The following is a 72,089-nucleotide window of genomic DNA, read 5'->3' as shown; positions in this document are numbered from 1 at the left end:
TCTGGTGACCAGGAGGGGAATTGGGAGCATATCCTGAAAAGGACCCCCGCACTATTTTTTATAAGGCCTCGTTTGAAGTTTCTGTATAGTCTTCAAGCAAAGAGGAGGTAGAAAGCTCAGTCTTCGATAATGAGAAATAGGCTGTCTCTCCAAAAATCAGAGGGTTTAAGGGAATCAAAGTTCAAAATGTAACTATGCAGAAATATCTCTCCCAAGTCTCAGGGTCATACTCTTTCCCCATTAAGGCCCCAACTTTGGCTTAAAAGACTTGCCTTAGGTGAACACTCAGCCTCCTGAGAGCTTTGCACTACTGCAGTTAGGTCCCATGGCTGATCTACAGCTGTTTTTGCTCCAACCCCATCCCAGCTGCAGGAGTTAAGGCCTCCTGGCTCTCATGTTTTACTTTAAATTTTTGACCAATAAATCCAAATCTGTGATTTTCTCTCTTCAGCTACCCATCCAGTTCCAAGGACTTTATAATTATTTTTTACACCTCTCAAAGACTGAGACATTGCCTCAATTAGCACATCTCCTTTCACCTGAATCCAATCCCAGCTTATTACAGATGAAAATAATAACAATGCACTGTGTAGTACAGCAGGAAGGATCAATTCTTCTCCTACCTTCAGCTGTGGGATCCTCATTGCCATTCAGCCAGCAAGTGAGCCAACTCCAGAATTCTATTCCCAGGATTAGCTTTCTAAGACCATTTTTTAAAAAAATTTTTAAATTTTTTTTATTTATTTATGATAGTCACAGAGAGAGGGAGAGAGAGAGGCAGAGACACAGGCAGGCTCCATGCACCGGGAGCCCGACGTGGGACTCAATCTCGGGTCTCCAGGATTGCGCCCTGGGCCAAAGGCAGGAGCTAAACCACTGCCCCACCCAGGGATCCCCTCTAAGACCATTTTTTATGCTAGTTGTCTTCAGTTGGGTTCCTGAGTAGCCAGAACAGAAATGAAGTTTCTTATAAGTGACTGGAAAAGTGCTCCCAGGATGAGAGGAGTGAAAGCAGAGTAGGACAGTAGTAGAAAGCTCAAACAAAAGAATAGTACGTGCTGAAGACTAGTTTCAGTTTTTTCCACAAAGTAATCCCACTTTAAGGAAAAGGGGCCAGCCTTTATGCCACTAAATCTGTTGCCTTGGCTCAAATCTGCCCTGGGCAGTAGGGGGCATTGCCTCCTGGGCAAGAAAACTCCTATATAGCTGATGAGGACTATTTTCAGGAGTAGGGGCATCTGTGAATTGTTATAGGCCAACACAAATGACAACCAGGGGATGGGAGCACTGCCTGTAAAGAGGATCCAGGTGGGGCACTAAGAGAATACATTATACTGACATTTAATGAGTGTACACTCTATGCTAAGTTCTTTTTCATTTACTGTCTCATTTAAACTTCAAAATAACTCCAGAAAGAAGGTATTAAGATTGTCTCCATTTTACAGTTAAGGAAAATTAACCTTGGAAGTTTAAATGACTTTCTCATGGTTACATAATGAGTGTCTGTGTTTTTAGGTATAATAAATTTGTAGATACAAAGGAATGCCTCCGCTTATGTATTTCTAAAATGAGTACACAGAGAACTCATTTATGTTCATATCTTTGGAAGCTTAAAGTAGAGTCTCTGGAGTTAGCCGATTAGATTCAAATTCTACATTCTAAGTGCTTTTACAATAATATTGCCTTTTGCATACAATTGTTAATCTTATTCCCTAAATATTCTTGGTCTCATATGTTGATTGTGTGTGTGTGTGTGTGTGTGTGTCTCAACTCAGTTATTCATAATATTTAATTACTTGAAATACCATATTTTCCAACTCCTTTGAATAATAGGTATTAAAAATTACTAAGAAATTCTGTTAAGGCCGGGACACCTGCACCCTGATGTTTATAGCAGCAATGTCCACAATAGCCAAACTGTGGAAGGAGCCTTGGTGTCCATCTAAAGATGAATGGATAAAGAAGATGTGGTCTATGTATACAATGGAATATTACTCAACCATCAGAAACGACAAATACCCACCATTTGCTTCGACGTGGATGGAACTGGAGGGTATTATGCTGAGTGAAGTAAGTCAATCGGAGAAGGACAAATATTATATGGTCTCATTCATTTGGGGAATTTAAATAATAGTGAAAGGGAATAGAAGGGAAGGAAGAAGAAATGGGTAGGAAATATCAGGGAGGGAGACAGAACATGAAGACTCCTAACTCTGGGAAACGAACTAGGGGCGGTGAAAGGGGAGGTGGGTGGGGGGTGGGGGTGACTGGGTGACGGGCACTGAGGGGGGCACTTGATGGGATAAGCACTGGGTATTATGCTATGTGTTGGCAAATTGAACACCAATAAAAAAATTAAAAAAAGAAAGAAATTCTGTTAAATAATGGAAAAGCCAGAAAACTAGATATGTGATTTATGATAATTTATTTAGCTTTTGTCTGTTTGTTAAGTACTTTATATCCAATTTCTCATTATGAAGCAAGTACTAGCATCATATCCCATAATATAGATAAGAAAATTGAGGCTCTCGGAGATTTATTAACTTGCTTCAAATTATAGAAATAGGAAAAGATGTGTCTGGAACTGAACCAAAACCACCCTCTGACTTTGAAACTGCTATTGGACATTAATGAGAAAATGGCACATCATAGATTCACATATAGAGAGACAATCAATGATACAGATTTCAGTATGAGTAAAGGGAATTTTCCAGCTTCTCAACTCTTTTTTACATGAGCCAAATCTGAAAGCTATGAAGGAGACGGAAAATTTCAAAAAGCACTCACTCACCCAGCATATTACCGAACAGAACATTTCTGAGACAAGAAAGAATAATCATTAATAATGACCTGCTAAAATAAAAAGTATTTTTCTAGAGGCAGTGCCCTGAGCTGACACAGGATTGAGTGGCTGACTCCACAGCTTGAGTGAAATCATCAAATCAGGTTTTCTGGCCAAGGAGGGTGAGGTTTTGTGGCAGGGTGGGTATCTGTCACCATGGAAACCATGCCAGCCTCTTGCCCTGGATGATGGCGTTTGTAGAATGCTGCTGTAGCTTTCTTTGCTTCCTCTCCATACTCACACCTCCCACCTCCAATGAATAAATCACTTGCTGAATCCCTCTCTGCTCTGTACCCTGGGGTCACCCTGAAAAAGAAGTAAAATTGTCCTACTGTCGGCAGAAGGCCATTTCTATTTTCCTTCTACAACTTACTCAGCCTTTGTAAGCATCAATTTCCTCATTTGTGAAATAAGAATGACCCACTTCCTTGGATTGTGGTGGGGGCTATATTCATTTTATACATAAGCACATTACACATAAATGAGTGTGTGTGTATACCCATCAGACTAGGACAAAAACATTTCTGAGTAAATGCAGGTACCTTCTCCACAATTCACCCTATTAAAATTAGAAAAAAACTGGAGGAAAGGAATATTACTTTTCTGTTCAAAACTCTCATTGGCTTTCTAGGGCCTCTGAGATGAAGAACAAAGCCTGTATTCAAAACCTTCCACAGTATGGCCCCAAAGTCCCTCCTAAGCCACCTTTCCCATGATACTCCACCTGCCACTCATCACTGAACATGATCTGCATTTGCTCCCCTTTATGCTTTTCTCATGCATCTCTCTCTACTCCTGCTGGTCTGTCTTGATTTTGCCAAAATCTCATCCATTGCTTTAGTCTCAGAGACTGTGGAAATTCTATGCAAAACAAATTTCAGGAAGTTACAGAAATTGCGAGTATTCTATTCCTTCAACATATCTTATCATTTGTTGTGGGTGAAACTCCCATTTAAAATAGTTCCTTAATGTTATCAGACTATTTTAAGTACACAACTTGATGAATTTCCATGAAGTGCACACATCCATGTAACTACTTTCCAGATAAAGAAATAGAGTATTATAAATACTCAAGTAGCCTCTCTCTCACTCCCTTCCTAATAACTACTCTCTTCTCCAAAAGCAACTACTATCCTAATATCTAATATCATAAATTAACATTTTCCTTTTTTAAAACTTTGAGCAGAATCATACAGCATGTATCCTTCTGTGTGTAGCTTCTTCTGACTAAAATCATGTTTGTAATATTTTTCCTTATTGTCACATGTGCCATGTGACATTCATTGTGTTCATTCATTGTCATTAATAGAATTCTAACATGAAAATTCCACTATTGGTTTATCCATTCTATTCTTGATAGGCATTTGGGTAGTTTCTAGTGGGAAAACAGGATATGTGCTGGGAAGGTCTTCATCTGAGTCAGGTACATCTCATCAATCTCTGGCCCAGACATAGTACAATGTGACTGCAGAGTCTGGTACAGTGTACTGAGATGTGGACATATACTCATTTTTCTCCCTCAGCCACCTCCTCTCTTCAATGCCAACACAGTGTGGTCTGAGAACTTTTTTGAGCTTGGAGCTGCAGAATTACAAGAGTCAGTTTCAAAATGTCTCATGAAGTTATGTTAATGGGCCCTTAAAATAGCCAGATGGGTCTTTTAGGTTTCTTTGCCCTCTAGTCTTTAATAGGGAGTTCAGAAATTATGAGTGTGGCCCCACATGGAGACAAGACCTATTTCCTTATGTTTTTGTCTACACCGTTGTGATTCACAGCTTACGTAATTCTAAAATGTTAGACCTGAAAGAGATTTTGAAGCTTACCTATTTTAATGCCCAATTTTCAAATGATTAAAAAAGAAGAGGCATAGAGACATCAGTGAGTTTTCTAAAGTAAAGTATTTTAGGGGCAGAATTAGGTCTCAAACCTGCCTAGAAGTGTCCTTTTCTCCACAAGATACCATCCATGTGAAGCCACTCAAAAGATTTTATAACAGTAATATGTCAACCTTACCTCCCTAGAAACATGCAAGTTTCCCACTGATAAGTGAATGAATACTTTCCTTTCAGGGTCAGGTAGGGAGTTCCACTTAGGGTTCACTTCATAAATCACTTTACCAAACACCAATGTCTCTTTATAGAAGGCCACCAACAGAAAATCTTGAACGCACTATGCTCCAGAATCTCATTAGAGGATATTACATGGGATGCAGGAGCAGAAACTGTCAACCATCATTTGCTTGAGAAGTGTTAACAGGAGAAGGGTCTTTATAGTTTACCCCTGAAGGAGCAGGGCAACAACAGCTAACCTAGACTGAGTGCTTATTATGTGTCAGCTACACTCTAAGCTCTTCACGTGCATTAGCTCATGTAATTATCACAATTCTCAAGTAGGTACTATTATCCCAATTTTACTAATGAAAAATCTATGGCATAGAGAGGCTAGGTCATTTGTGTTCCCATTAACTCTTATAACAAAGATAACTTTATTCTCCTAAGGAAAAATTGAGGGCACAACAAACCTGGAAGCTCACATGGTAGAGGTGTGAAGGGCAACAGCCACAGTTTCAGAAAGTGAATGTGTCCTCAGGTAGGGACAAAGGCTTTTGACATGAAGTCTGTATGTAGCTTTGACATATGTGTGCATGTGTACACACATATATACATACATAGTAAATTTTATACATATATATGTATGTATGTATTTTCTGTATGGCAACTAGCTTTATATATATATATTTTTTTTTTGGTCTGTGTGACAAGTCTTCTATTGCCCAGATCAAAAACATCTCTTAAGAAGGGCATACTTACTGGGTACAAACAGAGAGAAAGTGGCAGGATGAGTAAAAATCCATGAAGCTTATAGGCAGTATTAACACTCCATTTCTTTTGATAACTGAGCCAACAGTGTGGGTGTTGCTTCTGGAATATTCTGTTTTCTCATAATATCTAATTTTCCATAAGATTAAAGTGGAACTTGTCAATGAGTAAGTTCATTTTGCTACAGGAACAGAGAGAGTCCCTCGTAGGTATAGACTTTAGACAAAATGTTGACCTTCTCATCCCAGCTCCTGATCCCATATAGTCAACTGAATGGCTGTGGCCAGATTAGATTCCTTGGAAATGAGCATAGGGTGGATGGATATTTCCTGTGGAAGGCAAAGTAGGAAGCTGGGAGCCAAAGGGATGACTTAGAAGTTGAAAGAGTCAAGCTAGGACCAGATTATCACGTAAGATATACACTGACAGGCCTACAGAGATAAAATAGAAGGTCAAGGTCATTAAGTTGGAGTTGGACCTGGTTGGCCAGGAAAAGCAAGGGCTGAAAATTCTCAGGCAATTCCCTTGAATTCAGACTGGAATTTGTGACTGACCCTTAAATACTGGCACTTGCATACTTAGAGTATGTGCTCATCTGACTTAAAGGTCCAGGGAAGAGTATTTAAAATCTTTTCATTATTTCAATATGCATATTTTTGATGACTAGTGAAAATGTTTTCCTATATGTTCCTGCATGAACATTTCTTATATGTCAGTCATTTGTTTTTCAATGGAGGCTCATTGACTAAATAATTTCCAAGGTGATTCTTGAGAAATGCAATGGATGGAGGCTAATTTGGAATAATCTAAAATGTCAGCTCAGGAAGGTCACCTCTCTAAATACTTTTCTTCTTAGGTCTCTCACTTACTTAAAATAGTATAGAGAATGCATCCTGGAGGAAGACACTAGGTTAGACTCCCAAGTCTTCAATTTATTAGCTGTAACTCTTGCTTTCTGAGCCTCAGCTTCACTGTAAAATGAAGATGGCAATTCCTAATGTATAGGATGTTGTTATTCAGTAAGATAACATGGGTAAGAGCCCCATTAAGTACCTGACACATGCCTGCCTCCTTGCTCTTCCTTTAACCTTCCAAAAGAAGTCTGACATCATGTTAAGACAGTGCAATGATGACTTGAAACTTGAATCAGGCAAGCTGAAATTCAGCAGGTATTCAGGAGCCTCTTTGCCTCTCTCCAATGGCATTTGACCCAGGCCCTTTCCTAGATTTCACTCTTTTGTACCAAAATTCCTCAGAGCATTAAGTAAACAAAGAATAACCTAGTATTATAAGGCTATAAACTTACTATAGTATTTTACCCAATACATAGAAGCTTTATTGTCCAAAGAAGAAAAAAGATGTATGCTTTTTTGTAAATAAGTGACTATAGTTATACATTGTGAATACATATTGTCCCAAATGTTTTTGTTTTGGGGCACCTTGGTGGCTCAGTCAGTGAAGCAGGCAATTCTAGGTTTTGGCTCCAGTCATGATTTCAGGGTCCTGAGATTGAGCCCTGTGTCACATATGGGTCTCCGTGCTCAGTGGGAAATCTACCTCTCTCCTTTCTCTCCCTCTGTCCCTCCTCAAATGTTTTCTCTCCAATCAATCAATAGATAGATAGATAGATAGATAGATAAATCTTTTTAAAAATATTTTTGTTTGACTGCTATAGCCTTCTAAGTGTTGACATGCACTGCCAGACATTGCACCTGCACAAACTTTACACATTCCTCAAACCTTGAAAGAGCCACAGAGATCCATCCTAATTCTTTACTTTCTGTCATTCAAGAAGACCTGGTTAGGAGAAGGAGCCTATTACTGGGAAGTCTTTTCTGTTCCTTGTGATTCCTTGAATAATGTGATGGGTGACCACATTAGACATGTTCTAGCTCTGGACTCTTTCCACCAAGCAGAATCAAAAAACCTTGAATAGATCACAAAAATGGTCATATGCCAGTCTCATTCAGGATGAACAAACATATTTTCCTGGAAGCATTTTGGACTCAGGTCTTCAAAAGTATATATAACTGCTGTCATTAAGCATTGACTGAACTGATCATTCTACATCTTAGCTTCTAGACCCTAACTTCTTGTTCATTGATTTCAGCAGTGACTGATCTCTGGGGCTTTGTATTTGCCTTGCTCTGTTGTGATCTCTCTCCTTATGGTATTTGATATTTATGATGACTCTTCATCCCATTTCTTGCTTCATGAAGTAGATTTTCACATATTTCTTTTTTAAGATCTCTTTTGTCTCCCCACTCTCTCTTCTCCTTTTCCTCATAATTCTTCCTGATGTTTTAGCTTTGTATTTCTATCTTGTTTCTGATGGAAGTAATCAGCCCAGAAAGAGCACAATATTCAGTACCCTTAAGTATTTGCTCTGTGGTGAACTCAGAAGCAAATAAAGATGCCTCAAAGAACTGGCACCTAAGGGAAGCCATAAAAATGTGAACTATATTATAACCCTGTGATTGAAAAAATACAATCTAAAGTTAATGATCATTGCTGGTAATATTCTAAAAACCCACAAGATGAAAGTAGCTTCTCAGAAAATAGTATCTTGTTCCAAATGAAATTAAACTTAGCAAACATTTATTGATTACTTAGTACACAAAAAGTATTCTTTTATGTAATATCTTTCATCAAAATAATGTACAGTAAGCAAATTATCAATAATCTGTGGTTTTCATCCTCAAAGAGCTGGCAATCCATGGGAGGAACAGTCATCCACACACCTTACATTCTAGACCAGTCCTGTCCAATAGAAGTTCAATACAATCCTCATATGAAACTTTAAATTTTCTAGTAGTCACGTTAAATAAGTAAAATGAGACAGGTAAAAATTAATTTTAATAATATTTTATTTATCTAATATATTTCTATTATTATCATTTCAACGTGTAATCAATGTAAAACTATTAAGATACTTTCCATTCTTTTTGTCATACTAAGTTCTGGAAATCTGATGTGTATTTTATTGTTATAGCATATCTCAATGCAGATGCTAAATTTTCATCAGACACATTTGATTTGTAGTTGGGTTTCATAAAATTTACAATTGAAAAGGCAGATTTATATACCCAAGTTGTTTTATCCAAACATATTTAAAAGTTTTCCAATAACTGAATCAAGTATCAAAACATAAAATCCCCTTTTAATATCTGCATTCACATTTATGAAATCGGTTCATCTGGGACACCTGTGGCTCAGCAGTTGAGCATCTGCCTTTGGCTCAGGGCATGATTCCAGTTCGGGGATTGAGACCTACATTGGCTCCCTGTGAGAAGCCTGCTTCTCCCTCTGCCTAGGTCTCTGCCTCTCTCTCTCTCTCTGTCTCTCATGAATAAATAAATAAAATCTTTTTTTTTTTTTAAAGAAACTGGTTCATCTTTTACAGAAGAATTGCTTTGACTTAAAATAATATATTTCAGGTTCAAAATTATGTTTGTCCAAGTTAAATAAAGGTGAGCGATAATTAGTGATAATTCTTGTATTATTAATATCAAATTCCAAAGGATTTTATATAAATTGAAAAACTCTAAATTTATAAATATTAAACTATTACTCAAAAATTTCCTGCAGTTTTGGCAGCTAATTTATACAGTGCTGCTAATCATGATTAAAATTTATACATTTTGGTTCATATTAGAGACATTGTGCAAATTGTTTTTATTGATTTATATAATAAAAAGGTTCGGTTTCAACATATATGCCTGGCTATTTAGGTCTCTTATAACCTTTCTACCCCCCTTTAGACCTTCAAATTTAGTTTTTCCTTGAGAATTATGATAGAAATCATAAATGAATAACACACAGCCATTTTCATCTTTGATCACTAAATATTTGGCAAGCATTACTTGTGTTTCCAAAAACTTTGGAGTTAATCATACAGTAAATCTGTATAAAACTCTCCTACTGTTCAACTAATATGCAAGGAACACAGTTATTAAATTTATTGTCTCCTATTTCTTTCATCCTTCTATAAACCAACAATGATTCATGCTCATTTGCATATATATACTAAAAAAATTTAACTGTATTCATGACACTTCCCAAACTCACTTCTGAAAACTAGGCACAAATATTTTCAATACACGTCATACAAAAGAACAAAGGTATTAAGTGTTTTTTCTTTAGCAATTTTCAAAATTTGAATCAGTTGATATTTGATATTGTTAGAAAGTTCTTGTAGGCTATGGAAAATTATTTAGTGGGTTAACCGAAGATATTTCATTTTTGTAAAATATATGTTTTAGTCTTTTCTTCATAATTTTCTAACAAAATTTCAAAAACAACCTTTTTTTATACCATCTCTCTATCTAAAAGTGTTCATGTGTGCAGGCACACACAATAATTCAAGTTTTTTTTATAGTTGAACAATGTTACAAACTCAGATTATGTTAAAAATCATGAAAAATGTTTAATTGGTCATTTAATTTTGATTTTAGGAAATTAACTTCATTGATTACTGATAAAATTTACCATGTATTGGCTGAACATGTCATTATTATTATCTTAGAACTTTTTATGTGAGTTTTTAAAATTTTTATCAACAAATTGCAATTCAGTGTAAAATTTGAGGCATACCTTCTTTCAGTCTGCTTTTTTTTCTTTGCATTTCTGGTCATAGTACAAGCCTGCATTTTTATTTGATTCTATATCAGTATTATGCCTTTGTTTTTTGTTTTACATTTAAAAATATATACGTTCTTCATTTTTAACCTGGAAAAATAATGTAATTGCATTATACTGAAAATAATGGGTTTCAATTTAGTTACCAGTTATAATTTACATGGATACCACTATAACTCAAACAGCCTGCATAAAATATTCAAATAAATGCATTACATTACGTTGGTGCTTAGAAAAATAAATCATTTAAATGGAATCAACAGGTTACACTAATTAGATCAGTGATATATTTGTGTAATACTAAAAATGACACATATGCCTGACACACACACTATACTACAATAATAAAATTTGAGAAACAAAATAGTTAAAGTTAAATATGATCCTACCAAGACAATAAATCTGTGTTTAACAAATACTTTATGCTACTGCAGCTTTAAAATTAATAAAAATTAAGCAGGTTTAAAAATTCAGTGCCTCAGTTGTATTAGCCACATCTCAAGTGCTTAATAACCACCAGTGGCTAGGAGGAAGGCAACTCCTATTAGTTCTCTACTTTCCTGTCCTCTCTTCTATCACTTTTTATTCTTTTTTTAAAAAGTTAAAATTCAATTTGCCAACTTATAACACCAAGTTGTCATTTCATCATGTGCCCTCCTTAATGCCCGTCATCCAGTTACCCTATTCTATTCGCCTCCCCTTCTGGAAACTTCTGTTTGTTTCCCAGAATTAGGAGTCTCTCAGGGTTTGTCTTCCTCTCTAATTTTTCAACACTCAGGTTCCCCCCCTTTCATTATGGTCCCTTTCACTATTTCTTATATTCCACATATGAGTAAAACCATATGATAATTGTCTTTCTCCAATTTGACTTATTTTGCTCAGCATCATACCCTCCAGTTCCATCCATGTTGATGTAAATGTTAGGTACTCATCTTTTCTGATGGCTAATTAATATTGCATTGTTTCTGTATACACCACATCTTCTTTATCCATTCATCTGTCAAAGGACATCATGGCTCCTGCAGTTTAGCTACTGTGGACATTGCTGCTATGAACATTGGGGTACAGGTGTCCTGTGGTTTCACTACATCTGTATCTTTGGGGTAAATACCCAATAGTGCAATTGCTGGGTCATAGGGTAGCTCTATTTTTAACTTCTTGAGGAAACTCCATACTGTTTTCCAGAGCTGTTAAACCAGTTTGCATTCCCACCAACAGAGAATTCCCCTTTCTCCACATCCTCACCAATATTTGCTGTTTCTTGTCTTGTTAATTATAGCCATTTTCACTGATGTGAGGTGGTATCTCATCACGGTTTTGATTTGTATTTCCGTGATGGCAAGTGATGTGAAGCATTTTGTCATGTGCTTGCTGGCCATGTGTAGGTCTTCTTTGGAGAAATGTTTGTTCATGTCTTCTGCCCATTTTGTGACTGAACTGTTTGTTTTTTTGGGTATTGAATTTGAGAAGTTCTTCATAGATCTTAGATACTAGCCCTTATGTGATATGTCATTTATAGATATCTTCTTCCTTTCTGTATGTTGTCTTTTAGTTTTGTTGACTGTTTCTTTTGCTGTACAGAAGCTTTTTATCTTGATGAAGCCCCAATAGTTCATTATTGCTTTTGTTTCTCTTGTCTTTATGGATTTGTCTTGCAAGAAGTTGCTGTGGCCAAGTTCAAAAATATTGCTACCTGTGTTTTAATTCCTGCCTCACATTTAGATCTTTCATACATTTTGAGTTTATTTTTGTGTATGGTGGAAGAATGGTCCAGTTTCATTCTTCTACATGTGCCTGTCCAATTTTCCCAACATCATTTATTGAAGAGAATATCTTTTTTCCATTGGATCTTCTTTCTTTCGTTGTTGAAGATTAGTTGACTATAGAGTTGAGAGCCCATTTCTGGGCTCTCTATTCTGTTCCATTGACGTATGTGTCTGTTTTTGTGCCACTATCATACTGGTCTTGATGATCACAGCTTTGTAATACAGCTTGAAGTCAGGCATTGTGATGCCCCCCCAGCTTTAGTTTTCTTTTTCAACATTCCTCTGGCTATTTGGGGTCTTTTCTGGTTCCATACAAAGCTTAGGATTATTTGTTCCAACTCTGTGAATAAAGTCCATGGTATTTTGACAGGGATTGCATTGAATGTGTAAATTGCTCTGGGTAGCATAGACATTTTCACGATATTTATTCTTCCAATCCATGAGCATGGATTTTTTTTTCCATCTCTGTGTCTTCTTTGATTTATTTCATAAGTGTTCTGTAATTTTTAGAGTACAGATCTTTTTCCTCTTCGGTTAGGTTTATTCTTAGGTATCTTATGGTTTTGGATGCAAGTATAAATAGGATTGATTCCTTAATTACTCTTTCTTTAGTATCATTGTTAGTGTATAGAAATGAAACTGATTTCTGTGCATTTATTATGTATCCTGACAAACTGCTAAATTGCTGTATGAGTTCCAGCAATTTTGGGGTCCAGTCTTTTGAGTTTTCTATATACTTTTTTTCTTTCTCCCTTTCCCAGAGGAGAAGAAATTGTTAACCAGTTAGATTCTAGGTCATTGATTTAACTGTATTTCCTACTGGTCATTTATTCCAGTTTTAATTATTCCATGTAGATGTATGGGTAAATTAAACTTGGGTCTGCCTTTTGGTAGACTCTCTCCCCCTCTCCCTTTCCCACTCCTTCTATTCAACTAAGTGAGTAAATTTACTGAAGGCTTCCCTATTGGAAGTATGCCCTGTCATGCTGCATCATATTCTGTCTTTATCATTTATACCCTGATAAGACTGAATATTCATGCTCCCTCCCCAAATATGTTTGTTAAAACATAATCCCCAGTGTATGGGTATTTGGAAGTGAGGCCATTGGAAAGTGAGTAGATCATGAAGGTAGAACCCCCATGAATGGGATTAGTGCATTAGTGCTCTTATAAAAGAGACCAAAGAGAGCTTCCTTGTGCCATGTGAGGACACAAGAAAAAAAAAAAAAAGCCCATCTATAACCCAGGAAGCAGGTCCTCACCAGACATGAAATCTGCTGGCACCTTGATATTGGAATTCCCAGCCTCCAGAGTTGTGAGAAATAAGTTTCTGTTTTTTATAAGTCACTCAGTCTCTGGTGCTCTATTATAGTAGCCCAAACACATTAAGATGCACACTTAAGTACAAATCCCTGGTTTGGCGGCTTGGTCTCCAACAGCATGCCACTAACTAGAAATTGGCAAATCCCAAGATTTGGGTTTAGCGAAAGGACAAATCTGCAGTGGCCTTTAGGCTTGACTGCAGGACCCTACCTAGGTTACTAGGGCACTGAAGATATATTTTGTCAGGACTCTCTGATGCAAATGAGCAATCCAATGGGAAGCACTTTACTTTAGTGGAAGAAAAATAATTTATTAGTTCATATAATCAAATTATGGGAAGGACAAGAATGTAGCTATTTTATACCTGGGGGTAACCAGAACTGGATAAATTTGCCTTCCGGATTTTCTTTTGCCTCCACTTCCCTCAGTAAATTGGCTGCTTTCTCTCAGACCTGCATCCTCTGTAAGGCTAGAATCTGAGCACCTGCATCTTCGGCTTCCCCTCCAGAGGAAAAAAGAATCTCTTTGTTTAATTCATATTTGAAAAAAATCCCAAAAGACCCCAATGACCTAATCTAAATAATCTGACCATCCTGGCAGAGGTGGGAAGGGAATTAGTTCCCACAAGGAAGTAGGGGATACTGTTAGTAGTAGAAGACAGGTGTGCTAGAGAGATAAAGAAAGATCCATTACTATGAATAACAAACACTAGCCCAATTTATTGTAAGTTCATCTGTATTACTTTCTTCCCTCTGTTTAAATCCTTCAATAACTTTATGAGGGCAATGTGACTGGGCAAGGTCAAGTTTTTTGGATTTTCTGGAATCTTGAAATTAATATCAATATTTCATCCATGCTTCTAGTGCAGCTCAATAAATGAATTCAAACTTTAGAATGCTTAGAAGGCTTCAGGAATGCTTATTAGTATATATGCTTTTTTAAGAAATAACATAAAAGTAATATAATTTGATTACTCAGTGAATGAGGGCTCTATCTGTTGTAAAGAGAAAAAAACAAAATCAATCTGGTTTAAGAAAAAAACGAAATTGTGGGTTCATGTAGTTGAAAAGGCCAGGAGTAGTTTACATTAGACAAGGCTATCCCCACAGGCTCAAACAATGTTCCCAGGATTCAGTTTTCTTTTCCTTTTTTTGAAAATAATAAATTTATTTTTTATTGGTGTTCAATTTGCCAACTTACAGAATAACACCCAGTGCTCATCCCGTCAAGTGCCCCCCTCAGTGCCCGTCACCCATTCACCCCCACTCCCCGCCCTCCTCCCCTTCCACCACCCCTAGTTCGTTTCCCAGAGTTAAGTTTTCTTTTCTTCATCTTGTCTCTGCTTTGCTCTCTGGCTCTTTTCACAGATGGATTCTACCCCCATGATGACAATAAGGCTGCCTGCAGCTCCAGACTTATATCCTATCCTCTTAGCAATTCACAGTGGAAAGAACCTGCATCATTTCCGAAAGTTCCCATAACAGTCCTAGACCTGGGTCTAATTGCCTTTAATGAGCTAATTGCCTCTAATGAGCCTGGCAGGGGTGGCACCAACCTCACTGAAGCCACATGAACTCTGAGAAAGAATCATCAATTCCCTAGGGAAAGTCAGGGCACTTGTATCATAAAAAGGGCCAGTAGTCTCTGGGAAAACAAATATGACCGATCTCTGATACATCAATAATTTGAAAAATAAAAATAATAACCTTTACTTTCCTCATTCTAATATAACTATTCTTGATTATTTTAACAAATTTACTCCCATTATTTTTCCTACATACATGTTTTTTACATAATTGTAATTATAATCTACTTAAAATTGTTCTGCTTTTTCTCTTACTATTTTATCATATGCATTTTCCATGTCTTTCTATTACTTTCCTAATAACACTTTTTTTTACTAATAGCACTTTTAATGAATACATATAAATGAACTTGGATGCCAAGATTGCTTCCTTTTCTTTAAAAAATACAAAGAAATTTATGATAAACTTCACCGTGCATATAGCTCTTTCCATTGCTTGGGTTATTTAGAACAGTTGAATTTTCCAAAAGTTGAATTACTGGATCAAAAGGTACACATATATTTAAGTTCTTTGTAAAATTTGTCCACTTCCCAAAAAAGAATTGTAATTATTCATAAATCTATCACTAATGAATGAGTAGTAATCAAACATAAAGTGTTGTTATAAAGTCAAAAGGCACTCCCAAAGAAGGGGAAGGTAGCACTTTCCTCTAGGATAATAAAAATACTTAAAAAGATAATTTTTTTAAACATTTAATTCTACACCAGTTTTTCAGAAACCAGCCATATACTGCTCAATTATGCAGTTTTGTGTTTGTTCTTTTTTGGAAAAATTAGGTTAATCATATAAGAACACAAATTGAAAAGATATTATTTAAGAAAGTAATATCAGCAACATGGTACTGGACTATTAGAGATTTCAACTAATTCTCATTTCACTAACATCTCCTACACAATAGAGCTAATTGAGCATCCGGGCAAAAATTTACCATCATAAATGTATGTCACAATGTTGTTAATAATAGCAACACAACGCAGACATGTCTTCTGAGTTTTAGGTGTCTGTCTCTACCAGTTTCCTAGATATCTCAAAATTGAATGTTTTAAGCCATCTCAAATTTATGTCCAAAATGGAAATCATTCAGGAAACAGTTGTTTGGTGAATGAATGAATGAACTCTGACCAATAAATCTACTTTACTTCCTATAATCCATTATGCTTAATGACTTTTCATCTACCCAGTTACCCAAACTAGAAACCCCGTCACCCTAGAATCTACCTTTTTTAATGCACCTTTTAATTTGATTAATCACCAAATTCTGTTGATTCCAATTTAGGAAGGCCCATCATCCCTACTTTCCAAAGGCTTTTCTATCATCCTAGTTTATTATCATCTGTCACCTGGATTTTGACACGACTTCATTGGTCTCCTGCCTCTAGTGTCAACCTTTTTTCACCCTCTTTACATGATGAACTTTCTAGAATTCAGAGCCACTCATAGTAGTCTGCTTAGAATTCCATAGTGGTACGCCATACCATATACAGGTTAAAATCTAATTTCGTTTGACCCCTGCCTATCTGCCTAGCTTCATCTCTCATCTCTCCTTCGACCCCTATGTCTTACCAGTTTAATTTCATACTGTAGCTCAACTGATTACACCCCTCTCAATCTATACTAATCTTTCATATCTTTTTATTTCTGCATATGATTTGCATCTGCCTGCTCAGAATACTCTCTCTCTACTTTGTGAATCTGATAGAAAATTTCTACTTTTTTTTTTTTTTCAAAACTCACCTTAAGAAAAAGTCCTTTGAAAATATTGAAGAGGATGTCAGGTGAGGACAGAATCAGCTATATAGTTCTGATGAATAGCTCTGAATAAAGGTGTTGGCTGAAGCTATCAGAGTGGAAGGATTCTCAGGACAGAAGGAAATGAGAGACAAGCAGTGGGCCATGTTAGAAGGCAGAGGAAGAAGAAAACAAAGAAACTAAGAAGAGCATAAATGGATGTAATCTTCCAGAAATCAAGAAAGGAAAGAGTTTAAGCAGAATGAGAGAGTAGGAACTTTAAATGCAGCAGAGGAGTGGAGTAGGATAATGACCCCAAAGTATGCATTGGCTTTGATATTTAAGAGGTTTTCATGTAGTCTTAGCACATTTTCAATGGAAGATGGAGGCAAAATATGATTGAAGTGGGTTATTTGATGAAGAAATGGAGTTGACCACATATTGCTTTCGAGGGCTGGGAGAAAAAGGATAGGGAGCCTTTGGTGGTGACTTGAGGGGTAGATAGAATAAAGGAAGTATTTTTTTTTAAAGAAGGACTATTAGTAAGCAGAGAGAAAGTAACAGAGGAGGAGGGAGTGATGAGAGATATAGATCTGAGACAGAGAAAAGATCCCTGAAGAGACAAAAAGGATGGGACCAATGGCCCAGATAGAGGGCTTCTCATATAGGGAGAAAGGCACCTTGGTCTCTAGTATAGGAAAAGAGAAAATGCTGGGTGTTCTTGTCAACCTCCAAGGTACTCAACAAGACCTTGCTAATGTCTGCCAAAGGATCAAAAGATGAAAGGCTTCCTGATAGGATTTCTACGTACTTTATAGTATTGCTTCTGGCCAATTTTATAAAGGAGAGACAAGGGCTTAGTGTATTATGTGAATGTGGAAAATGGCTCTTTGGGAAGAATATGGGGAAAGATAGTGTTAGTTTGGAAATAATGCCATGAAGAAAGTGAGGGACAGAGGGGAGAATAATTTATGTGACTAAGGTAAACTGAGGACAGTGTGGTCCTTAGAGCCAGACAGACCTGGGAGGAATGTTGGCTCTACCATATACTTGCTTTGATCCTTTTTTTAAAAAAAATATTTTAGTTACTCGTTTGAGAGAGAGAGAGAGAGAGAGAAGGGGAGCATGAACATGGGCAGCTGCAGAGGGAGAAGGAGAATCAGACTCCCCACTGAGCATGGAGCCTGATGTAGGGCTCCATCCCAGGACCCTGAGATCATAACCTGAGCTGAAGGCAGATGCTTAACCATCTGAGCCAACCAGACACCCCTAGCTTTGATCATAAGCAAATTTCTTAACCCTCTTTGATCTTGAGTTTCTTCTTCCAAAAATAGTTAATACTGCTTGCCTTTTGGGATTGGAATGAGAATTGGAATGGAATGAGATAACATATTTTTAAAGGTTCAAAATATTTGTTTTATCTCACCTTCCATTTCCTCATGTTCAAGAGCTTTCACCTGGAGATATTTATTGACTATATTTTTTTAAATCTTCATTAGGTGTGTGCTGATGAGCTTTTTTTAAACTTATGAATAGCTAAATTTGTAAAAAATGTATAAATAGATTAAGATGGTTTACTTAAAAACAGTAAAAAAATGAAGAGGGTGAAATTTGAAGGGAATGAAAGGTGGAACTTATAGCTTGTGGCTATAAAGAATAACATTAGATACATGATTTTTAAAGATAGTGTTGGTAGAGAAATCAGTCAGTAGATAGATAAATGAGAGACAGGTAGATAGATAATAGATATTGTCCATAGGGAATGTTGTAGAGTGAGAATGGAAGAGAGAGAACTACTTTTCTGGTGTGAGTCAATATTTGATTTTACATTATTTTATGATTGTAAAGTAGGATCAAAGATTGATTCATCTCAGGATAATCAAAAGAGCATGGATTTGGGAGCCAGACAGTCACGGGTTTGGATATTGACTCTGTCTCGGACTATCTGGGTGATCTTGGACAAATGAGAGATTTCTTAAGTCTCCGTGTATTTGTTTCCTAGACTATAACAAAGTACCAAAACCTGGGTGGGTTAACACAACAGAAAATTATCGTTTCATAATTCTGGAGTCTAGAAGTTTAAAACCAAGTTTCCAGCAGGGTCATATTCTCTTGAAGTTTCCAAGAGAGAATCTGTTCCATGCTTTCTCCTAACTTCTGGTTGCCCCAGGTGTTCCTTGGCTTGTAGAAGTATCATTGCAATCACCTGTCTTCCTGTGGCATTCTCCTGTGTCTGTGTCTTCATACAGTTGTCTTCTTATAATGACACTCATCATACTGGATTAAGACCTACTCTACTCTGATATGACTTCATCTTAAATCATTATAGCTGCAATGACTCTATTTCTAAATATAAGGTCATATTCTAAAGCACTGAGGGTTAAGGCTTCAACATATCATTTTGGGGGGAAACATAATTCAAAACATAGCACTCATTGTCTTCATCTTATGCTCCTTGCAAGGTTGTTATGAGAATCCTGTGTGAATACACACACACACACACACACACACACACACACACACACTCCTAGCACAATATCTGATGCATAGTACTTGAAAAAAAATAAAGAATAAAAGCCAGACATCAAAATGATACTTTGGTTGTTATTATTTGACTCCCTGTTATTTACCAAGAACTTTTAGTAGAGAAGTCTTACCAGGTTCTGTGATTCTTTAATATTGCATTCACATGTGACCTTGATTCAATATTTAATAGGCGTTTTCTGTTTGGCACTGTACCAGGCACAAAGATATTGATGGGAAGGGACCTTAGACCATTTCTATGATTTTCTGAGGTTGTTTGTACTCCAACGCCAACTTCTTACCTCAAGGCAGCACTCAAATCTACAAATTATGATCTAGAAAAGGAGTCAACAAACTATGAACCATGAGTCAAACTGATTGTGTTTGTAAATAAAGTTTTATTGAAAGAGAGACATATCCATTTATGTATGGTCAATGGCTAATTTTGTGTTACCTTAGGGGGTTGAGTAGTTGTGACAGAGTTAGGCCCACACAACCTAAAATATTTACTATCTAGTCCTTTATAGAAATAGTACATTTTTCAAAGTCCAAGCCTTGGCTTATACTCTTTTGAGTCCACAACACTATCAATCTTCAGAGCTTTATTTTTTTTAATTTTTTTATTGGAGTTCAATTTGCCAACATATAGCATATTACCCAGTGCTTATCCCGTCAAGTGCCCCCCTCAATGCCTGTCACCCAGTCACCCCATCCCCCCCACCCACCTCCCTTTCCCAGAGTTCGTTTCCCAGAGTTAGGTGTCTCTCATGATCTGTCACCCTCACTGATATTTCCCACTCATTTTCCCTCCTTTCCCCTTTACTCCTTTTATCTATTTTTTATATTCCCCGAATGAATGAAACCATACAATGTTTGTCCTTCTCTGATTCACTCAGCATAAGACCCTCCACGCTGAAGCAAATGGTGAGTATTTTTCATTTCTAATGGCTGAGTAATATTCCATTGTATACATAGACCACATCTTCTTTATCCATTCATCTTTCGATGGACACCGAGGTTCCTTCCACAGTTTGGCTATTGTGGACAATGCTGTTATAAACATCAGGGTGTAGGTGTCCTGCTGTTTCAATGCATCTGTATCATAGGGGTAAATCCTCAGCAGTGCAATTGCTGGGTTGTAGAGCAGTTCTATTTTTAACTCTTTGAGTAACCTCCACACAGTTTTCCAGAGTGGCTGTACCAGTTCACATTGCCACCAACAGTGCAAGAGGGTTCCCCTTTCTCCACATCCTCTCCAACATTTGTTGTTTCCTGTCTTGTTAATTTTCACCATTCTCACTGGTGTGAGATGGTATCTTATTGTGGTTTTGATTTGTATTTCCCTGATGGCAAGTGATGCAGGACATTTTTTCATGTGCCTATCACAGAGCTTTAGATTCATCTACAGCTTGGGCCCTGGCAACTTTAACTTTTCTAGTTTTGAGGCTCAAATCTTTGAGGTCATTCATTCATTTGATCATTTGAATGGGTCCTTTGTGGTACAGTCTAAGCAAAAGAAAACATGAAAAAAAATGGTGTCCATATCTTCAAGAAACTTATAATCCAGGCAGGAAGACAATAAAGTCTCTACACAAATGAGAATAACTAAAGGCAGTAGATAATAGCTATAGATAATGGCTCTAAAGGTGGTAAAGACATGGAGAAGAAAGAAAAAAAGAGATAACTTATACGGTCACTATCCATCTAGTTGCTGATGTCAGAAATGAGTCATCCTTGACTCTTCATCCTTCTTCACTTACCTGCTACTCCACTGAAGTTTTGTTAATTTTATGCCTGAAATATCTCTCAAATCCATCTATGTCTTCACCCCCACTGTTTACATCCTAATTCACATTACTGGATCAATGCCAACCTACTAACTGATCTAGTCTTGCCTTCCAACACATCCTCCACAGTATTGTCAGAGTGAACTTGTAAATTTTAGATCTAATCATGCCATTTTCCTACTTTAAAAACCTTTGATAGCTTTTATTGAATAAAGTGTAAGCCCTTCAAGCTGTCTTACAAAGTCCTCCAGAATCTGATTTCTGGTTCCTTGTTCAGCTCCATTTCTTCTTAGCGGACTACTCCATGTTCCACTCAAATTGGTGTTCTTAGAGTGTTTGGAATCTACTGTGATTTTTCTCATCAGAGGCCTTCCCTTATGCTGTTTCTTCTACTGGAACTCTGCCCCCTCCCCATTCACCTCAGTTCCCCACATCCTTTTGCCTAGCTAACTCTCATTCTTCATGTCTGACATCAAACGGCAGTTCCTACAAGAAACCTTCCCTAACCTACTAGTCTTGCAGTAGTCCCTCCTTATCCCTGAGGAACATGTTCCAATACCCCCAGTAGATATCCAAAACTGTGGATAGTACCAGACTCTTTGTACTGTTTTGTTCTGATACTTGCATACCTATGATAAAGTTTAATTGATAAATTAGGCACAGTAGGAAATTAACAATAACTCAACAACATGGAGCAATTATAACAACACACTGTAATAAAAGCTACATTAATGTGGTTCTCTCTCTCTCTCTCTCTCTCTCTCTCTCTCAAACTATCTTATTATACTGTATTCAACCTTCTTGTCATGATGAGAGGTGGTGAAGGGAATGAGGTAGGCACTGTGACCTAGCATGAAGCTACTATGCCCTTCTGATAGGTCAGAAAGTGGATTATTTGCTTTGGGACTGTGGTTGACAGCAGGTAACTGAAACCAAGGGTAAGGGGGGACTACTGTACTTGATATTTTGCTCTGAGAGCTTTCAGCACTTTCCTTATGCAACCCCCTTGTTTACTTACCCCTCTTGCCCTAAGTACTGAATATATGCCTTCTCTACTTTATGTTCCCTTACTCCTCATCCTATCTCTCCACTCACTACTCAAATCCAGCCCTCCTCCCCACTCACACATGACAGCAACAGGGGCTCAATAAATACTCCTAGGACCAAGGGGCGTGTAACCCTCTACTGGCTCACTTTTCTCTGATGCCTACTGGGGGCAGGTCTCAGTGCTGGGCAGGGGCGGTGTGGGTGGGGCGTGCCTTAGAAGAGGAATATTCAAAGCCTGGCAGGTTGGAAGGCTTATCTGCTAGGACTGGGGGCAGGCCAGGAACATCGTTTAATGGTTCTGTGGGAATGGGCGGGGCAGAAATGTCTCCAGATCCCAGCTTCCTCCCGCTGCCCCACACCCCTCCTGCCAGGGGATAAGGAAGGCGCAGCCAGAGGAGGGCAGGGCGGGCAGGGGCTGCACCTGGAGCTTTGCTAAGTGGAATCCCCCTTGGGTGGCTCATGTGGGAGGTGCAGAATAAGTTGTTCGTTGGGAAGTGGAATTCGTGGCTAATGCGGGGAAAGATTAATTCTCCATGAGCAGGGACAAGCAAGCTTTGCAGAAGCCAGGACTGCATCATTGCGCTTAGGTTTTCTTTTTTCTCTCATCCCACCTGAGCTGCCTGCCGCATCATCTTGCCTCTGATTTATTCTGGAAGCCTCCTAGACAACTTACAAACAGTTCACCCTTGCCACAGGATGATACACCACAGCTTGGATGTTAACGCTACCAATTAGAGATGTGCTATAAGTTCCTCAGGTATTGTTAGAACTAGAGTTTTTTCCACCTTTGCAGATGCACGAATACTATTATTACTAAATACATAGTATATAGAAGCAAAAGTTGTGGGAGAGGAAGAATAGGATAAGTATCTAACAACTTACCTAATATTTTACTTTTTTTGAAGCAACTAATGATACCTGCCTCTTCTTGCATTCACTATATAGTTGTTTAAAATGCTTTTAAGTTGTCAAAATTTATCTGAGACAGGGTCTTCACATCCTCAGTTGAAAATTGGGGGAAACAGAATAGGGAGCGTACCTTTGAAAAATGTGCACCTAACTAAGATAATAAAATTATGTAGGTGGATAAAAATCCAGCAGCTTTCTTCATAAGATTTGAAACCAGAACTGAAGAAACACCATAACATCTTGACTGTGTCCCCTTTTTAGAGTCATCTCCGATTTATTCATTCTATGTTCAAGTCAAACCATACAATTTCTCCAGACTCATCCTGTTTTCTTATATTTCTTATACTGCTCCTTTTCCACTATTATTTGCCTCAAAATTCAGCAAAAATATCACCTTCCCTAGAAAATTCCTGTATTTCTTTTCTCTAAGTATAGGACTTTCCTCTATTGCCATAGTGCTCTGTGATGCTTATCTCTGATGGTACTTTTCAAATTGTGATGTTATCTTTTTTACTTCTTTCTCTACTAGATTGTTAGGGCAGTATCTTTATCTTGGTATTCTTATGTCTGACTCAGTACCAGTGGATATTGTGTAGATATTAGGTAGATGGATGGATAGATGATGGATAAATGTACAGGTGAGGGGATATCTAGAAGTCAATGAACAAATGGGTGAGAGTGAAGGGATAGACAAATGAATATATTGGTATTCAGACTAAAAGATGTATAGGTGAGTGCATAGAAATAAAACTGATTTATAGAACGAATCTTGATGGACGCTCTGGTTGGGAAAGACTGAGAGGATCTTTCAGTGACATCATTATTTCTATTGGAAAAATACTGATAAAGCATGTACTAAAGTTACTAAATGCAACTTTGTAAGGAGAGGATAATACTATTTTGATATCTTTAGTGTTTAAAATGCTAAATGCCGAACTCCAATAAAAAATATATAAAAAATAAAATACAAAATGCTACTAGCATCTCCCTTCTCTATTAATCTCAATTTCTTTTTCAATCTCTAGTGTAAATATTATTTAAAAGTCCACTATAGGGCAGCCTGGGTAGCTCAGTGGTTTAGTGCCACCTTCGGCCCAGGTTGTGATCCTGAAGACCCTGGATCAAGTCCCGACGTAGGGCTCCCTGCATGGAGCCTGCTTCTCCCTCTGCCTGGGTCTCTGCCTCTCGCGCACGCTCTGTGTCTCTCATGAATAAATAAAATCTTTAAAAAATTTTTTTAAAAAGTTCATTATAATATACACTATGGAAATCCACATCAGCATGATTACTTTTGAGAGATGTCTAAGGTTTTTTATTGTTAACTAAACCAGCTGACTTCTGTGTTTCTAGTCCCTGAAAATAATAATCTTAATAGCAACAAATCTTTTTCTCTAACAATGCCTTACATGTGTAGAGTTTTATAAAACTTAGAAATATTTTGTGTATGCAATTTCATCTCAGTAATTCTGCATGGTTACTTGAAATTCTTCATATTGTATAGATGAAGAAACTGAGACTCAAAGAAATTATGTCTTCCAATCACATGGGGCAGTGTAATAGATAAGATTGATGCTCCCAGTTCTTTACTCCTTTCCTTTCCTCTGCTACAGAGTGACTTTGCATTGTGTCCCAGCAAAATCAGTGGAGTATTCATCTCTGACACATTGGCTTTGGTCTTGGCCATGTAGTTGTTCGCCATTGGACTGTTAATGATCATGACATGAACACAGATCTTAAGTCTGTGTGAGTTAACTTGGCCTCTTATGCTTCTGCTGTTGCCATAATGACATGTTCTGAATCACTTAATCCCAGAATTAAACATCTGGAAGGGACCAATCTTAACTGAGCTTGGATACAAACCTAACTGTACCTGGATTAGCCCAGCTTAGCCCAGCCTCATACATCCATCATCAGCTAAACCCCAGCCAAGCTACAAATTTATGAGCAAAGAAAAGAAAAACCTAACCATCCAACAATCATTCTCATGAGTATTTACCCAAATGAGTTGAAAATTCATGTCTAAAGAAGTGTTTATAGCAGATTTATTCATAATTACCCCAAACCAAGATCAACCAAGGTGTCCCTCAGTAGGTGAATTGATTTATAAACTCTGGTAATCTATACAATAGAATATTATTTATATTCCCCAAATGAATGAGAACATACACTGCTTGTCCTTCTCCGATTGACTTATTTCACTCAGCATAATACCCTCCAGTTCCATCCACGTTGAAGCAAATGGTGGGTATTTGTCGTTTCTAATTTTTCTGTATGTTGGTAAATTGAACACCAATAAAAATTAATTAAAAAAAAAAGAATATTATTCAGTGATGAAAAGAAATGGGCTAACAAGCCATGAAATGACATGGAAGAAACTTAAAGTCATATTGCTAAGTTGAAGAAGCCAATTTGAAAAGGCTTACATACATACTATATGATTCTATGTTATGACATCTAGAAAAGGCAAAACTATAGACATAGTAAAAAGATTAGTGGTTGCCAGAGATTCAAGGGGAGGAATAAAGGATGAATACATGGAGCCTGAGATTTTCAAGACAGCGAAACTATTCTGTATGATACCATAGAAATAGATATACCACAACATTATGTATTTGTTAAACCCATGAAACTGCATAACACAAAAAAATGAACCCTTAGGATCTCAGTTAATAATAATGTATCAATATTAGTTCACCACCAGTAACCAATGAGCCACACCAAAATGCAAGATAATAAAAATTAGGCATGTACTTCCCACTGTCAACTCAAGGCCCTCCTGTATTCTTTTTTTTTTTCCTCCTGTCTTCAAATTGGTATTTTAGTCATTTACATTTCTTCCTGGATCCTAGAGAATAATTTGTGATTGTTTTATAATGCTAGAAAGACATGACACAGAAAAATGCATTCCTCAACAAACATTTGTTAAACATCTGTTTCCTTAATTATAGAAGTGTTATCACATAGTTCAATAAATTTCTGATGAAATTTTAAAGTTATATTACTTTGTAATAGATTGTATTTTTGCTCAAAATAATTCATAGCTTCTTCCATGGGCCCCTGCCTATGGGAGGATGACGTGTCTTTGCTCATTGTAGCAGGTATGGTCATGTGACTTGCTTTGATAATTGAAATATGACAGGAAATGATAGTTCCACTTCTGAACAGAAACTTTAAGAGCCATTCCATGGTCAGTCACCACCAGTTCATTTTCCTTCTGACATAAAATGATTATGTTTTAGATGAGGACTACTTTTTAATCCTGGGTTCTAGAATGAAGACAATGTGGAGTTGAGTCAATCCTAACTCCCCTATAGATATGAGAAACAAACCTCTATTGTTGTGAGCCACTAAGATGTTGAGGTCGTTATTGCCACATAGTCCCAAATGATGGAAGAATTACTAATTATATTTTCTTCACATTTCTTATATTTCATAGATTAAATAACACTTTAAAGTTATTTTTCTAACTTTAATGTTATGGGTGACAATGTACAACTTAGAGATAATCAAAATGGGGTCTGTAAGCAAATGTCATTTATGTACTAAGTAGTGAAGAAGTATCCAAACTTCTAATTGACAACTTATGGCATACTGTGTGCTGAAACTGAGAGACACTTAACTGACTGAACCACCCAAGGACCCCTATCAGGTTATTTTTATAACACTGGAAATGTGGCCTTAATTTCCTTGTATTCCTTTCTTGCCTCCGTCATTTATGTGGTCTTAACAGCCTAAGATAACATGTGCCCATGCCACAAAAATAAACATAGTAAAGTAGCAGTCTGTTTATATCTTTATTATACAATATGGATGTAAAATGTTCATTCCTAAAATCTGGAGATGTGGGGGATTATTAATACTGTGTGCATACAGAGAGAGGCTTCTATTAATAAAAATTAGGACAGTGAAAGATGATTTCTGTTTATTACATGCACTTAAATATCATTCCAGTTATCTTTATCAAGGTATTTGTCTTTCAATACAAGACTGAAATCATAATTCATATAAATTATTAATTAATGGAACTAATATAAATCCTTTTATCCAGGGAGTCCTAATGGAGCCAAGTTTGGGAAGAACAGAATTGCTAGACAATGTATAAATCCCACTTATCCCAGAGTCAAAGAATTCATGACTGAATGATGGTATCTCATCGCATTTTATTTCTAATATTTTAATAATGATCTTCTTTGCATATCATTTAAAATGCCAGAAATAGAAAAATTAGGGAACAGGTTATAGACAATATGAACAATTTATTAAATCATCTAATGGAGATTTAATGTACATCATGGTGAGTGTATATTTGAAACTTTCTCAGAGAACAGATCTTAAAAGTTCTCACCACATACACCAAAAAAATTACTATATGAGGCAATGGATGGGTTTATTAACATTATTGTTACAACAATTTGGTGATATATACATATATAAAATCATTACATTGTACATCTTAAACTTAAACAATGTTATATGTCAATTATTTATCAATAAATCTTAAAAATAATAACAAGAAGAAGAGGAACCAAGTTCTGGGAAATCAAAAATAAGACAACAACAAAAAACATCTATATATCCTCTGAAGGCTCTTTTTCACTCCAACTGACTCTCTATGTGCCTTGTTGCTGAAATATTCCTTGGACTTCCTGTATGTGAAACAGCTTAGACACAAATTGGTAGAGAGGTTATAACTATAATTAAATCATTCTCTCCAGCCCCTACTTATCTCCAACCCCATCATTGAAAATTAACTGTATCCCTGGCATCTATTGAAACATAGAAATGTGTTTGTTTTTATAATTAGAAATAGACTTAGTGGAGACATGATTGTTTTCTTTAGATATCTGTAGAGCTATCATTTCTAAGATGAACTTCTTTCTTATATCTCCTTGAGGCAAAATTAAGATTTAAGAGTAAATTTAACTGTAGGCCAATTTGGGATTCACTGTAGGGAAAGGTTTCTAATAACTAGAACAATCAGATGGTAGAATAGAATATCTAATGAATATGTGATATTTCTATTACTCACACCATTTGAAATGTCCAGGAAGAGATTAGGTGATCACCTCTATGAGTTTCCTTCATTAAGCTGATGATCAAAGATGACTTCCAAGAGTCTTTCCTTTTATTTCTAAGAAGTGGCAAACAAAGAAATAAACAAAAAAACATTTGAATGGCCCTTTATTAAAATTCTGACTTAAAAATACTTAAACCTAAGTACTTTAAATCATACTTCATTGATCGAACCAATTACCTATATTATATCAGATTGGGTGTCATGATCAAGAGGTTGTAAGTGATAGGTTTGTTTCTTACTGTCAATAAGCTTGTTCTGGATTTATGAGATCAGATAAGCATGGAATCACATCAAACTGTTAGTTTTATTTTATTCATCAGTTGACTATTTATCAGATGTATATCCCAGACACTGGGCTGACCATGTGAGACAAGAGCCTCAAAATGCTCACAATATCAGAGGAGGGTACTTTTGGGAATTAGAGAGACCAGAACATTGCTAATAAGAAAATTTGTGTAAATGATTTCAAAATTCTACAGGTGGCCTTAAAGAAGTTCTCTCTTGGGTCATATTCATAATTCCGTGCTTTATTCAGTTTTATATCTTCTCTCTAGCAAAATACTATGAAGATTTTATAGGAAGATATAATTATCCTTACTGACATTATCTTAGGAGGGCCATGGCTATACATTATCACATTCTTCTCTTTCCAATAATAAATAATCTCAAAAATAGTATGGCCCAAGATCTCTGTTAAGAAAATTAATCTTCTTTAAAAAAAAAGAAAATTAAGCTTCTTTAAAATTTGACTTTCAGAAGAGTTTAATATATCTGCACTATATTTGTAATTCATTCTGCTCTGAACTTGAATTTGTGATTATTTCACTGAGTCTATATTACAATAATTCCCTGGTTGAATTTATTATGCTTATGAGATTTGGTGATTTATTATTAAATCTGTTAGAGTTAATTATATTTGTTGCACTGATCTTCCCTGAAGGACACTTGGGAATTCTCTTTCTCATCTTTAATTAGGAAATCATAAAATATAATTCTGAGGACATGGGGATTGTTTTTCTTTTGTTCAATAAGACGACCTACCAAATTTATTAAACAAAAATCTCTCTTTATAGCAGATGAAAAAATTTTAACTTTACTATTAACCTGTAAAGTAATATTCTATTAAATAGTAGGTCAACTTTTTTCCTTGACTTCTAATTCTTCTTTTTAAGGGTGAAAATATTTTTATCCTCTGCTTAAAACACATTTTTCATTTTATTTTACTTCCTTTTACAATTTAATTTAATTAATTTGTTCATTTATTTGAGAGAGAGAGAGGGAGGAGGGGCAGAGGGAGAGAATCTTCAAGCTGACTCCTACTGAGCATGGAGCCTGACCCAAGGCTCCATCCCACAACCTTGAGATCATGACCTGAGTGGAAATCAAAAATAAGACATTTGACTGATGCCACCCAAGTGCCTCTAAATCATACTTTTCACATTAAATAACAAAATTGCTTTGTAAGCTATAATATTCCATTAGTTTTCTAGGACTGCCATAAGAAATTACTACAAATTGCATGACTTAAACAACAGAAATTTATTAACTCACAGTTCTGGAAGCTAGATGTCCACAATCAAGGTGTCTACAATGCTGGTCCTCCTGAAGGATGTGAAATGGAATCTGTTGTAGATCTCTATCACTGGCTTATAGATGGACACCTTTCTCCCATACATATCGGACTCTGTGTCCAAATTTCCCCTTTTTGTAAGGAAAGCAATAATATTGGATTAGGACCCACCCTAATAACTTTATTTTAACTTGGTTAACTCTGTAAAGACCCTATCTCCAAGTAAGTTTACATTCTGTAGTATGGGGGAGGAGTCCAACATTATGTCTTTTGGGGAGACAAAATATACCAACAAGTATAATAAAGGAAAACACCCTACAATGTGAATTACTTATCCAGCAACATTTCCAGAGTTATCTTTGCAGCCAATATTTCTTCTTTTATTTCCCCTCACACATACACATTTTAACTGGAGAAGATAACATGGTTTCAAAATATATAAAGTAAAAATGGTCAAAACCAGAGAGAAGTAGACAAGTCCATAATCATAGTGGGAACTTATATTATAGATAGATAGATAGATAGATAGATAGATAGATAGATAGATAGATAGATAGATATCTCCTGTTTAATAATTTATGGAAGAAGCAAACAAAAGTTTAATAAGGACATAAGCATGACTATAACAAGAAACTTGACCAAATGAATAAATAGAGAACATTCTACTCAAGCACTTCAGAATATACTATCTTTTCAAGCACACATAAAACATCAAAAAAATTGACTGTAAGTTGGACCAACAAAGCAAGTCTCATCAAAGTTCAGAAATGCAGTCCATATCCTCATAACCCATGATCAAAGAAGAAATCCAAACAGAATTATACAATGTTTGGAATTGAACCACATGAAAATATTATGTATCAAAATTTGTACAATTTAGCCAAAGAAATCCTTAGAAGAAAAATTTTAGCCATAAAAACATAATAGTAGAAAAGAAGAAAGACTGGATATTAATGAGCAAGCATTTTATTCATCTAGAGAAATTAGAAAATAACTAGAAAATATGTACAAGAAAAGACGAAATAAAATAATAAAAATAAGAGGAGAAATTAATGAGAAAATACATATACATTAGAAAGTCAACAGAGGGGAGGGGCAAGATGGCGGAGGAGTAGGGTCTCCAGGTCACCTGTCCTCAGCAAATTACCTAGAAAACCATCCAATCATCCTGAAAACCTACGAATTCGGCCTGAGATTTAAAGAGGGACCAGCTGGAACGCTACAGTGAGAAGAGTTCGCGCTTCTATCAAGGTAGGAAGACGGGGAAAAAGAAATAAAGACACAAAAGGCCTCCAAGGGGGAGGGGCCCCGCGAGGAGCCGGGCTGAGGCCGGGGCGAGTGTCCCCAGGACAGGAGAGCCCCGTCCCGGAGGAGCAGGAGCTGCACCGACCTTCCCCGCGGAAAGGGGCTCCCCGGGAATTGGAGCAGGATCCCCAGGAAGGCGGGGACGCCCTCGGGCTCCCTGGGACAGTAACAGAGGAACTGCGCCCCGGGAGATGCGCCGAGCTCCCTAAGGGCTGCAGCGCTCGGCGGGGCCCGGAGCAGCTCGGAGGGGCTCGGGCGGCGGCTCCGCGGAGGGGGCTGCGCGGCTCCGGGAACAGCTCAGCGGCGGCGGCTCGCGCAGAGGAAGAAGCTCCGCGCGGAGGGGGCTGCGCGGCTCCGGGAACAGCTCGGAGGGGCTCGGGCGGCGGCTCCGCGGAGGGGGCTGCGGGGCTCCGGGAACAGCTCAGCGGCGGCGGCTCGCGCAGAGGAAGAAGCTCCGCGCGGAGGGGGCTGCGCGGCTCCGGGAACAGCTCGGAGGGGCTCGGGCGGCGGCTCCGCGGAGGGGGCTGCGGGGCTCCGGGAACAGCTCAGCGGCGGCGGCTCGGGCGGAGGAAGAAGCTCCGCGCGGAGGGGGCTGCGCGGCTCCGGGAACAGCTCGGAGGGGCTCGGGCGGCGGCTCCGCGGAGGGGGCTGCGCGGCTCCGGGAACAGCTCAGCGGCGGCGGCTCGCGCAGAGGAAGAAGCTCCGCGCGGAGGGGGCTGCGCGGCTCCGGGAACAGCTCGGAGGGGCTCGGGCGGCGGCTCCGCGGAGGGGGCTGCACCGCCGGGAGCGCGAATCCAACAGCGCAGGCCCCGTGCACAGGGCGCCGGGACACAGCCCAGGATCCGGCCTCCCCCGGGACAGGCAGAGGCCGGGAGGGCCCAGGACAGCAAGGACGCTCCTGCCTGGAACTGAGCAGATCAGCGGCCCCGCCCCGGAGCCCCCAGGCCCTGCAGAAGGAGAGCCCCGGAGCTACTGCGGGGGCTGGATCCAGGGTCCCAGAGCTGCCCCCGCCACTGTGGCTTCCTCCCGGGGCCTCACGGGGTCAACAACCCCCACCGAGCCCTGCACCAGGCAGGGGCAGAGCAGCTCCCCCAAGTGCCAAAACGTGAGAATCAGCACAGCAGGCCCCTCCCCCAGAAGACCAGCGACACGGACCAGTTCCAAGGGAAGTCAAGGGACTTAAACTACACAGAATCGGAAGATACTCCCCCGTAGTTTTTTTTGTTTTTTGTTTTTTTGTTTTTGTTTTTGTTTTTTTTTTTTGTTTTGTTTTGTGCTTTTTTTTCTTTCTTCTTGATTTCTGATTGCTTCCCCCACCCCCCCTTTTTTCTTTTTTCTCCTTTCTTTCTTTTTCTTCTCTTTTTCCCCTATTTTTTTCTTCTTTCTCTTTTTTCTTTTTCTCTTTTCTTTCCTTCTCTCTCTTTTTCTCCTTTTCCCAATACAACTTGTTTTTGGCCACTCTGCACTGAGCAAAATGACTAGAAGGAAAACCCCTCAAAAAAAAGAATCAGAAACAGCCCACTCTCCCACAGAGTTACAAAATATGGATTACAATTCAATGTCAGAAAGCCAATTCAGAAGCACTATTTTACAGCTACTGGTGGCTCTAGAAAAAACCATAAAGGACTCAAGAGACTTCATGACTGCAGAATTTAGATCTAATCAGGCAGAAATTAAAAATCAATTAAACGAGATGCAATCCAAGCTAGAAGTCCTAACGACGAGGCTTGACGAGGTGGAAGAACGAGTGAGTGACATAGAAGACAAGTTGATGGCAAAGAGGGAAACTGAGGAAAAAAGAGACAGGCAATTAAAAGACCATGAGGATAGATTAAGGGAAATAAATGATAGCCTGAGGAAGAAAAACCTACGTTTAATTGGGGTTCCCGAGGGCGCGGAAAGGGACAGAGGGCCAGAATATGTATTTGAACAAATCCTAGCTGAAAACTTTCCGAATCTGGGAAGGGAAACAGGCATTCAGATCCAGGAAATAGAGAGATCCCCCCCTAAAATCAACAAAAACCGTTCAACACCTCGACATTTAATAGTGAAGCTTGCAAATTCCAAAGATAAGGAGAAGATCCTTAAAGCAGCAAGAGAAAAAAAGTCCCTGACTTTTATGGGGAGGAATATTAGGGTAACAGCAGACCTCTCCACAGAGACCTGGCAGGCCAGAAAGGGCTGGCAGGATATATTCAGGGTCCTAAATGAAAAGAACATGCAACCAAGAATACTTTACCCCGCAAGGCTTTCATTCAAAATGGAAGGAGAGATAAAGAGCTTCCAAGACAGGCAGGAACTGAAAGAATATGTAACCTCCAAACCAGCTCTGCAAGAAATTTTAAGGGGGACTCTTAAAATTCCCCTTTAAGAAGAAGTTCAGTGGAACAATCCACAAAAACAAGGACTGAATAGATATGATGACACTAAACTCATATCTATCAATAGTAACTCTGAATGTGAACGGGCTTAATGACCCCATCAAAAGGCGCAGGGTTTCAGACTGGATAAAAAAGCAGGACCCATCTATTTGCTGTCTACAAGAGACTCATTTTAGACAGAAGGACACCTACAACCTGAAAATAAAAGGTTGGAGAACCATTTACCATTCAAATGGTCCTCAAAAGAAAGCAGGGGTTGCCATCCTTATATCAGATAAATTAAAATTTACCCCGAAGACTATAGTGAGAGATGAAGAGGGACACTATCTCATACTCAAAGGATCTATCCAACAAGAGGACTTAACAATCCTCAATATATATGCCCCGAATGTGGGAGCTGCCAAATATTTAAACCAATTAATAACCAAACTCAAGAAATACCTTGATAATAATACACTTATACTTGGTGACTTCAATCTAGCTCTTTCTACCCTGGATAGGTCTTCTAAGCACAACATCTCCAAAGAAACGAGAGCTTTAAATGATACACTGGACCAGATGGATTTCACAGATATCTACAGAACTTTACATCCAAACTCAACTGAATACACATTCTTCTCAAGTGCACATGGAACTTTCTCCAGAATAGACCACATACTGGGTCACAAATCGGGTCTGAACCGATACCAAAAGATCGGGATAGTCCCCTGTATATTCTCAGACCATAATGCCTTGAAATTAGAACTTAATCACAACAAGAAATATGGAAGGACCACAAACACGTGGAGGTTAAGGACCATCCTGCTAAAAGATGAAAAGGTCAACCAGGAAATTAAGGAAGAATTAAAAAGATTCATGGAAACTAATGAAAATGAAGATACAACCGTTCAAAATCTTTGGGATGCAGCAAAAGCAGTCCTGAGGGGGAAATACATCGCAATACAAGCATACATTCAAAAACTGGAAAGATCTCAAATTCAAAAGCTCACCTTACACATAAAGGAACTAGAGAAAAAGCAACAAATAGACCCCACCCCCAGCAGAAGAAGAGAGTTAATTAAAATTCGAGCAGAACTCAATGATATCGAGACCAAAAGAACTGTGGAACAGATCAACAGAACCAGGAGTTGGTTCTTTGAAAGAATTAATAAGATAGATAAACCATTAGCCAACCTTATTAAAAAGAAGAGAGAGAAGACTCAAATTAATAAAATCATGAATGAGAAAGGGGACATCACTACCAACACCAAGGAAATACAAACGATTTTAAAAACATATTATGAACAGCTGTACGCCAATAAATTAGGAAATCTAGAAGAAATGGACGCATTCCTGGAAAGCCACAAACTACCAAAACTGGAGCAGGAAGAAATAGAAAACCTGAACAGGCCAATAACCAGGGAGGAAATTGAAGCAGTCATCAAAAACCTCCCAAGACACAAGAGTCCAGGGCCAGATGGCTTCCCAGGGGAATTCTATCAAACGTTTAAAGAAGAAATCATACCTATTCTACTAAAGCTGTTTGGAAAGATAGAAAGAGATGGAGTACTTCCAAATTCGTTCTATGAGGCCAGCATCACCTTAATTCCGAAACCAGACAAAGACCCCACCAAAAAGGAGAATTACAGACCAATATCCCTGATGAACATGGATGCAAAAATTCTCAACAGGATACTAGCCAATAGGATCCAACAACACATTAAGAAAATTATTCACCATGACCAAGTAGGATTTATCCCTGGGACACAAGGCTGGTTCAACACTCGTAAAACCATCAATGTGATTCATCATATCAGCAAGAGAAAAACCAAGAACCATATGATACTCTCATTAGATGCAGAGAAAGCATTTGACAAAATACAGCATCCATTCCTGATCAAAACCCTTCAGAGTGTTGGGATAGAGGGAACTTTCCTCGACATCTTAAAAGCCATCTACGAAAAGCCCACAGCAAATATCATTCTCAATGGGGAAGCACTGGGAGCCTTTCCCCTAAGATCAGGAACAAGACAGGGATGTCCACTCTCACCACTGCTGTTCAACATAGTTCTGGAAGTCCTCGCCTCAGCAATCAGACAACAAAAAGACATTAAAGGCATTCAAATTGGCAAAGAAGAAGTCAAACTCTCCCTCTTCGCCGATGACATGATACTCTACATAGAAAACCCAAAAGCCTCCACCCCCAGATTGCTAGAACTCATACAGCAATTTGGTAGCGTGGCAGGATACAAAATCAATGCCCAGAAATCAATGGCATTTCTATACACTAACAATGAGACTGAAGAAAGAGAAATTAAGGAGTCAATCCCATTTACAATCGCACCCAAAAGCATAAGATACCTAGGAATAAACCTAACCAAAGAGGTAAAAGATCTATACCCTAAAAACTATAGAACACTTCTGAAAGAAATTGAGGAAGACACAAAGAGATGGAAAAATATTCCATGCTCATGGATTGGCAGAATTAATATTGTAAAAATGTCAATGTTACCCAGGGCAATTTATATGTTTAATGCAATCCCTATCAAAATACCATGGACTTTCTTCAGAGAGTTAGAACAAATTATTTTAAGATTTGTGTGGAATCAGAAAAGACCCCGAATAGCCAGGGGAATTTTAAAAAAGAAAACCTTAGCTGGGGGCATCACAATGCCAGATTTCAGGTTGTATTACAAAGCTGTGGTCATCAAGACAGTGTGGTACTGGCACAAAAACAGACACATAGATCAATGGAACAGAATAGAGAACCCAGAAGTGGACCCTGAAATGTACGGCCATCTAATATTCGATAAAGGAGGAAAGACTATCCATTGGAAGAAAGACAGTCTCTTCAATAAATGGTGCTGGGAAAATTGGACATCCACATGCAGAAGAATGAAACTGGACCACTCTCTTTCACCATACACAAAGATAAACTCAAAATGGATGAGAGATCTAAATGTGAGACAAGATTCCATCAAAATCCTAGAGGAGAACACAGGCAACACCCTTTTTGAACTTGGCCACAGTAACTTCTTGCAAGATACATCCACGAAGGCAAAAGAAACAAAAGCAAAAATGAACTATTGGGACTTCATCAAGATAAGAAGCTTTTGCACAGCAAAGGATACAGTCAACAAAACTAAAAGACAACCTACAGAATGGGAGAAGATATTTGCAAATGACATATCAGATAAAGGGCTAGTTTCCAAAATCTATAAAGAACTTATTAAACTCAACACCAAAGAAACAAACAATCCAATCATGAAATGGGCAAAAGACATGAAGAGAAATCTCACAGAGGAAGACATGGACATGGCCAACATGCACATGAGAAAATGCTCTGCATCACTTGCCATCAGGGAAATACAAATCAAAACCACAATGAGATACCACCTCACACCAGTGAGAATGGGGAAAATTAACAAGGCAGGAAACAACAAATGTTGGAGAGGATGCGGAGAAAAGGGAACCCTCTTACACTGTTGGTGGGAATGTGAATTGGTGCAGCCACTCTGGAAAACTGTGTGGAGGTTCCTCAAAGAGTTAAAAATAGACCTGCCCTACGACCCAGCAATTGCACTGTTGGGGATTTACCCCAAAGATTCAGATGCAATGAAACGTCGGGACACCTGCACCCCGATGTTTCTATCAGCAATGGCCACAATAGCCAAACTGTGGAAGGAGCCTCGGTGTCCATCGAAAGATGAATGGATAAAGAAGATGTGGTTTATGTATACAATGGAATATTACTCAGCAATTAGAAACGACAAATACCCACCATTTGCTTCAACGTGGATGGAACTGGAGGGTATTATGCTGAGTGAAATAAGTCAATCGGAGAAGGACAAACAGTGTATGTTCTCATTCATTTGGGGAATATGAATAATAGTGAAAGGGAATATAAAGGAAGGGAAAAGAAATGTTGGGAAATATCAGGAAGGGAGACAGAACATAAAGACTCCTAACTCGGGGAAACGAACTGGGGGTGGTGGAAGGGGAGGAGGGCGGGTGTTGGAGGGGAATGGGTGACGGGCACTGAGGTGGACACTTGACGGGATGAGCACTGGGTGTTTTTCTGTATGTTGGTAAATTAAACACCAATAAAAGTTAATTAAATAAAAAAAAAAAAAAAAAAAAAAAGAAAGTCAACAAAACAAAATTAAGGGCTAGTGAAATTAACAAGCCACTAGTGGCCACTAGTGAGACTTTTTAAAGGAGAAAAAGAGAAAACAAATGTCCAATATAAGAAATGAAAAAAGCCTTTAATGTCTTTTTGTTGTCTGATTGCTGAGGCGAGGACTTCCAGTACTATGTTGAATAGCAGTGGTGAGAGTGGACATCCCTGTCTTGTTCCTGATCTTAGGGGACAGGCTCCCAGTGCTTCCCCATTGAGAATGATATTTGCTGTGGGCTTTTCGTAGATGGCTTTTAAGATGTTGAGGAATATTCCCTCTATCCCTACACTCTGAAGAGTTTTGATCAGGAATGGATACTGTATTTTGTCAAATGCTTTCTCTGCATCTAATGAGAGGATCATATGGTTCTTGGTTTTTCTCTTGCTGATATGATGAATCACATTGATTGTTTTACGAGTGTTGAACCAGCCTTGTGTCCCAGGGATAAATCCTACTTGGTCATGATGAATAATTTTCTTAATGTATTGTTGGATCCTACTGGCTAGTATCTTGTTGAGAATTTTTGCATCCATGTTCATCAGGGATATTAGTCTGTAATTCTCCTTTTTGGTGAGGTCTTTGTCTGGTTTTGGAATTAAGGTGACACTGGCCTCATAGGACGAATTTAGAAGTACTCCATCTCTTCCTATCTTTCCAAACAGCTTTAGTAGAATATGCATGATTTCCTCTTTAAACATTTGATAGAATTCCCCAGGGAAGCCATCTGGCCCTGGACTTTTGTGTCTTGGGAGGTTTTTGATGACTGCTTCAATTTCCTCCCTGGTTATTGGCCTGTTCAGGTTTTCTATTTCTTCCTGTTCCAGTTTTGGTAGTTTGTGGCTTTCCAGGAATGCGTCCATTTCTTCTAGATTGCCTAATTTATTGGCGTATAGCTGTTCATAATATGTTTTTAAAATCGTTTGTATTTCCTTGGTGTTGGTAGTGATCTCTCCTTTCTCATTCATGATTTTATTAATTTGAGTCTTCTCTCTCTTCTTTTTAATAAGGCTGGCTAATGGTTTATCTATCTTATTAATTCTTTCAAAGAACCAACTCCTGGTTTTGTTACTCAGCCATTAGAAATGACAAATACCCACCATTTGCTTCAACGTGGATGGAACTGGAGGGTATTATGCTGAGTGAAGTAAGTCAATCAGAGAAGGACAAACATTATATGTTGTCATTCATTTGGGGAATATAAATAATAGTGAAAGGGAATAGAAGGGAAGGGAGAAGAAATGTGTGGGAAATATCAGAAAGAGAGACAGAACATAAAGACTCCTAACTCTGGGAAACTAATTAGGGATGGTGGAAAGGGAGGAGGGTGGGGGGTGGGGGTGAATGGGTGATGGGCACTGAGGGGGACACTTGACGGGATGAGCACTGAGTATTATTCTGTATGTTGGTAAATTGGACACCAATAAAAAATAAATTTATTAAAAAAAAGAGAAAGAAATGAAAAAAGAAGGGCGCTTGGGTGGTGCAGTCAGTGAAGTCTCTGACTTTCAGTGTTGGCTCAGATTGGGTCATGATACCATGGTTGTGAGATTGAGCCCTGATTTGGGCTCCATGTTCAGTGAGGAATCTGCTTGAGATTCTCTCTCCCTTTCTCTCTGCCCCTGCTGCTCATGCCCTCTCTCTCCCTCTCAATCTTTCTCTCAAATAAATAAATATTTTTTTAAAAAAGGAAATGAAAAAAGAGACAACACTATAGATCCCACACACATTGAAAATATGACAAAAGAAGAACCTAAGCAACCCCTTTAGACAGAAATTTTTAATGCTTTTTTCTCTCTACACTCCAGCTCTGAAAGACTGCCAAAATTACTGCTTAAAACAAGTGGCTTATTGGATAGACCTTGGACACTTTTAGCCTATAGATTTCTTGGCAGCAATAATATGGGAGCTATCTCCTAATTATTACTGAAAATGGTGGCCTTAGGGAGTTCAGTTCCTATATTTAAATTCTGAGGGTAACCTCAAGTTAAATCAATAGTGTCTGTTTTTTAATCATTTTTTTAAAGATTTGTATTTATTTATTTGACAGAGAGAGACAGAGAGAAAGAGAGAGCACAAGCAGGGGTAGTGGGATAGGGAGAAGCAGGCTCCCCACTGAGTAGGGACCCTAATGCAAGACTTGATCCCAGGCCCCTGGCATCATGACCTGAACTGAATGTTGATGACACTGAACTGACTGAACCACGCAGGTGCCACAGTTTTTTTTCTCATTTAAATATAACTAATTATCCCAACAAATAGTATAACAAACCAACTTTATGCTTTATCATCTTTCTCCTTAGTGAAGGTGAGTGGGGTACAAGGTGCAAAATGAAAATACCATTAGGAAGCCAAATGTTAGAGATACCTAAATTAGTAAGTTCCTGAGTAATTAAAGTTCTTTCATTATTCAGACATAACTCAAAATATTAAACTGAGGGGTCCATTAGCAAGAACTTGGCAATTTTATTGTGGTTGTGATGGACTTTAACATGTAACTCAGCAATATGAAAATTTTGTATTGTTAAATTATTTTGTAAAACTTTGAGAAAATTTTTGGTTTTATCTTCACATAAATCAAGATAATAACCAATGACTTATCACTGAAGAATATTTGGGTTCAAGAAGAGATGACTTGTAGTTCTATGTGCTCTGTACTATACTGATATTTCCATAAAATCAAGAACATACATTATGAAAATAAGATACATGAGTTTTCCTGACGAGTATTTCTTTTAGAGCCTCTGATTTAAAGTTGCTTTGGCATGGCCATGGCTTGTGCCATATGGAGAGTTGAAAGAATGAGTCTGATTTGTCAGGATCTTCATGTAAAGGGATTGTAATCCATTAGAGAGTAAAAAACTTCAGGGTTGCTCTGCTTCTTTGAAAAGGCAAAGATAAAAAAAAAAAAAAGAAAAAGAAAAGGCAAAGATACAGAAAAGTTCAAAGAATAATAGAGCAAACACCCATGTATCAGCGACATAGAATTAACCAATCTTAAGAGTTAGTAATATTTTCTTTAGATTTCTTGATCTCAATGCAGGGTGGAGGATAAAGTAATAAAATTTTAAAAATTAAATTTAAACTCCATATAAGCATCTTCTCTGATGCTTATGTTCTCTATTCCTCCCCAGAGGTAAGTACGATCATGAATTTGTTGTCTGGTCAGTGCTTTTGTTTTTCAAGGACAGATTTAAATATCTACAAACAGTACATAATGTTTACTAGAGTGTGTCTTCATTATTGCTCTAAACTTGCTTTTTTCATCCAACATATTCTAAACTTACCCATGTAGATATTTCAAGCTCTATTTCATTTATTTTTATCTGCTATTTAGTATCCCATCAAATGAATAAAACACAATTATCTCTTCTCTTACTGTTGGATATTTAGGATGTTTCCAGATTTTTGCTATTATAATTCATGCTGCAGTTAATATTTATATATATATATTATGTGCACATATATATATCTTATATATCTCCTCATATTTATATTTATATTTACATATGTATTTGTATATGTATATACATATATATATATGTATCTCCTCATATATGTTTAAATTACTTGAGGGCAGTGGTCTCCTACTTTGCTTATCAACCTGCCCTACCAATAACAAATTTAACTGCCTATCCCCAATATTCTATATTTATATATATATATATAGAATATATATATATATATATATATAGAATATAATAATTTCTATATTTATTTATAAATTATATAAATGTTCCATCATACTAATATATAATATCCATTATCAAATATAAAATTTTTCTTAAAAAATGAAATGAATGAATATGAAATTCTATTATCTTCTCACATTCTATTTGAATTGTTAGATTATAGGATATAGATATATACAGTTTTACTTATATTAATATATTATCATCATATCATATGATTATATATCAATATAATACCACATTGTTATTATTATTAGTATCCAAAGAACTGTAGTAATTTGAATTTCTTCTAGCAGATGATGAAAATTTCCATTTCCCTACATCTTTACTAACACTTGATATGAACATATGTCTTTAACATTTTATTTTGAAAAAATTTTAAACCAGCAGAATAGTTGCTAGAATGGTATAATGACCTCCTGTGTAAGTTCCACATAGGTTCACCAACTATTAATACTTTTGCTACATTTGCTTTCTTTCTCTTTCTCTCTTTCTTTTCTTCCCTCTTTCCTCTCCTTTCCTTCACATATATTTATATTTTATTTACATAATTTTTTCTGAGCCATTTGAATGTTGCAGACATTATGACTTGTCAGTCCTAAGTACTTCCATATGTAGCTTCCAAGAACAAAGGCATTTTCTTTTGTAACCATGGTACAGTTATCAAATTTAGGAAACTTAAAATTGGTATAGAATATCACCATTTCCCATCAAGTCCTCTCTAGCATTGTTTTCTGACTCAACACATATTGAGCTTAGTTGTCTTGTCTAAGTCTCCTTTAATCTGAAAAAGTTTCTTACTGTTTTTCTTTTTCATGACATTGACATATTTGAAGAGTACAGACCAGTTATTTTGTGTCCTGGTCCTAAATTTGGATTTGCCTAATGGTTTGTGCATGATTAGATTCAGTTATGCATTTTGGGTGGAAATATGGTATAAGTGAAGTTGTGTTCTCAGTGAATCACATCAGGAGGTTGTCGATTTTTAAAAGTTTTTCAGTCTAATGGGCATGAAATGGAATTGCATTTTATTTTGATGGATCTTGACATTGAGCACCTTTTCCTATGTTCATTGGCAATTTGAGTTTCTTCTTTTAGAATTATTTTTTCATAATCCTTTGTCTATTTGTCTTTGTTTCAGCTGAGTTATTTGACAATAATCTGTCATAAATGTCCTTCCAAATCTCACTTGTCTTTTACATTTACTTATGCTACTCTTTGTTTTGCAGATCTTTAAAATTTTAATGTAATCTAATTCTACCATAGTTTCCTTCAGGATTCCTTTGGCGTCTTGTTAAAATAAATTCTCTGTGCTTAAAGATCTCTTATGGTTACTTCTCATAGTTGTAACATTTTGTTTTTCACAGTTATGTATTTAATCCTTTATGTGCTGATGAAGAAATCTGATTATTTTTTTTCTATCAGTACATCTGGTTCTCCCAACACCATTATTGAATAACTTGTTCTTTCTCCACTAATTTGCAATCCCTGCTCATATACTGAGAGCCTACATATACTTGGATCTTTTTCTGAGTTCTCTATTCAGTTTTGTTATCTATTTGTCTATCCTTATATCAATATAAAACTGACATGATTACTCCAAAATTACTTGTTGTATCATATGTCTTACTAACTAGTCAGGCTACCCCTCCTTGTTTCTTTTTATCGCCTTCCCCCAAATAATTTTGATTATCTGTGGGCCTTTATGATCCATAAACATTCATACTGGGGTTTGGAAGACCATTGACTTGGTGGATTAAATTACAAATAATGTAATTTTTATGATGTTGGGTTCTTCCCACTATGAACATGAATCTGATCTGTCTTGTCTACGTCAAGTTCTACACTATGTTCTTTATAACATTTTATAATTTTCTCCATGAACCCTGCTCATCTTTTACAGGGTTTTATTCTCAAATATCACAATGGTTTTATTGCTAATGTGCATATTACCTGTTTTTGTTTTAAATTGATTATTAATGACATATAAAAAATCTCCTGATTCCTATAGGTTAATCTTGTGTCTAGTTCCAAAGGTTTGTCAATTTCTAAGACTCTTTTTGTGGATAGATGTATCATCTACAAATAAAAAAAATGTATCCCTTTCTTTCAATTTTTTGCACTTCTTTTTTGTTATTGATTTATAGGGTCAGATAGGTCTCACACACAGTATTAAATAGTAATACTCATAAGAAGAGGCTCCCGGGATGCCCAGGTGGCTTAGCAGTGAAGTGTCTGCCTTCGGGTCAGAGTGTGATCCTGGAGTTCCGGGATCAGGTCTCACATTGGGCTCCCTACATGAAGCCTACCTCTCCCTCTGCCTGTGTCTCTGCCTCTGTTTCACTATGTCTCTCATGAATAAATGAATAAAATCTTTAAAAAAAAAAAAAGAAGAAGAGGCTTCCTTGTCTTGTTCCTGTCTTTAAAGAGTTTCACCATTGTGATGTTGGTTGTAGACTTTTGTTAGGTAACTGTAGCAGACATTTTTGGTACTTAACATCACATCTCTAATTTCATCTGCATCTATTGTGAACATTGTTGACTCATGCTAACAGCATCTCACTTCAAGTGTATGCAGGTGTCTCTGGTGATTTTTTTTTTCCCAGAGGCCTCCTTTGCACTGGCAAGCTTTTTCAGAAACCACAGGAGCCCACTCAGTCCTTGTGGGAGGATACATTCTAGAAGTGGTGGGTTAGGGATGTTAATTCTCCTGGAGTCACCTCTCAATCAATGGTGATTGGGAGCTCATGGATGAATGCCCCAGTCCCTAGTCTTTACTTTCTCTGATGGGCAATTCCTCCCATGCCTCTAGGGGTCTCAGTGATATAAATATTGAGACCGGGATCCCTGGGTGGCGCAGCGGTTTGGCGCCTGCCTTTGGCCCAGGGCGCGATCCTGGAGACCCGGGATCGAATCCCACATCGGGCTCCCGGTGCATAGAGCCTGCTTCTCCCTCTGCCTGTATCTCTGCCTCTCTCTCTCTCTCTCTCTCTCTCTGTGACTATCATAAATAAATAAAAAAAAATAAAAAAAATAAATAAATATTGAGACCTTGTTGCTTATAGAAGTAATCTTGATAGCAAACCCTTTTATTGGCTTACTTTCCTTGCTTGTTTCATTCTTCCTGAAATCTCACTGCTGCTTCTTGGGATCATCTCCCAAATAAAGTATTTAGTACTTTGGTCTTTGTCTTAAGCTATTCTCAAGGAATTCCAAAGAAGTATCTTTTTATTTCATAGTTTCTAAGAGTTTTTATCATGAATTTCTAGTGAATTTTATTTTTTATTTATTTCTAGTGAATATATTTTCTATCATATTTGTTGAGGTGATCCTACATTTCTTTTAGTTTAATCAGTTAATGTGGTAAATTATTTCAATAAAATTTCTTGATGTTGAAATATCTTTATGTTTATTTGGGGGATAGCTCTTCTTAGTCATAATGTAAGTTTTTTATTTGTTTTTTGTTTTTTTTCTACTTTGTTTTACTTAATCTTTAAGTATTTATTTTAATTTGTTAGTTAACATACCGTGCTATGTTAGTTTGGTGGACAAAATAGTGGTTCAACAATTCTATACAATTCTATACATCACTCTGTGCTCATTACAAGTATACACATCATCAGGGAAATGCACACTGAAATTACAATAAGATATCACCTCACACCTGTCAGAATGGCTAAAATCAACAGTATAAGAAACAACAGGTAATGGTAAGGATGTGGGAAAAAAGGAACTGTCATGCACTGTTGCTGGGAATGCAAACTGGTGAAGCCACTGTGGAAACCAGTATGGAAGTTCCTCAAAAAGTTAAAAATAGAACTTCCTTAGAATCCAACAATTGCTCTAGTGGGTATTTACTCAAATAATACAAAAACAATAGTTCAAAGGGACACATGCACCCCTATGTTTATAGCAGCATTATTTACAATAGCTAAGATATGGAAGCAACCCATGTCCATCAACTGATGAATGGATAAAGAGGATATGATGTATATATATCACAATATATATATATTGGTCAGCCATAAAAAAGAATGAAATATTGCCATTTGCAAGTCATGATGTGCTTTGTTTTGATTGTTCATTTGTTGGCTTTGTATTTACATTTTTCATGCTGGATTTGATATGCTAATATTTACTTAGGATTTTTGTATTTGTATTTATAAATGAGATTTGGCCATGATTTTCTTTTTTTCTTTTTTTTTGTCCTAATCCAGTCTTGATATAAAAGTTGCCTTCTCTTTTTTTTATTCTTCTCTAGGATGGCTTACATTAGAAAAGAATAGTGTTCTTTGAAGATTTGGTGGAGTTAGTTTAAAAGCACATAAGCCCAACTGTTTTTGTTTTTGTTTGGTGTTTGTTTAGGTTTAGAACGAAGATTTTAAACAATGGATTATTTTTTAAGTTTATTGTTTATTTTTAAAATTTTATTTAAGTTTTTATCCTTTTGATGCCACTTGGATGATTTATAGTCTTGTGGAAAGTTTTCCATTTCACTTAAGTTTTTGTATTTGTGGGCATCAGGTTGTTTAATTTATTGAATTATTTATTCTGTCCTAGTTCTCAAGCTTTCTACTGTAAATATAATTTGTCTTTTTAATTTCTAATATTTTTGTGGTCTCCTTTTCCCTTTTACAGTTTTACTAGTGTTTCTCTTTTTGATTAGTGCATTCAAAGGATCAGCTTTGATTGTGATCCTTTATTCCACTGTTTTCTATAGTATCTTTCCCACCAATTTTTTAAAAGATTTTATTTATTTATTCATGAGAGACACAGAGAGAGGCAGAGGAAGAAATAGGCTCCCTGCAGGAAGCCTGATGCAGGGCTCAATCCCAGGACCCCGGGATCATGACCTGAGCCAAAGGCAGATGCTCAACCACTGAGCCACCCAGGTACCCCTATTTCCAACAATCTTGTTTGTATCCTGGTTAAGACACTGTACCTAGTTCTACCTGCTATTCCAGGTGTGAAGCTTTACATAAGCCATCTCACAGACTGGGATCACATTTTCTTCCAGCCCAGCTCCACTATTTATTTCACTTACACATAATTTAAGAATTATATTCCCAGTCACATCCACCAATTCTCTGATCCAAAAACCAACAGATGTACATCTTTAGCCCCAATTACTATATTGTTTCCAATCAATTATGGTCCATGAGGATTTTAATCTTGCTTCTGAGCACAGCTGTATTTTAAATTTTTTCTCTTGTTCTATGTTATTTACCATTGCATTGCCATGAATTTTGGGAGTGGGGGTTAAATTGTAAACTCATAACACCATCCTGCTGAAATTCAGGCAATGCTTTGTAGAATTAGAAACTATTTAACTGTTTAGAAAAACAAATAATTTTGTAGTTCTAGAGTAAATTTTAACTAACTCTGTGAATAAAAGTTATCTTTTCCCCCTTAGACTTTTTAAAAGATGAAATGAAGCTATCTCAAATCTGTTTAGAAATTATGTAAGACCAAAGGACTGAACCTCAACAAAAAGCCAAGAACAATGACTAGTCCAGGGCCCAAGGAGGGCATGGAGGTAGCATGGCAGTTAGGAGATCCCCAGGATACAGAAAAGTCATCTTCAGGTGAATGAGGTCCAGCCTGGGGAAGATGCATCAGAAATCAAACCTCCATCTGGAACTTCAAGAAGAGTCTTTGCCACTCTCCAGGGCTGGCTGTCTCTCTGTGGATTCCTTAGGTCGGCAAGAGCTTCTGGTGGAACTCAATGTGAAATGAGGAAAATAATGAAACTACCACTTACAGAGTGAAATCTCTGCAGGAGTCTCTGTCACTTCTAGTTCCTTTGATTTATAGCATGAGGACTTAGAACTATAATCCTCTGGGAACCCAGAAGAACCTCAAAGATCCTGCAGAGGATGATGAAAATATTATTCTTTTTTTTTTTTTTTTTACAATTCAATTAACTTTTATTGGTGTTCAATTTACCAACATACAGAAAAACACCCAGTGCTCATCCCGTCAAGTGTCCACCTCAGTGCCCGTCACCCATTCCCCTCCAACACCTGCCCTCCTCCCCTTCCACCACCCCTAGTTCGTTTCCCCGAGTTAGGAGTCTTTATGTTCTGTCTCCCTTCCTGATATTTCCCAACATTTCTTTTCCCTTCCTTTATATTCCCTTTCACTATTATTCATATTCCCCAAATGAATGAGAACATACACTGTTTGTCCTTCTCCGATTGACTTATTTCACTCAGCATAATACCCTCCAGTTCCATCCACGCTGAAGCAAATGGTGGGTATTTGTCGTTTCTAATTGCTGAGTAATATTCCATTGTATACATAAACCACATCTTCTTTATCCATTCATCTTTCGATGGACACCGAGGCTCCTTCCACAGTTTGGCTATTGTGGCCATTGCTGATAGAAACATCTGGGTGCAGGTGTCCCGACGTTTCATTGCATCTGAATCTTTGGGGTAAATCCCCAACAGTGCAATTGCTGGGTCGTAGGGCAGGTCTATTTTTAACTCTTTGAGGAACCTCCACACAGTTTTCCAGAGTGGCTGCACCAGTTCACATTCCCACCAACAGTGTAAGAGGGTTCCCTTTTCTCCACATCCTCTCCAACATTTGTTGTTTCCTGCCTTGTTAATTTTCCCCATTCTCACTGGTGTGAGGTGGTATCTCATTGTGGTTTTGATTTGTATTTCCCTGATGGCAAGTGATGCAGAGCATTTTCTCATGTGCTTGTTGGCCATGTGTATGTCTTCTTTGGTGAGATTTCTGTTCATGCCTTTTGCCCATTTCATGATTGGATTGTTTGTTTCCTTGGTGTTGAGTTTAATAAGTTCTTTATAGATTTTGGAAACTAGCCCTTTATCTGATATGTCATTTGCAAATATCTTCTCCCATTCTGTAGGTTGTCTTTTAGTTTTGTTGACTGTATCCTTTGCTGTGCAAAAGCTTCTTATCTTGATGAAGTCCCAATAGTTCATTTTTGCTTTTGTTTCTTTTGCCTTTGTGGATGTATCTTGCAAGAAGTTACTGTGGCCAAGTTCAAAAAGGGTGTTGCCTGTGTTCTCCTCTAGGATTTTGATGGAATCTTGTCTCACATTTAGATCTCTCATCCATTTTGAGTTTATCCTTGTGTATGGTGAAAGAGAGTGGTCCAGTTTCATTCTTCTGCATGTGGATGTCCAATTTTCCCAGCACCATTTATTGAAGAGACTGTCTTTCTTCCAATGGATAGTCTTTCCTCCTTTATCGAATATTAGATGACCGTACATTTCAGGGTCCACTTCTGGGTTCTCTATTCTGTTCCATTGATCTATGTGTCTGTTTTTGTGCCAGTACCACACTGTTTTGATGACCACAGCTTTGTAGTACAACCTGAAAATATTATTCTTTTCTAAAAGATTTTATTTATCTATTCATGAGAGACACACAGAGAGAGGCTGAAACATAGGCAGAGGGAGAAGCAGGCTCCCTGCAGGGTGCCTGATTCAGGGCTCAATCCCTGGACCCCAACCTGAGCCAAAGGCAGACACTCAACCACTGAGCCACTCAGGCATCCTAAAAATATTATCCTTATTGACCCATTTGATGAAGACCTAAAGCCAATCTCTGGAAAAGATTGCTTTTATCAACATAAGAACCTCTTTTCAGGACTTGGGGAGCACGTGCAGAATCTTGTAGGGGAACGTTCTTACTACTGTTCCATCTGTAGCAAGGAATTCTTGTGGGCTGCCAACCTACACATGCATAAATCGATTCATTCTAGGGACCAGCCCATAAGTGCCCCGAATGTGATAAAGGTTTCATCTTCACAGCAGATGTGTGGAGGCACTGGTGTAACATACACAGCATAGAGTATTCTAATATGGCTGCAGGAAACGGTGCTGTGAGAAACTCCTGCTACACTGTGCATCAGAACTATCACAGTGCAGATGACTGACAAAGGAAAAGAGGACTCCAAACTGTACATTTGTCCTATTTGTTGCAAGATCTTGGAAAACAAACCTTCCATCTAAACATAAGGTGATTTATCAGCAGGTCAAGCCATACAAGTGCCAAGAATCTTGGCCTTTGTCCAGCTGGTAAAAAAATACCAACAAACACTCTGGAGAACAAACACCCCCTGTGCTGTGATGACTGTGGAGGAACCTTCACCAAGTGGGCATCTCTACAGCCCCATCAGCGGATTCATACTGGAGAGAAACAATATTCCTGGGCTAACTGTGGTCATTCTTTTACTGAGTCAGTGCTCTGAGGAGGCAGGAACAGCTTCATAAAGTGGAGGAATCCTGGTGGCTGGAACTGTTAAATTTATCATCACCTTTTTTTTTTTTTTTTTAAATCTCCATTAAGATCTATTAACTAAATCAAGCTTTCTATTGTGGTCACTAACTTAGTCCAGGTTTTTCCCGACTCTGCCCTGTCATGGATGGTTTAAAATAAATCTAAGAATGTGGTTTCTTTTCCCCTGAAAAATGCTATGGTCATTTCCAGCAAGAGTAAAGTAAGTATTTTCAGGTGCAGATAATGATGTTATTAATGACAATTACGTGAGTTTTTATAGTTGGCAGATTCCTTATCAAGAAGGCTGGCCTTTTTCATAATTTAGTGTTCTGCTTGATCCTTTCAGGACTAGTCTTTATTGGATTTTTCTACTATAGTAATGCCTGTGCTGTTTTGCATGCAGTTCGGGATGCATACGTAGCCTCTTCCCTCGAGTAATTTGGTAATTTTATTTATTTTTGTCATTAATTGTCACATATTTCAAAAATAAAATGTTTTAAAGCTGTTACAGTACTTATTTGGATGTACGTGTAACTTTTTCAAACTACATGTACAAATTTTATATATTCCAGGAGTAGTCGTTACCTTTGTAAAAGAGAATAGGGCTAACTTCCCATATTATAGTGAATTCATTTTCATATTTTAAGAAATCTACTCACCCTTTTGGAGTATGAGTTGTCTTCATTATCTCCTGTTTGTTTTTTCCTTCTTAAAAATCATCCAAAAGAGCATCTTTGGTCAGCTTACTTTGTAAATCTGCTATAGTCCTTTCCAATTTTAACTGACTTAAGTTCTTGGGTTAGGGTGCTGGACACATATTTGAAGGGGAATCAATCTAACAGAGATTCTTAAGTTCAAGCCAGTTGATGGGCTTTAAAAAAATCTGTGGATCCCTGAAATCCCAAAGGAAAATAGTGATATGGATTATTTTGATAGGAATCATAGCTTTCATTGGATTCTCAAAGAGCCTGTGATTCAAGAAAGGGTACAGGGCTACTTTACAAAATTTGTGGAGTGACTTTGAGTCTTCACTCTAATTTCATCATTGTCTGTAGCTCTTTATGGATTCTCTCAGAACTGACATATCATTACAAAAGCACCATCTTTAAATAATACCCCTAATAAATGCCTTATTTTACATTTGTAATTACATTGGCATTAACCTCTTTTGCATGGTGTGTGTTTTAAGATTTTTTGAAATTTGAAGGAAGAAGAATTTGAAAAATCGCATGCTAAAATTGCAAACTTCTTTTTGCTTTCCATCTTTACCCAGGTAATAAGTGGTGATGGTAGAAAACAATCTGAAATAAGCAATATGCTGATGGAATAACTTGAAACCTTAAGTAGATCGTTTCATTGAGATGGAAATGGGAATGATGGATAGCTCTCAGAAGACAGAAATGGCTATAGACAGAGAATTGAAATCCTAAAGCCATTTTATTAGTACAAAAATAAAATGTAAACACTTCCATCTAAATATCTGTTCTAAGTATCATTTAAATCTACCATAATTTTTGAAATTAACAGATCCCATTAAGGTTATGATCATTAGTAAATTTAAAGGATAGAAATCAAACCACATTAAAAGAAAAAAGAGGATCTAGTAGAATAGAAAAAGCTCTGTACTACCACTGGGAGCTGTGCAATTTGCAGCTTCTTCACTTATAAAATAGTGATCTCTAAAATCCACTGCAGTTCCAAAATTTATTTGCTTAAGTGACAGGACAAGTTATATTTCTACTGTCCTTTTAGTTACCTGAAGTGAAATAAGTGATGATCACTTAATGTTCATGGTTACAAGAAGGACCAGATACCATTTGTTTTGCAGTAGCACAGCAAGCTGAACAGGAGCCACCTAAAGATAGTACTTAAAGGTGTTAATCCTTGGAACCTGAAAATGTTACCTCTTAAAAAGGGGGCAGGAGGTTGACAGATGTGATAAAGGATTTTGAGATGGGGAGGTTTCCTGGGTTATGTGGGTGAACTCTAAATGCCATCATAGTGTCCTTATAGGAGAAAGGCAGACAAATTTGACACAGACAGAAAGGAAGATGGTATGACTATGGAGACAGAGACTGGAATAATGCAGTCAAAAGTCAAGGATGCTGGAATCTACCAGAAGCTGGAATAGAGAAGGAACAGATTCTCCCCTAGATCCTCTGGAGGTTGAGGGTGGGGAGCTTGGCCCTGCCGACACCTTGATTTTAGCCCAGTGATACTGATTTCAGACTTCTGTCTTCCAGAATGCCAAGGAGATAAGTTTTGTTGGGAGCTACTTAGGTTGCAATACTTTGTTACATAGCCAGAGGAAACTCTGCATATGCAAACATCCAGGCATTATGATTGTGGACCTAATTACACAGGGAAACACAAGATGTGCATTAACTACATCTCTGTGCTGTCTGTTAAGAGTTACACAAGTCCCAGGTTGACAGAGAATTATTAAATATATGTTTCCAGATATATGTCTTGTAGATTTCAGAAGTAGCAGGGAGGTGACTCTCCCAAATATCTCCCTCCTTTAATGCCTAAAATCCCTCTTTTGAAGTCTCAAAATGGAAAAACTAGGTATCTATGTATTTTTTCCCACCACTTTCAGGAACGTGAATTGAGGAGTGAATTGAGAAGCACCAAAGAGGGGCTTCTGTTGCCTCACATCTGTGTCTACATTACCTTCTTATCCAACAACTCTCCCTAATTAACCCCCTTAGTCCTTGAAGATGGGAGTTCTAAGGTGAGGGTGAGAAGGAGAAATGAGGAAGGCTAACTGTGGTACTTACAGGAAGCTGAAGGCAGGGCAGTGGGAACAAATCAGGTTAGGAGAAGAGATAGTGTGAATAGCAGAAGGAACACTGACTGACTGCCCAGTGAGCCAAGGGAGAAGCCTGGGGCTTGACCTCAGAGCCACACTCCTGCCCTCACTTTGTGATAGAAGCAGTACAGCTGCGCAGATCTGAGCTGGTGGTCTGGTTCCATGCTTCCTAGCTAAGTGATCTTGGATGTGTTTCTTATGCTTTCCACAACTTTGTTTTCTTATCTGAAAAGCAGAGATAACACTACTTTCATAGGACTGTATTCTAGATTCTAAAGAATTAGAGATTTCTCCATTTTCTAGAGAAGACCATGCTTAGTTCATCTATCTCCATGGATAAGTGGAATTGCAGTTGGAATTTGGAATTGCAGTATTAAGAGAAAAAAAAATAATCAAAAGGATTTCATTCTTGCCATCCCTTATCAAATGTAGTGCTGGTGTCCAGATATTACCCACAGTGCTTCTGACCTCTTCCCAGAGGGTCCTTTTTACTGGCTCCTAGAGTTAGGATGGCTCACTTGGCAATGGTGCAGATGACACAAGGGTTTCCTGAACACCAGATGAGCCTCTGCCAGGCTTCATGGTAACCCTTGACTGGTGGTAGAGGGAAATGTGGTGACAGGAAGTGGAGATGTGTCCAACCTCTCTGTCAGCTTTCTTAGGGCTCATGGTGACATCTAATGATTATTACTCATTAGGAGCAAGTTATTCTCTATATTATGGCTTGTTAGCTATTGCTGCATTAACAAATTACCAACCAAAACTTTGCAGCTTAAAATAACAAGCATTTATTATTACACACAGTTTCCAAGGATTAGGAACTCGGGAGCCACTTAGATAGATAGTTTTGGCTTTGGGTCTCTCATGAGGTTTCAATCAAGTAGTCAGCCAGGTCAATAGTCATTTGAACTCTTGGCTGGAGCTAAAGGGTCCCCTACAAGCTCACCGATGTGGCTGTTAGCAGATTTCCTCACCACAAGGGCCTCTTTATAAGGCTGCTCATGACATGGTGACTGGCTTCCCTCAGAACAAGTAATGGGGGGGAGGCAGGAGAGAAAGAGAGGGAGAGAGAGAAAAAGAGCGAGAGAGAAAGCTATGGAAGCCACAATGCACTTTATGATCTAGCCTGAAAAGTTGTATACCAACATTTCTATTTTAATTCATTCATTAGAACTGAGTCACTGAGTCCAGCCTACATAGAAAAGGAGAGAGATTAGGATCACTTCTTAAAGGAGGAGTATCAAAGACTTTGTGAACATATTTTCTATTTTTATTTAATTTTTAAATTCTTTGTTTTTTTAAGAAATTTCAGCTTTATTGAGGTATTATTGACATATAAAACTGTAGATATTTAAAGTATACATTGTGGTGATTTGATACACATATATATTGTGAAAGGGCTCTCCCCATTTAGTTAACACATCCATCACCTCACATATTTATCTTTTTGTGTGTGTGTGTATGTATGAAAACACTTAACTTCTACTCTCTTAACATATTTCAGTTATACAATACAGTGTTATCACCTACAGTCACCATGTTTTACATTAGATCCTCAGGTCTCATTCATCTTATAGCTGAAAGTTTGTACCCTTTGACCAATATTCCCCAATTCCCCCCACCCCCAGCCTCTGGCAACCACTACTCTATCTGGAAGTTAGAGCATGGAAGTTTGACTTTTTTAGGTTGCACATATAATTGATATCATACAGCATTTGTCTTTCTCAGTCTTACTTACATCATTTAGCACACATAATACCCTCAACATGTCTATCTGTGTTGTCACAAATGAGAGATTTCCTTCTTTCTCTGGCTAACTAATATTCCATTGTGTGTGTGTGTGTGTGTGTGTGTGTGTGCGCACGCACGCGCGCACGCATGCACCATAACTTCTTTATCCATTTATCCCTTGATGGACACTTGTGTGGGTATATTTTTTAAACCACCACAACTGCAGAAAAAATAAAAATGTAAGCAAGCATGATTTCTAACCCAAAAGGTGGAGGATTTGCTGCATGTTCTCCTTGTGACAGATATGCAACCTATTTCTTAGAAAGAGCACACAGACCTTAGTGACCCTTGCTTAAGAATACTGATAGACAATAGCCAAGACCTATTACTTTTACCTGCTCTCCTAGTAAAAAAAAAAACAATTGCATATCCCATGTGGGAATATTTTTCAAAGGTCTCTCATAACAGATCATTGTAAGGGTTAGTTGGGATAATGGAGGTAGTGCCAAACCCCTAAAGTGTGTTCACTGAATGGTAGCCGTTATTATCCTGTCACCACACTTTATTGACTCCACCTCTGAAATCTTGGGCATCTCTTCATCTTATTTACTAACTTCATTTGTCCTTGACTTCATCTGAACTACCACAGAAGATCCTTGCTTTCCCTCCTTGTCCTCAGCCTCCTCTAGATCCTCTTTGCTTTACAGAGGGGTCTATTTTACTTTAAATCTTAAGCATAGCTTAGGTTTTTATAGAAGTTCCATTTATTCATTGAACCAATCTACTGAGTGCCTGACACTCCTGAGACAGTGAAACTCTGAGCCAATTTGACCGAGGGTGTGGGAAATGGTTAAGGAGAAAACATGGAAAAATATCACCCAGTCATTGTGGAAAATTTTTAATTGTTCCGGCATGGTTTTATGCAGAATGGAGAGAGGGCAACTGATGTTAAAAATGAGCTTCCTTCTCAACTTTAAAAAGACACCATTTTCTAGCTTGCTGAAACATTGTCATTCTATCATTGGCAATATTTTCACAGGTCATTGAGTTTGTAATCCAAATCTAGTTCTGAGTCTAGCAATGACATCTGCTTGAGTATTCTATCAATTGAATTGATGATTTCCTTCCCTGTAAGAGTTGTTAAGGCCTAGTTGGAACTCCTGGGTGATCTGTTGGGTTCATATCAGAGGTGATATAGTTGTTTAATGGGCATGCATTTGGATGATAAAATTTTGTGTCAATGTTGAGTGTCAAGACTCATTGCTGGTGTATTTTTCTGTGTATGGCATAGACACAGAACGTTTTGTTAGTCAGTGAATAAGACATTGGTGGGCCTTCAAGGAACAATAGCTCCTTTAACTCAAATCCCTTTCTCCTGGCTGGGTTGTTGACAACTTCTCTAAGGATTAATGATTACTAGCTGCCAACCCAGGCTCTCCCAAATCCATTTTTAAGTAATCCATAGGTCTTTCTTCCTGGGTTATGCCATGAACACTGCTGTGCTGTGTTTCAACCTTTTTCTTCTCTTGAATTTATGGTCACCTACTTTAAAATGCATGTCACCAATAACTGCAGAGTGTTCTATGCCAAACAGAGGCAGTTGGCCCTGTGGTTAACAGTACAGTCTCTGGAGCCCTTAAATGGCTCCACTTGATGCCTATCGTCATTATGCTACACTCTAGCTATGATATCTTGGGCAATATAACTTCTTTGTCTCTTGATCTCCTCATCTTAAAAATAAGGACAATAATCACCATAGGTTTTACCTTAATGTTTAAATAGTTAATATATATGAAACACTTAAAACAGTCCCTGGGACACTAAATACTGTGTAAGTGCTAACTATTATCACTATCATCCAAAGGATGTGAATCATGATGATTGTGGACTCTGGTGAATATATCAAGGGAATGTTTATTAAGTGGAATCTTAAAAATGATCATTTTTATTTGGTATATCCAAATTAATTTTGTCAAACTAAACTGAGGAAATAGCACTAGTCTAGAGAGAAGCTTTAAATTCTATCACAAAGGAGGTCCTGCTCTGATTTTTAATTACAGAACAGGGAAATAAGATTACCTGCTGTGATGTGAAGGTTTGTAGAAAACTAGAAAAGTACCTCACTATTATCTGTGGTAACCATTTGAGCCAGAATAACATTACTCAAACACTGATTCTTCTGAAAACAAAGGACTTACTGCTTCCACTTTGGATGGGAAGACATTACCAGGCAGAATTTGTGCCATGCGACTTTGTAGCTGTTTGGCTTCTCTTTTGTATTTGTTTCTCCACTCCATGTACTGTGGCCTTCCACTTGAGCACCACTTTCCAGAAGCCCAGTAACCTGTGGCTGTAATAAGGGGACTGCATTCCCCTGCAATACCTATTCAACATGACCCTTGCAGCTGGTGTGAGAAAAGACTGGTTGTGAGAATTTTCCTTAAAATGTGACTTGGTTATGTGATGCCACTGAAGGATTAATGAACTTATTTTCAGTCTATTCAGTCTATTATATTCCCTTATATTCCAGAAACACAGTATGTTGCTCCAAAGATACCCAGCAGGAGCTAATCTAATTTTTCCTGCCTCTTAAGAAAAAGGACACCCATTCTCTCCCCAAAGGTGTGCCCATCTGGAAGCTGTACCTAAGTACTGTGTCTCAACTGCAGAAATGAGACTATGAGACGACATCAAAATCTGCTTGCTAGTTTGAGTCCACCATATCCAAGTCAGGAGGTATTCCAGCAGTTTGAGCCTATTTTTACTCTCATTCTATTATGACCTCATCCCAATTGCCCGCCTATTTTCATTTTATCTGCTTATTAGATGATAAAATTTAATTATCACTAATAATTAATTATACCAGTGGGTCTCATCTTGGTTGTGCATCAGAACACATGGGAAGCTTAAAAAAATTAGAATCCAAGATGCACTGAAGACCTGTTTCAATATTCAAAGCTAGGATTCAGCAAGTTATATGGTTAACAAACAGCTCAGGTAACGTCTACACAGCCCTTCTATGAACTTGTTTTTTGGGGGAAAACTGACTTAACAATGTATAGAAGCAAATTAAATGTTTTAATTATTAAAACTGTATTAACAACCATCTTTTAAAAAAATACAAAGAAAAGAAATAATGACTCTAGTCTTCAAAGATTTCACTGGTTACCCAGGAAACATATACTAACTAGTCTTTACTCTGTTCATAATCAAGAGGCTACGGTTCATTTTTATGACTTCTCTACCAATGTAATACCCATGCTGTCAGTTAAATTTCCTTTCCTGGCAGGATAACTCCAACTTTTATTGCCCCATTATTATCATGCCTAATTAGCCTATACAGGTACAGAATCTGAAGCCAAGGTCATATCACTGGTAAATGATGGGGATGGACTCATAACACAACCACTGGCCCTCATGCCAGACCCTGAACCAGATAATTCTGTTGGTCTGATGTGCCAACCACTTAAGTCTTAACTTGAGGGAGTTAAGACCAAAAACCTCCAGGCATGCAGTCAGAACTGTTTTAATTAAGGTTACCTTTGTCAAAGTACAACATATATCACTTCTCTCTGGCCCCCATGTGTCAAGATGGAATTCAAGAGAAATTCAGATTTGGCACCCTTTGGTGGCAATTTTAGGAATCCACTTAAGATATCCATAAAAGGAGAGTACTATACTATATATGTTCTTATAGACTATCTTATTTAACTTTGGTAAGATTAGAAGTGCTGTTTGCCCCTGTGCATCAAGGGAACTCTGTGAAGTCATGGAATGGATTCTTCACAGTTGGCATCCAGAGTTAAGAACTACTGACTTTAAACTATAGAAAATCAATACATTTTGAAGAATAGCTGTTGGTAATACACAGATTTCAAATAACCTCATTAGAGAGCATTTTTGAGTCATATGGGTTTCCAAATCTGTTTTTCAGACTTTGAAACAAAGACAAACCAATTGGCACTTAGGCAAGAGGTATTTTATTTTGTTTACTTCAAATTGGAGCTAATGATCTGGAAAATTTAAATCTAAGAGGTTTCTTGAATTATGGTCAAGCCCATTTGGAGAAATGTTATATATCTCTCCGTAAATGGGCATATTATTCTCTGTAAATTACATATGGTTTAAGTCCCCATATGTCGGAACAGGAAAAGGGGTGGCCAGACAGGAGACACAAGTAAATTTTGTGGGTGAGATTCAGATTAAATCCAGCTTACTAAATTTGGTTCTAAAGAGGAATGGACTTCTTTTTCAGAGGTTGTTTTGGACTTAAAGAATAACTGGTTCCAAAACTTAGGACATAAACTCCCCTCTCTTTTCGATAAAGGCCTTCTCTACTTCAAAGCCAAGACTCATTTCCCAAGGGTAAAGGATTTTGGTAGGAAAGTGAAATGATGGGAAATATCAGAAAGGGAGACAGAACATGAAAGACTCCTAACTCTGGGAAAGGAACTAGGGGTGGTGGAAGGGGAGGTGGGCAGGGGTGGGGGTGACTGGGTGACGGTCACTGAGGTGGGCTCTTGACGGGATGAGCACTGGGTGTTATTCTGTATGTTGGCAAATTGAACACCAATAAGAAATACTTTTATAATAATAATAAAAAAAGAAATGATGTACTGTCTGGCTGGGTCTGGATAACTCCAGGGAGGCTTTGCTGCTTTGGAAAAGTTGCTCACAGAGACCACTTCTGGGGATTCCTTTATTCATGTAAAAACTGAAAAGTACCCTTCTTCCCAAGAGGACTGGTCCTTGATGCCTTCTTAGTATTTGCACATGGCTTTGAGGGCAGGACAGGACAATCTTTTTCTTCACAGTATCCTTGTCGGCTTGCACAGTGCCCAAGATATAATCCCCAATCCACGGGGATCCCCCAACCAAGGAACTCAACTCTTGACCAGTCCTCACTACTTTTTCTTACCCCTTTCCAACTGAATATGACCTCTGAGATTCAGAAGAAAGACTGATAATGAAACCACACACTTGGGTGCCAGCCCTCCTGTTACTTTTTACACAAGAGATCAAACACATAAATCAAACGGATCACCCCACCGCCGGTGACGCCCTGGGAGGAAAGGCTGACCGGTGGGGCGAGGACGATACCATGCGCATCGGCTTGTCCATGCAGGAGGGTTCCAGGCAATGAGGTCGCCAAGTGTCTTCACCTTCCCTGAGAGTTAGCTGCTGGAGCCCTCACTCATCAGAGGAGGAGGGGATGGGCTCCTTCTTGCAGGTACTGTGCTTGGCTCGGTGGCGCTGGAGGTGATTGGACCTGGTGAAGGCCTGGCCGCAGTCCTCACACTGGTAAGGCCTCTCCCCGTTGTGCACCCGAATGTGCTGGGCCAGCTCCGAGGCAATGCGGAAGGCCCTGCCACACTCGGCACAGAGGAAGCCCTTCTCCCCAGAGTGGATCTGCTGGTGCCGCTTCAGCGTGGACGAGCGGGCAAAGGCCTGGCCACACTGGGCGCAAGGAAAGGGCCTCTCGCCAGTGTGGATGCGCTGGTGGCGCACGAGGCGCGAGGGCTGCGCGAAGGCCACGCCGCAGTCGGCGCACTTGAAGGGCCTCTGGCCGGTGTGCAGCGTCTGGTGCTCGATCAGGTTGGAGGATTTGGTGAAGCACTTGCCGCAGGTGGGGCACGGGAAGGGCCGCTCGCCCGAGTGCACACGCTGGTGCTCCATCATCCGGCTGGCCACGGCGAACTCCCTGTCGCAAGCCGGGCAGCGGAAGGGCTTCTCGCCCAGGTGCGTGCGCTGGTGGCGCAACAGCGACAGCGGCTTGTTGAAGGTCAGACCGCACTCGGCACACGGGAAGGGCTTGTCGTTGCTGTGCATGTTGCGCTGGTGTTTGCGCAGGTCGGAGGAGCGCACGAAGGCCTTCCCGCAGTCGGGGCAGGGGTAGGGTTTCTCGCCCGTGTGGGTGCGGATGTGCTTGCGGTGGTCCGAGGACCAGGTGTAGGCCTTGTCGCAGAAGGGGCACTGGTAGGGCCGCTCGCCCGTGTGCAGGCGCCGGTGCTGCTGGAGCGTGCCCCGGTGGGAGTAGGCCTTCCCGCACAGCTCGCAGGTGTGAGGCTTGGTGCCCCGCGGCTGCGAGGGACTCAGCGGGCTGCTGGGCTTCCGGAAGGCTCTTCCTCCCCGCAGGCACTTATAGGGGTGCGCCTCCCCCTGCGCGCCCTGGCGCACACCCTCCGGGTTCTGGCCCTTTCTGCCGATGCGCGCTTTGGCCCGCACCGCTGCTGCCAGGCCCGCTGGGGGCGCCGACCCCTGGGCCGGTGCGCGAGTCTCTTGCGTGGGGAGGTCGCAGCTGCTCCCCGGCTTGGGGAAACACATCAGAGAGGAGTCGTCTGGGGACGTGTCTATGCCTCTCTGTGCGCAGAAATATCTTCCCGTCTCAGGGAAATTGGACGCGACCCCCAAGGCAGCGTCCAGGTTTGCCCTGGAGTCTCCATCATCTCCTACAGGTAGCGAGTCCCTAAGCGGTTGCGTCCGGCCTGACAGCTTACGTGAGAGGTCGCTGGGGAGGGTCCCAGGAGCTGCGCCTGGTCCAGGGGGGTCCTGGGTCTGCGTGATGTTGGACTCTTCTCTTCCCCAGCTGGCCTTCTTCTCAGGCATCACCATCGGTTCCTTCCCCATGGCCCCCGCACTGAAGGAGCTAGAGGATTTCTCTGACTCGCTGGGTGGATGATGCCATGGCAGGTCAGGATTGTCTTGAGTCACTTGGGAGCTGCTGCTTGGACAGGCCTGGTGATCAGGGTCCCCAGTGCTCCCTTTGTCTCCTGCCTCCCCACCATCTTCATCCTCTCTCTCTAAGCTCACACTCAGCACCCGGGCGTCATGAGCTTCCTCCGTCAAGTTGGACAGAGCAGATACCTTGCCCCACCTTTCCTGGGGGTCCACCTGTGTCATGATGTTCAGGCACTTCTATTCCTGCTCCTCCTGGGCACAACCTTTGCTTGGCTCAGGGTCCCTGCAAAAAGGAAGGTATGAAGAGGAAATCACAAAGAATATACTTAATCTCCTTCATGGCCACGGGGCCTGAGGTTCTCACCACAGATCTCTTTCCAGCTGGTAGCTGTGCCAGCCCCACTGTTGTGCCCCACTGGCGAAGGAGGAGCTGGGGCTTTCTGAAAAAAACCCACACAGTTATCCTTAATCCCTTTAAAGGTCCACTTACTAGAAGCTCCAGGAGACAGTGCTGTCAGGGATGGCAAGAGTGGGACATTTGCCCAGTACCAGTTGGGCCCTGCCCTGTCAAGGGGGCTCAAACCCCAACTGCTGGCCAGGTGGCTTTTCTATGAGCATGGGGGAAGACTAGAGGAGAGGGCAGGAAGCAAGGTCTGGTCCTCGGGCTCCGGAAACTGTCGGCCCACCTGGGACACTGGAAACCAGGCCGGGACTTGATGTCCCTGCCAGGTGTGCAAGTCTACCATCCCTGGGTGGTGTCAGCTGGGGCCACCTCCCAGGCTCTGCGTTGTGTGGCAGTGTCAGCCAAAGACAGGGAGCAGCCCCTGGGAGAATGGGGGCAGGTCAGGGAACACACCAGGATGTTCCCAAGAAGATACTGCTGAAGCAGGGCTTCTTGGGATTTTGCAATGAAGGGGAGAAGGTGAACATATGCATCCTGATGAGGGTGGGTGGGTCCTTAGAGAAGCTTGAACTATCTTTGAAATGTCGTTTCATCTTAAGTATTCATGAGAATTTACATTCTAAGTCATAGGTGGGGTTTTTTGTTTGTCTAATATTTATCTTTTGTTCTTATGTATTCTCACAGAAACATTTCTTATTATTGAAGTATAGTGGGCCTACAATGTTGTATTTACATATTTTTAATTTAGCTAAATCATACACACATGTATGTATATATGTATATACACATTTATCATGTATTTTTTCTTTTCCACTAAGTACTCCCCCCCCCCTTTTTTTTTTACAAAGATAGTGTTTGGACTTACGTTCAGTTGAAACATTTAACTTTTCCTTATGTGTGCCATATTTATCCCACAGCCTCATGTATTTCTGGCAAACCCTACCTACCCCCAGGGGTGCAAGTATCCTGATTTGAGAGGCATAGACTTAGGGTTTTGACAGCAAGCCGTGAGACAAGGAAGCCTTTGAGTTTTATTTTGTAAGTGATTTTATTTTAGCTTGAAGACACGGAGAAAGCCTGCTAGGGTTGGCTAATAGGGATTGTGTGTGTGAGCAATCCATCTTACAGGAGTGGCTGGAGTGAGAGACAGGCTCCTGCAGGCGGGGGGGTGAGGGGCAGTTTCTGACCAGAGGGCTGCCGTTTGCTTTTGTCTGGAGGGAACCTTCTGGTAATATCAGAGTGGGTAATGCTAGTAGTTTTACTTTCTGGGCAGAGATCACAAGACAGGAAAATGCTGAGCACCTCACAAGCGTGGTTTCATTTATTCTTCCCAGCAACCTTTACGAGATGTTGTTACTCTTTTATTATTCTCCCCATCTTACAGACCCCGATAGTGGGGTCTAGAGGTTTCCTACCAGCCCAAGGCCACTCTGCTCAGTGACAGCAGCCCCGAGGCATCTCTTTAACTCTGAGGCCACTGTGTTAGACCTAGAGCTGTAGGTACTACCTCCCAGATGTGGCCTCCAGACTGAGGCCTGCCCTGGGGCTGGGCCCTGCCCAAGAGCAGCCACAGCATCCTGGGGGAGAGCCACTGCCTGCTGCAAGGCATCAAAGCCCCTTGTGTTTTCTGGGCCAAGGAGTCTTGGCTGCAGGGCCTCACCACGGGGCTCCTCCCTGCTCTCGTTGACCCAAACTGCCCTCCACAGAGAAAGAGGCCAGGACACAGGCTGTGGAGACTGTTGCCTGGGGTGGTCAAGAGTATTAGTCACTGAGTGTTTACTTTTGGAAAATCCTTCTTTCCTCCCCTGCCCACCTTCCACTTTCTCAGGCGGGATGAGGGGAGCAATGTCTGCACTTGGCGGCTCTGATGCATTCCCCATAAGGCAGGAGGTGTTCTATCACCCGTCCTCGCAAGAGGTAGTCATTCATTCAAGGTTTGAGGCGTATCAGACACTCAAAATCCTATGCTTGTGCATCAACAAGTGTCTCAGAGCCTTGTTTTCTTCATTGGGAAGATGGAAGATAATACACCTACTGTGTAGTCTGGGGGAAGCTCTGGCACACGGCTGGCACTCAGTGACTAGTGCCTTGTCCCGTATACTGGGAGCTCCTCTGCCCCTCAGCAGGACCTTGGGGAGGGAGCTAGATGGACACTCGCAGCAGTTTGGTGGCCAAGGTTCACATAATAAAGTCATATCCTAGCCCCACCTCCTCAAACTGTCCTTCTCCCAGCTCTGGCCTGATCATAAATCCACTTAATGTGAATGTGTGTGTGTGTGTGTGTGTGTGTGTGTGTGTAGGAGGGGAGCAGTAGGGAGGAATCCTCACTGTGTACTTGGAAGCAGAAGCCACAGATGGAGGGAGGACACAATGCCATGGTGTCTGGGGTTCAGCATCTTTTGTCCCTTTGCGGCCTAAAAGCCCAGGGGCCACTCCCTCCCTCTGACCTCTTTCTCTCTATCCCCTTAACATGTCAGAGTGTGGCTGGCATATCCTTTGACAGGAAACCAAGCTTGATGTATTTTCAGCACACTGGTTCTTAGAAGAGTGGCTGTGTGCGTGTGTGTATGTCTGGTTAACAGAGGGGACACAGCGCTGGCCAGCTTAGCGTGACTTACTCAGGCCAGCACGCCCGATCAGGGACTGGTCCACCAGCGGGTACAGCAAAGGGACACTGGATGTGATTGAAACAGACTTCTTAGGCTTCTTTCTTTCTCTGGAACAACCCTTCTGGTGTATTCAGATGGAACTGCTTGCAGACCACCTACGTCGCGCACCCCCACCCCACCTCCAGCACACGGACCCTATTTTACAAACGAGTCTCATTCCCTGTCCTCTGGGCCACAGGTGGGCTTCCTCAGGGCAGCATGCGGTGCTCTGCTAGCTCACAGCAGATTGTCTTTTCACATGGGAAATCCCTCCCCTGTCCAAATCCACAGTCCTAGGGAATAAATCCTGCTTTCCTCCTTCTGTAGCTGCCAGAGGTCCTCTCTTGACCACCGAGACCAAGAGGAAGGCAGGGGCTCAGGGTGGGATTTTCTGGCCAAGTCTACACAAATGTTCCTGGTCCGGAAGGAACACTGGTGCCACGGTGTGGCTGGCCCTTCTGCTCTCCAGATATGCTGACCCCAGAGGCTGTCAGAGCACAGCCCTTTCCTGGAACTTCCACCACCTTTGCCAGCCAGGACTGGCCCAAATGCAGCCTCCAGCATACTTACCTCATACAGTGACACCTTGCAGAAGCCTGGCCTGAGGGTTTGTTCCAGATCTGGCCCCGGCCCCTCTTCCTGCATTCCCTCCACAGATTGTTCTAGGGCCATCCCAGGGCAGTCACCTCCCGCCTTCTCTGCCTTGAGGCCTTGCTCTCTACCTTTGGCTCTGACACAAATAGTTGCTTACCTGGGAAATGCAGACAGCTGTGCGAGTCCCCCACGCTGGCTTCTGTCACATGTGGCCTCTCAGCACCTGGAACCAGACTTTGGTACAGATCAGCAGAGATGGTGTCTCTGTCCCTCACGCTTTTGTGTCCAGTCCAGCAGCTGCAGAGAGAGCTTCAGGAGGTGGGGCCAGTGTAATACACTCAACCTTCCTGCCTGCATCCCAGAGAGCAGCCTGGGAAATAGAGCGGGGCTGCCCTCTCTCACTGCCTGAACGATCCTGCCTTCCCTCTGCTCCCGCCTCCCCTCCTGCCAGAGCCTCCCTCCAGCCTCCCTCCTCCCTCAGAAAGGTTGCTCAGCCCTCCTGCAGGTGGCCCTTCCCTCCTGCTCACTCTCATTGCTTCTTCCCAGCAGAGGAAGCAGTCCCTCCTTCAGTCCTGCCCTGATCTGTCCACAGGCCACTGTCACACACCAGCTTCCTGGGGAAGCATGCTTTTTCCCTCTCTGGGAGGCAGGATAGGGTGAACTATCTTCCTACCTCCCCTTTTCTGGTGCCCGCATTTTGTCGAGCTGCAGTTTGGGCAGGGGTGTTCCCAGAATTTTCTGAAATAGTCATTGGGTCAGAGATGCCCATCATCATTTTGCTGGGTTGGGATGTGGGGAAATTGTTTTATCTCCTTAGTCAGATGAATGGTAGGCCTGTCTGGGACCTCTCTTCATCTTCAGTATTCGTTCCCATTCATTCATTTGGAGGAAAAAAATGCCCCAGGAAATGAGATTCACTGTGTCCAGAATTTATACCCACTCAAGTCTAATGTGGCTTCATTAGGGTGATAGCTCAGGACACTAAATTAAGAGAAGGGAGTATGGTACTTGTGATGTCCCTAGGTGGCCACTGGTTGACAGCAGGGTTCTGGGACTGGGTTTATTTTTTTTTTAATTTTTATTTATGATAGTCACACACACACAGAGAGAGAGAGAGAGAGAGAGAGAGGCAGAGACATAGGCAGAGGGAGAAGCAGGCTCCATGCACCGGGAGCCTGATGTGGGATTCGATCCTGGGTCTCCAGGATCGTACCCTGGGCCAAAGGCAGGTGCCAAACCGCTGCGCCACCCAGGGATCCCTGGGACTGGGTTTAAATCTTACCACTCACTAGCTGTGTGACTTTGAGTGAGTTACTTAACCACTCTGTGTCTTAGCTCCTCATCAGTAAAATGAGAATCCCCATTTTATGGCATCAAATGATGCCATCCCTATCTTGGAGGCCTTGGAAGGTCAGATATGAAAATGTATGTAAAGAGCTTAGCTCAGTGTCTGACACATAGTTATGCCCAGAAAAGTCAGCTGCTTTCACTGCTACTACTGATGCTGTTGGTGTTTCTAGGGAAGACATGGCTCATTGGGCTCCTTTTGTATCCCCATGGCCTTGTTAGGACTGTAACTCTGACAGCAATACTGACACCTAACACATTTTTCTGAACAGCGATTTTCAGAGTATGATCCAGAAAAGCAGGCCTATCTGTGCCTTGGAGTTGTATAGCTGTGGCTGCAGAGGCAGGAGACAGACAGCAGAGATCCCTCTAGGTCGTTGAGTCTGAAGTTTAGAACAGGATTTAATCCTCATGTCCATAGAACCACTGAAGTAAAGTGCGGAATGCTACAGCTATGTGGATATGCACGGTTTGGGCAATAAGATCCTTAGCAATCACATATTTCTCAAAGGGGCCATGATCCAAGAAAGGTTGAGAACCATTGGTGTTAGTGGGAGTGGTGAAGGAGGGGAAAATAGACCCTTAAAATAAAATATCTGCAGACACCTGGGTGGCTCTGTGGTTGAGCATCTGCCTTTGGCTCAGGTCGTGATCATGGGGTCCTGGGATTGAGTCCCACGTCAGGCTTCCCACAAGGAACCTGCTTCTCCCTTTGCCTATGTCTCTGTCTCTCTGTCTGTATTTCTCATGAATAAATAAATAAAATCTTTAAAAAATAAAATAAAGCATCTCCCATAGCATCTCCCATTTTTTTTTTTTTTTTTTTTTTTTTTTTTTTTTTTGCAAATACTTATATTTTTATTGTAGACCAGTGGCTTAAAAGGCTGGCTAGCCCATGAAGGCGGGGGGGGGGGGTGGTGTAGTTGGCCTCACGGGATGGCTCAGGTCAGAGGGCTGTAGCAGCAGTAGAGCTGGGAAAAGATTCTGCTCAGAGCAGGCCCCAGATTCCTCTGCAGTCGACCACACTTGATGGTGCTCAGCAGCATTTCCTGTTCCTTGGGGGTGACACAGGCATCATAGGCGGCCAGGAGGCTGGCAGGGGTGCTGTACTGGCCCACTATGGCTGCTGCCTTCTCCCCACTCACTCCCCGCACCTGCATCAGCTGCCTGAGGAACACCTCCTGCACACACTGGGCCTTGTTCTTCATGGCTCCCGCGTTGAAGTCACTGAAGGTGAGGAGTGAGCAGAGAGGATGTGGGGAGGGCCCAGGCCTTGATTCAGGATCCCCTGAGGTTCCCCAGGGGCGACTGCGTAGGGTATGGCCCTGGTAGAGCCTCTGCAAGCCCAGCGTCAAGAGGGCCAGGTAGGCAGCTGACTCCTTGATGTCTGCTGTGCGCTTCACAAAGAAGCCATCGATGACCTGAGTGTTGGTGACAGCCTGCAGCAGCGTGCTCTCAGGAAGGCTAAGGTGGTGTGCAGAGCCATGCTCCTCCACCAGGTATACTCTGTGCCCCAGACCACAGCGCTTCAGCCGGAACTTCTGCTCTCGGAAGCGGCCATCTACGATGCTGCTACACAGATCATCTAGCCGTTTGCGCTCCACGATGTGGTCCAGGACGAGCTCCCCAGGTCTTGCTGGGTCTCTGGGTCCCATAGCAACTATCAGATGGTGTTGCCACAAACCCACATCCCAACATTGTTGCTCAAAATTTCCCAAGTGGCCATATTGTACAAGCTTGGACTTCAGACCCCCTTTGGCAAGGAAGCAGCTAAACTCCTCAGGAGGGGCATGTGGAGGTGAGAGCTGGGGCTTAGGTCAGCCTCCATGCATCCCTCCCCATTTCCAGCTTCACTGTGATGATGTATGTTCACTAATCTTCACCACATTTTGATGGAGTAGCTTCTATCAGTGTTATTCCCATTCACAGACAGGATAGTGAGGCACAGCTTGGTACATTAGCTACATAGTGGAGCTGTGATTTGATTCTGACATATCGGGGTCACACTCTTAACCACTACAGCACAAGTGGCCCATACAGGGTCCCTTCTAAGCCTACATGTTGGTCCTCTACCTGGCTGCACCCTCATTTCCCTCTGAAAACTCTTAGTCCCTCCATCCCAAGGCTGTGTGACCTGTGTATGTGTGGTCACCGCAGTCACTCCCCCAAAAGACCTCTTCCCTCAGTACAGCTGCCCAAAGAGACTGTGGTTCCATTGAATGCCTACCTATTGGTGTCCAGCCTGAATAGCCTGTTTCTCATCATGCTTTATTTCTAGAATCTGTAACAATTAATTACTATATGTCATGGGACTTCTAAATTAACTTGCCCATTTTGTTTCCTCCTTGATTTTCAAGGCACACGGGTGTTACCATCTCTCTGGTACAGGCTAGGCCATCTAGCAATGAATGAGGAGTGGCTTGGATGCTGCTACCTGCACTGAGAAATAATGTCTCCCTGAGTCACCTACCCTGAGATGTCCCCTTAGCCATCTTAGAAATCCTGCTTTGAGGTGTCGTGCGCCTTTTCTGTACATAAGACTTCACCATCCTGATGAGTTGTGCACAAGGGGCTGATCCAATGTCAGGACTGCATTGTGGGTCTTGTTGAGACCACTGGTCAACCTGCTGCTCAGACCCCTCTTGTTACCTGAACGCCTTCCACTTCTGACAGCATGAGTACAGTCACCGTCTCATTCGGTCTCTCCCACAGTCACTAAGAGGACCACCAGGCATTGGAGTTAAAGGGCTTCCCCCTTCCCCTAGGACAGCACCTTGCTTCCCCTCCCACCGCCCTTTCAAAGAACTTTTGGAATTTATATCATTCTGCTTAATCCCTCAGGTGGGGAAACAAGGGACATTATTTTTACTTATTTCTTACTTGTAAATCTGCCTTCAAAATCTGGCATTTTTTTCTAGAGCTGCCTTGACTGGCAGTAGTAATAAGGGTCTTCCTGCCTGCCCGTCTGGGAAGGGAAGGAAACAGAGATGGAGAGAGGAGCTCAGGGCAGTGAGGAGAGGGGAAGGCACGAGGCTTCCACTAGGCACCACGGAGGGCCCAGTGGTGCCTGTGAACTACTTGGCTGGCTGAGGGGGGACTGAGCTACATGGGCAGAAAACAGGCCTGACCCTCCACCGTGGGGGATGCCTAGCACTTTGCTGGACATCGGGTCAGATAGTGATTCTGAGAGGACCTGAGATACTTCCCAAGTTCTCTACATGAGACTCTGGAGCTTGGGCCCACTCCCCTGAAGGCTTCCCCATGACTTGCTGCCAACTATCTGCTTTCTTGCACCAGCCCTACACCCCCTTTGAGGGAGATTAATGGAGCCACTTAAGTGGACCAAGCACAATGGACACTTTATTTATTTATTTAAAGATCTTATTTATTTATTTATTTATTTGGGAAAGAGAAAGCACACAGGGTGGGGAGGAGCAGAGGGAATGGGAAAGAGAGAATCTCAAGCAGGCTATGAGCTGAGCACAGAGCCTGATGATATGTGGCTTGATCCTGTCACCCATGATATCATGACCTGAGCCGAAACCAAGAGTTGGATGCCCAACTGACTGAGCCACCCAGGCACCCCAACAATAGACTTTCAATGTTGTTATTTTTCTCTCAGCCATCAAACTTTGTTGAGCAAGGGTATAGTTCTGTTGAGAAGCAGAACTAATAGGTGTGACAGGAACTGGGTACATGATTTTACTTTAGACACATATGGCTTTAAATCGCAGTCCTATTTGTTGGATGACCTTGGTTAATTTCCTTAAATTCTCTGAGTCTCAGGCTGTCTTTCTGTAGAATGAGAATAAAAATACCTTCATTGACTGTCTTGTTGTGAAAATACCCTGAAATAATATTTTTAAGAATTTAGTAAAAGGAAAAAAAAAGAATTTAGTCCAATGTTAGCCGTATAGTGTTTTTTCAACCACTATATTTATTATTATTATCCTAGAGCTAGTGGGAGCCTGATGATGCTTTTATCCCATCCCTATTCCTCCAGGATTATTTTCCTTAATTACCTGCCACCAGAAAGCCACTATTTTTCTGGCTGACTCTGGGCTCCTTATCCCAAGCATCACCACTGAGAGGCTAGTCAAGCAAGTTTTATTGAGGCCAACGATATCCCCAGAACAATGATGTCATAAGCCCGGGCTCCTCGTTGTTATATTCAACATATGTAATAAATGACAAGGGTGGGAGGTTCATGCTCCAGACAGGATACAACACATGGTGATGACTCCAAATGCCAGCACTTCCCAGCATCTCCTGCAGAAGAGCATCAGGCGGACACCACCACCCTTGGCTGACAACACCCCTTGCCTCTGGTGAAGGCTACATGGTATAGTCAGCGAGCATGCAGGCTTTGGAAGCCGGCTGCTTGGGTTAGTTAATCCTTTCTTTGTCTCATCTCTTGATCTGTAAATTAAGATTTATGACAGTTATCTATCTTACAGAGTTATGGGGATTAAATGAGATGTCGACCTTGCAGAGTAAAAGCACTCAACCAGTATTAGATAACCATAACATAAGTTAGGGAGGGGGAAACTATCCTCCACTATAGTCCAAACATCAGAAAGAAGTAGAGGACCCCGCCTCTGGTCTCCACCAGAACTCTCTTCTCCAGCTCTCCTGAGGCCTTACCCTATGGATGAGCTGTAAGAAGCAAAACCTCTTTGGCAACTCTCCAAAAAGACCAGCCCCCTCCTAGCTCCTTGAGGCCCACTTTGTGCTGCGGCGGCCTTCTCAGATGAGCCCCAAAGCCCCAGGCCCACAGGGTAGGAGGACAAAATACCAGCAGCAGGATGGGGATCCCTGAGGTTCCTGGAGCCCTACACTCACTCTATTGACATACTGGCACATTTTCTTTGTCCTGGGGATAACACACCCTTCCAGGTCACAGAGGCTCCTCCACATACCACCTCAACCTTGGGACCATGTGGAGGACCAAGAAAGAACACCACAGACAGGACTTCCAGGAATCTCCTATGGTTAAGGTTTGGCTCCTGCCATTGCTGGTCCTTCCAGGCTCCCAAACAGCAAGGAAGCTGCATGTCTTTAGTTAATTAACGAAATGAACTAGAACCCTCTGCAATCTTATATCAACAGGAATCATTTTGACTAAAGACCATCAGCCCTTGGGCATGATGAAGCTGCTGGAAATGGAAGAGAAGGCATCAGGCCTCAGGATTTTGAATGAAAAGACCATAGAAAGTATCAAATGCAGCCCCTCTGTTTTGCAGTTGCTAAGATACAAGCATTCCCTTAATTGTTCCATCTTTCATTTATTCATTCATCAAATAATGGTTTGAGCACCACTTTGTCTATGTTTTTCAAACTGTGGGACAAAAACCTATGAATAGGAAAGAGTCACAACCAACATTCTTGTTTGAGTAGAATAGAGTAGAACAGAATGGAATAAAGTAGAACATTTGAGACTATCTCACACATAGTAAGGAAGAGTTGTTTCAAGTTTTTTTTTTTAATTTTAGTTTTATATCCATATATATGTACAGGGTTGTAATGAAAACTGTGTTTCTTGCTCTGGTTTGCTTTGATTCCTGGTCAAAAACACTTGAAAAACACTGTACTTTGTACCAGTTTTGCTGTGCATTTGAATAACAGGGGGATCTGACTAAATATGATGATTCCAGGGCCACACTCCCAGAGATTGCTCGGGTCCCAGAGGATCCTCTAGTGTGCATTGCGGTCGGTGAGCGCCGGCAAGATCCTGGGGCAGGGGTCCCAGCTACCCAGAAAATATCAGTGAGGGAGACAAAACATGAGAGACTCCTAACTCTGGGAAGTGAACAAGGGGTGGCGCAGCGGTTTAGCGCGGTCTGCAGCCCAGGGCGTGATCCTGGAGACCCTGGGTGGAGTCCCACGTCGGGCTCCCTGCATGGAGCCTGCTTCTCCCTTTGCCTGTGTCTCTGCCTCTCTCTCTCTGTCTCTATGAACAAATAAATAAAATCTTAAAAAAAAAAAATGAACAAGGGGTAGTGGAAGGGAGGTGGGCAGGGGGTTGGGGTGACTGGGTGATGGACACTGAATGGGGCACTTGGCGAGATGAGCACTGGGTGTTATGCTATATGTTGGCAAACTGAACTCCAATAAAAAAAAATCAAAAGAAGAAGAAGAAGAAGAAGAAGAAGAAGAAGAAGAAGAAGCAGCACAGCTCTGAGCCAGGCGCTAGGTGTCGGGAAACCAGGCCAGGTCTCGCTTTGGGGGTTCCCCGCGGCCTCGCGGGGTGCTGGAGCCTCCACCGCGGACAGTTCTCCCACAGCCTGCGATGCTGCGGGTTTGCAAGGAGGAGGCGGGATTGGCTGCGCCTGGACTTCGGGGAAGTGTTTCTAGAAGAAATGTCTTTTGAGTTGGGCCTTGAAAGAGGAGTTTGAGTTTGCCAAGGGAAGAAGGGGACGGACGGGGCCTCACTACGGTCAGGTATCCCGTGGGTCGCTCTCCTAGGGATG

The 72,089-nt window shown here is 40.3% G+C and overlaps 2 protein-coding genes across 2 annotated transcripts; both read right to left on the bottom strand.

The window, feature by feature from the left end:
• Nucleotides 1-59,139: 59,139 nt before the first annotated feature.
• ZNF648 (zinc finger protein 648) lies at nucleotides 59,140-60,849 on the bottom strand. Its single transcript, XM_041746554.1, has one exon. The coding sequence runs from the start codon at nucleotides 60,847-60,849 to the stop codon at nucleotides 59,140-59,142; it is 1,710 nt and encodes a 569-aa protein (XP_041602488.1).
• A 5,611-nt stretch (nucleotides 60,850-66,460) lies between these two features.
• Nucleotides 66,461-67,274, bottom strand: LOC121487851 (crossover junction endonuclease MUS81-like). The gene has a single exon (XM_041749910.1). It carries the CDS (start codon nucleotides 67,272-67,274, stop codon nucleotides 66,561-66,563), a length of 714 nt encoding a protein of 237 aa, XP_041605844.1. The 3' UTR covers nucleotides 66,461-66,560.
• Between the last annotated feature and the right edge of the window lie 4,815 nt (nucleotides 67,275-72,089).

This window comes from Vulpes lagopus, chromosome 1, assembly GCF_018345385.1.
Source record: "Vulpes lagopus strain Blue_001 chromosome 1, ASM1834538v1, whole genome shotgun sequence".
NCBI classification, from domain to species: domain Eukaryota; kingdom Metazoa; phylum Chordata; class Mammalia; order Carnivora; family Canidae; genus Vulpes; species Vulpes lagopus.
The sequence above is the reverse complement of the archived record's forward strand: the minus strand, read 5'-3'. Positions and strand labels throughout refer to the sequence as shown.

Excerpts from the sequence above, each read along its gene's own strand:
- ZNF648 (XM_041746554.1), bottom strand. The coding sequence starts at position 60,849 with ATGACACAGGTGGACCCCCAGGAAAGGTGGGGCAAGGTATCTGCTCTG.
- LOC121487851 (XM_041749910.1), bottom strand. The coding sequence starts at position 67,274 with ATGGGACCCAGAGACCCAGCAAGACCTGGGGAGCTCGTCCTGGACCAC.